The sequence below is a fragment of the Ammospiza caudacuta genome, chromosome 6, assembly GCF_027887145.1.
Source record: "Ammospiza caudacuta isolate bAmmCau1 chromosome 6, bAmmCau1.pri, whole genome shotgun sequence".
NCBI classification, from domain to species: Eukaryota; Metazoa; Chordata; class Aves; order Passeriformes; family Passerellidae; genus Ammospiza; species Ammospiza caudacuta.
This window is the reverse complement of record NC_080598.1, coordinates 28,337,017-28,407,430: the sequence shown is the minus strand read 5'-3', so window position 1 is coordinate 28,407,430 and position 70,414 is coordinate 28,337,017. Positions and strand designations below refer to the sequence as shown.

Sequence of the window (70,414 nt, the reverse complement as noted above, 5' to 3'; positions counted from 1 at the left end):
TTCACTTCCCTCCACCACCACAAACCCACCCCACCCCTCCCAAGAAAAAATAAACCCTCTTACCTTTTTCACTGAGTGATGTTGCAAAATTGCCAAGAAGCACAGGTAAGTGGTTACTGAAACTTTTTGAAGCACGTGACAATGTAAATAAAGTTTGGAAGATACCTTTATGTACCTTTTTGTATTACTGCCACTAGTCATTTAATCACTACTGCAGTCTTTGCCAGCAGTAACACTCTCTATAACCTTGACAGCAAATCAAATCATTTTTCAGTTAACAATGGTGAGGAAGAATGAGATTTGTGGTACATGTATCTGGTGCTTGTGCCTACAGCCCTCAGAGAATATTGCATACTAGTCATTAAAAAATACATACTTCTAGTTTTGTTAACTGAGATCTATTAATACCCATGACTGGAATCAGAGGCGCCTTTCCCCACCACCCAATCTCAGGCAAAGACAAGAGGGTTTTTATTTACTTGCTATGCCTCATTTCCCACAGCTTCTTCCAATACTCTGGACAAGCAGATCACCCTGCGATGGTCTATTTAGTGATGTGATTTCTCTAGCACAAACAGGCAAAATAATGGAAGACTATAATAATTCTAATATACCAGGAAAGCATTCTGTAAAAACCCAAAAGAGATGGAACAAGTGTTAAGAACATGTCAAAATAATGTGAAATTACCCCTGCATCAGAATGAGCTGATACACATGTTCTGCTAAAGGGCAGAAAAAGAGCCAGTTACCTTTGACCAGAAATTGGTTTGGGTGGGAGGCTACTGTTGGTTTGCAATGACAAACCTTAAATATCACACCGCTTACAGGAAAAGATGATGATTCACAGGAATGGCCAGTTATAACAGGTTTAATGGTAAACTTCAAAAGACATCACATTTAGGTCTCATCACAAATCCTCCTGCCAGACCCACCAACTTATTCAAAACAAAAGGCTATGCAAAGCCAAAGAAAACTACAGCATGTGGGTTTTCTGAAAAAGTGCTTTCTGACAAGCCAGCAAACACACACCACGAGGTGCTAATGGGACTGCCTATCCCATGGCTCCACCAAAGAAAAGAGGATCTTGAAACCTCAGGTCTTCCTAATTTCATTTCTGTTTTTTACTACTCATGTCATTTTACACAGATAAAATTAGTTCGTTCCAGGCTGATGCTCCCAACAAAAACATAAATGTTCTTCTGAAGTTCTGAACTCAGAATTCTTAGGTCAGATCCTTGAGGAAACCAATACATATTCTCCTACAATAACATGAAGACCCATTTCTACAACCCTACAAGCAGGGTAAGGGGTTAGGAGATTGAGAGAGGTATTCAAGACAAGCACACATATTCATGTGAAAGAACTGAGGTGGCTTTTCAGAAGACAGTATTTTCTATTGCCTTAATTACAAGAATTGTATTTTGTCTTTTAGAACATTCAATTCTTCTGCCAATCACTACCTTTGTGATTCAGTCCCAAACAGCAAAACCTAATTAAAATCTTATTTTCCTAAAACAAAACAAGGAACCCTTGCTAAACTGTTAATGACAATTTTTTCTTCTCTCACTCACAACATAGTGATTGCTACCTTCTGGGAAAAATTTTCCAAGTTGGAGCAATAGATAGATGCATTGACATGCAGCCATCTCCAAAAAGTGGAAGGCAAAAGACTGTTTAGGCACAAGGTACTAGCTTCAAAGGGCAAAGCAAATTTCACATCAACAGAACTTTTCTGTAGACTACCCTCGAGCAAACCCCTGACTAGATCCTGAGTCTAATGCTCAAGTGCAGAAGAGAACCACAGCAAGATACACAAACAGATTGTGCTCCTGCTTGCAGAGTGTCAGTTGAAACCTTACTGCTGCATCTATCAGTTTTGGTTTGGGGTGAAGAGAAAACCAAGACCCACTACACAAAGGCAGTTATAGTAGAAATAGGATGGGAAGAGGAGTGGTGAACAGGCATTTTGAGAAACAGTACCTACAGAAAATCCAAATGTGCCTGGTCTCATGCATAAAGCTTATGACAAAGAGAATTATACACCCTAAATTGCACGCAAATTACTTTTATAATTTTCCTGCAAGATTGTATAATTGAATAATTGAAAATGATACACATTCTTGTATCACATTGTGTAGAAACATGTATTTGTGTAGCATGATGTTTACAAAATATTAATATGTAAGAGCTTCTGTCCTTTCACGTTCTTTCTATGTATGTGGTTATAGACTCTCAACAAAAAGGAAACAGAGGGCAATTCTAGCTTTGAAAATTATGAATGAAGACTACTTTGCTTAGTGGCCTTCACTGCCTTTCTCTTTCAGCTCGTCTTCACCAAAACAAATACCACACAACAGGGCAGATAAATCACAGGCTGTTCCCAATTCTTTCTGGACAACAAGGCACTCCATTTAGCTTCACACTGAGAACCTAAGAAGAACTGCAAGCAGAAACACCTGCTAAATATATTCCAGTTGGTTAGCTCTAAGTATTGTTAAAGTTCTTAGACAGCCATAGCTACATCTCCCCACTTCTCAAGACTAGTTCTCCCTAACCCTGGTAAAAAGACTGCACTACCCTTTGTTTAGAGTTGCACAGAAGTCACTGTGTTCCTGCTCCTGGAGGTTATATCCCCAGCACAGAAGCTTCACAATTTGTTTGACAGTTGAAGATTTGGAAAATTACAGCCAGCTTTGCATCTCCTCTTCATATTTCTGGGGATCAATAAAAGGCTTGTCAATGGACCGGATCATCAGCTCACCACAGTACACACACTCAGCTGCCACAATGTCATCAATGTCAGCTTTGATCTGTTCCCGGCTCTGCTGCCCCTTCCCCAAGCTAATGGTGTCTGCATCCTTGGGACGATGGTGGCTCTTGGATGGCTGGCTGGTAGCTGCCAGCTTCTTCTGAAGATCTTCAAGTTTTGCCTGCTTATAGGCAGGAAGGTTAGGGAAAACTGCTTGAAGGAGACAGTCATAGTGAAACATGTGACCACAGAGGAAAAGGTAAAAAGGGCGGTTTAGAAGAGGAAAGTCACAAGCAGCACATTTTTCCTGAGGCTCCACAGAGCCATATTTATTTCTCATTTCCTGGATGTCCTCTCGGATCCTCTTGGCACTCTGTGTGGCTTCCTCCATCTCCCTTTTCAGCTCCTCGATGTGCTTGTTGTAATCCTCCAGGGAGTTACAGATTGCCTCCTTGAAATGGTCAATAGTGACAAAGTCTGGAAAGAATGGCAGCACATCCTCAATCTTCAGCAGGGCACAGCTGGAGAGGCAGGCCATTGCCTTCTTGACATCCTTCTCTTCCTGGACAACATGGCGAGCGATCTTCAACCACAGCTTCTTCCGGAGCTCCTCATCATCTTCAGGAAGATCTGCACAGGACTTGGCAAGATCAACATCCACCTAGAAGTTGGACAGACAAGGAAACAGAGTTAAGCTTCCCTCTTTGTTTATCTACCATTCAACTTCAAAGCCTGTTGTCCATTTTAAGAGGCATTTAGAAAACCTCTATTGCTATCTCACTGCCTAGGACAGCACTACTGGCCCGCTCCATGTTTCCATGGCAAACACCTCTCCTCTCCACCAGCACTCCTCACTGAAGATTAGCTTGCTACCCAACAGCACAGAAAGGGCAAATTCATGTTATAGTATCTTTGCTGGCCTCACATTTCAGCGAAGACACAGCAATTCAATAGGAAAAAAATCCAGCATCTCCCTGAAGGTCAGACTAAGCTGACAAAGACTTCTGTGATAATTACCAAAGCTATGAATAGGTAATTAGAATCCTTAACAATAGCTATACAAATCTTGCATAAATGCAGATATGTTAAAGGTATTTTATGTCAAAGACTGAGCTTGAGACAGACAGTGCTCCTCCTTGTAGTATCCATACCTCCACCCTCAGTTATGGCTTGCCAGTCAGCTGCCTACTTGAAACAGTTGTGAAAGCACACAAAAATATTAACAGAGACAGGTCTTTTTTCCAAGCCTCAGCTACACTGCTTTGATACCTGCGGGTCCGTCCAGCTCCTCTCAATGCTCTGCTGTTCAAGGAAACTTGAACAAATTACATTCCCGTGTACCACAGCATGCACAGATACACACATACCTGTAAGGCGAGATCCACAGCCTCCTCATATAATTCCATCACTTTGTAAATGTGGACGCATGCACGGTGGTGCCCATGCTCTGCACACAGGCGAAGTGCATACTTCAGGTCGTAGTGGATCCTGTTTGGGTTGGTTCCTGCTTGCTCCAGGTATGACAGCAACGAGTCTGGCCGACACAAAGCATAAAGAGACAACAGGTAGTTGTGAATGGCTTGCTGGGTTTCCTCCAACTGGTAGACACAGAACTCCATATATCTGATGGCTTCATTGATCTGCTGGGTGCTGGCACTCTGGCTGTAGTTAACAAGGGCTGGAATGAGGTTCCTGGCATCCAGCCTAGAGCCCATAGAAATCCAAGCATCAACCACCTTCTTGGGAATATGCTGGATGAGAACTGGAGAGAACTTGTAGAAGAGTTTCTCGTCTCTGTGCCTGGACAGCACATTTAGAGCCTCATCGTACTCGTCGTGCTGGCAGTGGTGAGCTACTACACGCTCGTAATCCTGCATGATGACTGCAAAGTAGACCATGTGCTCTGTGTCGCCATGGCTTGCCAACAGTTCATAAATAGATGCCCGATTATTAAAAAGACAGTCTTTGTTTTTAGGGCTGCTCAGGAAAGTGCGGAACTTCTCCCGTGTATCCAAATAGAGATTTCGCTGTGAGAGATCTCCTTGCAATATGCCCAGCCAGTTCAGGTACAGCTCTGTCAACCACGTGGTCAGCAGAGTAGTCTGTGTCTTCTCCGAAGGCTTTAGGTTACTTAGCTTCTTAATCAGAAACTCCATCAGGGCCTCCTCTTGCTTGGCTTCAATGAACTTCAGAGCAATTTCCTCAAAGTAGTTCTGGGTCAGCGCATAACATTTGGCACTGTCCAGATACCTCTTATTTTGGAAGCAGTGCTCTGCCTCTTTGGCCAACACAATGTCAAGACACTCTGGACGGTCCTTACAATACTCTTTTGCTAAATCAAATTTGTTCATATTCATATACATCTTCCACACATCTCTGGATTCCCGCTGGACATGGTAGCGGAACACTACTTTCTCAGTGTGGATCCATATCTGCTGGACTGTGGGATCTTTAATCATGCGTGTCAGCAAGCCAAACTTCTCCAGGAACAGATCCTGAAAAACAACCTGTCCGTTCAGAGTGCAGACAGCCTTCACCCGGTCAGGCAGCAGCAAGAGAAAGTGGAACTGGGTAAGCACAATGGATATTGGCTTGTTCACAGTTATGTCGATGTCAGGAGGATAAACCCAGACCCGTTCATCACTCAGAATTGAATCAGGACGACTGTAATCCAAGGTGCCATATAGAACACCGTTTCCCATCATCCAGGCAAAGGAGCGTGGGTTGGAACGCAGTTTCGGAGTGTAAAAGGCAATCTCGCTGAAACCCAAGTTGGCTGGAAACTCCCGAAAGCTGGGCAGATGGTCAGCATGCACAGCAAATATGGAGCTGAAGCCTTGCTGCTCTGTCCCTTCAGGCACCTTGCCAACAAACTGAAAGAGTCTCTTCCTGGTGGTGGCTATAATAAAAAATTTCCCTTCTAGCCCTCGTTCAATTTCCAAGCAGCAGACTGGGGCAGGTCCAGATTCCTCCTCCAGAGTGTAGACCTGTCGGAAGTACTGGTCAGGGTTAGTGCTGAAGAGGCTTCCTTCGCTGACAGAGATTTCAGCCTCATAGATCTGCCCCTGGGATGTCCCCACCAGGATAGGCCCTGTGTTGGTTTCTGAACCAAGAAATTTGTTCCAGCCCACACTTTCAATCAAGTGTCCTTTCCAGCGGGAGAGTGCCCGCACTTTCTGAACACTTCTGTTCAGGTAAAGGCATTCGCTGGTGTTCAGAGCAATCAGGAGATGAGAGCCTGCCAACAGCAGAGGGGTATGGGAGGGAGAAGGAGAGAACTAATCAAGACTGTGCCTAAGCAAGCCAAATTCCTGCAGCTTCTAATCTTAACATTTGATAAATTCCAATATCAACATACTTAATCCAAGACTTTCCCAGGCATTCATGGGAATGTGGGGGATTTCCATGCTGGATCATAACAGTAGTCCATATATTGCAATGTTAAATAACTGGTACCAGATGCTTTAGCAAGAAGGTATTCTGTTTAAATAAATGTTCTAAGGATAAACACTTCCCAGAGTTCCGTCCTATCCCTGGCAGTTGGTGAGAGATATGAGCATCTCTTTCCAAATTTTTGTTCAGTTTTTTTAAATCAGTCTAGGCTACAGTGAACTGTAGACGTTCTATGGCCCTTTTTAAAAATTCCTATATAAACCATACAGCAGAGAGTGACTACAAACCTTCCTTTGATTGGTTTTAGCCTAGCTCAGAACAGCCTAATTGCATGTGTTCATTTCAGAGTCTGAAAACACAACACAGGCACAAGCCTGTGCTTTACTAATAGCAAAAGGGCAAACCAGTGGGCAGGGGCCCTGGAAAAAGACTCTGGCTCAAGCAAGATTGGTCTGTTCTCCTTATGCACAAAGCAGAAAGATAACTACTTCACCAGCGCTTGCTCTGCTCTGTTCACTGTCTGTAAATATCCATCACCCACTGCCTCACCTGTGTGGTCCAAAAACATCTTGTAGACTTTGGCTTCATCTTTGCGTCCCAGCTCTACCTGATTAGGTTCATCTGGCTTTCCAAGATCAATCCTGCAAAGAGAAACCACAAAAGCATGCTGCCAACAAAAGTTCACATACTGTAACTCCTCACCTGTTTTCCATATTGGGCTTGCGGCTTTTTATCCAGTTTGCAAACATAAGCTCTCTAACAACTTAGGGGAAAAAAAGAAGGCAGGGGAAAAACAAACAATAACTTCAGGATTCTGGCAGCATTACCTGAGAAGGGTGTCTTTCCCAAGGCTCATACAGAGCTGGTTAGAGGAGACCACTAAGCTGTTAATTTTCTCAGGAGGAGTAAAATCAATCCTCTGCTTGTTAAATATTGGCGTTTCCTTCTCCAGTCGTGCATTGACATATCCTGGAGAAAGAATGTGAACACTTAGAAACCGAATAAGACAAAACCCCATAACAACAACCACAAACTACATCAAAATCCAGCCTAAAATACTAAGAGGATTGTGTCCTGCTCCAAGTTTTACTGAAAAGGAAGTGTGCTCCATGGAGCAGGAATACAGAGGGAAAAAAACCTCTAATTCCAGCCCTACTGGTGTTGAAAAAGACAATGTAGTAATGGAAAGTAGCCTGCTACTAGTAGGCAAGTCCTTTAATTGTCTGTTCTACCAATGCTTTCTCCTTGCCTCTGCCTCTCCTCTAGACCAGCTGCAGAATCCTTAAAATACACTTTTTCCAGAAGAAGGTGCACATTCAGGAAGAGACAAAGCAATCACAGCCTGACTAGGCAGCCTTTTGCATGTGCCTTTTTCTTATGCATTGATCCACACCTTACACACTACCCACTTACACAAGAGTGCATTCCTTTATTTCCAGTTAAGTAGAACTGATGTTCTTCTTTTCAGATTAGGGAGCTGCAATGCCACAGTTTAAATTCGCTGGTATGAACTGCAGTTCAAAACACGTACAAAAAGCTCCCAAGGTACAGATTCACATGATATCACAGCTAACCAATAAATACCTATTTACATATATATATATATATAAAAGGGAAGGATTACTCTGGAAAACCCACATGTTACCAGATCATCAAGTCACATTCATCCAGGTAATCTCAAATTTTTTTCAGACTGTCACCTGGCAAAGCCAGGTTGACTCAACAAAGAAACTCAGAGGCAGGAAGGAAAGGGAACAAATAGTACCTGTACAGAGGTAAGGGTTTAGAGTTAAGGAGAAGCTGTTTATGGTTTAATTCTGTCATAGTTCAAGCCAAAGTATTGGATTTCAGCATTCTGGGCTCTTTAGGCCTGTATCCATTACATTTATAACATCCACAGGATCATCACCATTAACATGAGGATTTTAGCTATTGTCCCTAATAGGAGAAGGAAGAGCTTCCTTAATATACAGTTTTCTATACAAAGGACATGTCCATTTTATAACATTCATTCCTTTCAAACAGTCTCCTCCCTCATCTTGCCCCCAACGTCCCTCTTCTGTTTAACCAAGATTCTACTGCATCATTTCACACCCTGATTTCTGGGCAAAGCTACCTATTTCCTCAGACCTTTTAATCTGTCCAAAGATCTAAGATCACCAGTACGGTCTAGTGGGTCAAAGCAGGCTTTTCGAAGCTAGAGCTACAGTACTTTAAGTTCCCAATGCAGCAGGACTTCAGGTTGGATACAGAGTCACTGCTTGTTTATCTACAACCTTGAGAAACAGTACCTGCAGTTAAACAAGCATAAGGAACACTTCCCTGAAACTGAGGAATAAGTTTCAACATCTTCCAATACTGCAAACCTAACATTAAGGACTGCTTTCGGGAAGGTAACTATTGTATCTTTTTACAATATAAATTTACTTACACTTCAGATTGCCTGCAACTTTTACCAACCCAAATTTTATTAAAAATTGTCTGTGTGGCCTAATTAAGAATAACTGAAATCCTGATTAGGCTGTGCCTTTGCAACTAAGCAGTTTCCCAAACCTCCTCTGCCAATATCAACTGTGAGCAAACAAGCAGATTTCTCAAGTGTAAGACAGCCATGACTGAAGACAGTGTTCCAGCTGTCAAGAAGAAAAGCTGAGTCCTAAAAAATTTATTTTCCATGACACGACTTGTCCTAACACTGTTCTGCACAACACCTATTCAGGCCACTTATTCTATATCTAACATTGCACAATGAAATAACCAAGCATGTCAAAACAAACAAGGGGAACATACCTACCTCAATATCTAGACTCAGAGTAACTGTGCCAATGTATTTATACTCCATACTATACATAGTATGGCAGAATTTTGATAAATTCTTAGCACGTAGATGAACCTCACAACTTGGTTTCCCTGAAAGTTACCAGTGGGCAACACTACACCAGGAAAAAAACTTGAAAGAATGTGTCCATGTATTTCCAAACTTGTAACCCAAAACCACCAGCTCTGCATAGCAGTTGGTACTACCATGAAAATTCAGGTACAACAGAATTCTCTCATACCATACATTTCCCTGGCACACCAAAAAAACATTGAGAGGTGACATCTAGTAGAAAATGGTTATTGAACCTAATAAATATTGAATTTATCATGGAATAATAATGAAATAAATTTCTCTGACATGAAAGAAAAAACGGACTGGTCATCACACCATTACTTGACACTGATGGGATGCTACACTGAGCAGTGCAGTATAGCAAAGCCTCACACCCTTTGACAGAAAAGTGTAGCAGTGATAAGGACTGCTCTGCTGGTCACCTCGCCATCGTGTAGTCAGCCTAAAGGAACCACTCTAGACAAACGAAGTCCTTGGTAAACTGAGCCTGGGTTAGGAAAGGAGCTCCGTGCAGGAACAGCTGTGCACACATCCGTAACACGGTAAAGCGAGGCTTCCTCAGAGAGGAGCAGAAAGGAGAAGTAAAGTGACGGAGCGTTCATAACCCTCTGGCACAGCTCTAGCTGCACAGGGCTGAGGTATGGCTGGGTGTAATTTGTGACACACAGGCACCTGCGACTCCACGCACCCTTGAGCGTTTGCTCCCGCAGCCCCTCCGGCCGCAGCCTCCCACACAGCACGGCACGGCGGGTTCGCTGGCCTGGCCCGCACCAGCACTCTGCCCAGCCAGCAATGGAGCGCTCCCCGTCCCCAAACACCTCCCACAGCAAGCCGCAGCAAAGACAAGCCGCAGCCGAACGCTTTGCCCCACACGCACACAGTGACACACCTCTTCCAGGCAGCACAGCCTGGCGTGCCCTGCTCCCCACCCGGAGCTGCCGCCTCGCCTCCCCCTCTCGGTAGGAAGGCCGCACGCGGGAGGCCCCGGGGCACACGTACCGGAGTGCGGGATGCCCACGGTGGCGCGGCTCTGCGGCACGGACACGGAGCGGTGCAGCGAGTCCTCGTACTCGTCCAGGATGGACGCCATGGCCCAGCGCGGCGCGCTCAGCTGACCCGCGGCACGTGCGCCTGCGCATGCGCGGGCGGGGCGGGGCCGGCGGCGGGGTCGCTGCCTCACAGCGATGGCGGCGGGACTGGGGTGGCGTGGGTGTGTCCCGACACTGCTGTCCCCGACACTGCCGTCCCCGACACTGCTGTCCCCGGTGTTCCCCCGAAACTGTCCGGTCGCCCTGTGCCCTTGCTGCCGGGCCTTGGGCTGCGCGCGGTGTCCGCCGCTTCTGCTCACTGCCGCGGGTACCGAAAGGCTTATGTCGAATTAAGAAAGGGCCCACTCGAATAAACAAAGTCAGCATTTTTATACGCCAGTAGTAACCAGAAGTTCCTCTAGGTGGGATGTACGCTCTGAGTTTGTTGTTGAATATAACATCACAACTTGAATTTGCCACCAAAGAGGGCTAAAAAGAAGTAGGTTAGCGTCCCACACGACCACTGGAGATCCCTCAAATGACCACTAGAGACCCCTTCCCTGATACATAAGTATGGTAATAAGACCTACACAATTAATCAGCAGATGTAGAAGGCTGCTTGGAAATGGCTGTAAACTTCTTGGAATGTAAATACATATTCATATAAAAAATTGTATGTAGGTAATAGAAATGTGAATCTTAGTGTGCATAACAGGCAGAGAGACACCCCTACGCCCCATTAACCTGGCACTGTGACAAAGTAGTGGTGGCTTTCCAATCTGTAGCTCTGGTTTGAAGGTTTTCTTTCCCAGTTTTCAGTGACACTGTCCTGTTGTGTGCAGCTACATGTGTGAGAAATTACCTCATTAATGCAGCAGTGTGCCCTACTAGAATCAGTCATGATTGCCAGAGCAATTCTACTGACTGCAACTGGGAATTATCTGGTTTAAAACACTCTGTAAAAACTCCTGTGTTGTGGCTCTCGTGTAGCATTGGGTGGCAGAATCTTGGCCTTATGACTAGAATGATCATTGAGGTGCAGCATAAGGGGATCCAGCGTAAGGTGCTCCTTGAACTACACTAGACTTGCTCTGCAAGTTTATCCCAGGCTTCTATGTTGGACCCAGTTTCTGTGTCGCTAAATACTATTTATAACCTGGAGTTTTCTTATGTTCTGGTATACCAACAACTGTTATTTACAGTTTTACCCTATAAAATGAGCAGAGATGTATATGTGTACACTCTATGTGTGCTATACACCATACTGTGAGTATACTGTATACTGCATATTAGATACAATCTTCACTTTCTGGAAGCAATGGAGAAATGTCTCTCAGGGTACAGGACAGCTTGCAACACAGAGGGATCCATTACAACACACTAGAGGTCTTCCCAAACTTAGTTTGCACATCAGGTGGCAGTGAGGCACCACAAGCAGCAGTTCCATGTGGTTGGCCTCTCACAAACCAAGCTACACCTCCTTTTGCTCTGCTCTTACTGGACACCACACCCTCATAAACTAGGGCTGTGGTCTGCATCACTCAGCCTCAGGCCTTCTCCCCAGTGCTGAGCCAGACATGCAGGTCCCACGCTAGCTGGGCTCCTGAGGCTCCCATGGCACGCCTCCACAGGGTCACCTCTGCCTGCTTTGCTAAAAACAGAACACAGCTTTTGCTGACCTAGCCTGCCTGCAAGCACCAGTCCCAGCCTCTGCTGTTTACCCTCTTTATGTGGCAGCTCTGAGCCAAAATAGCAAAACCACATTCTTTTGCTGTCTAATCATCCTGATCTTCATAAGCAGCGACTGTTCTCTTTCAGCATCTCAAAAGGCACAAACAAATTACATTAGGTTTAGGGTAATGAGATAGGAAGGGACTTCTTGGACTATCAGATCCATTCTCCCACTCTTGTAGATAACACATCACATAGTAGTCCTTTCTCTATTCCTGTCAAGCTCTGTCTGATAGTGTGGGCATTTTTCCCCTGACTGCTCTAGCTCATAACTGTTCCAAACACTCCCATGATTTCGAGCTCTGATTTCTAGTCTAACATAAGCTGTGGCTAGTCTGAATCCTTTTGTTCTTGTTCAAACACTGATCTTTAGTATACAGGACATTACTGAGCTTTCATTTCCTCAGCAAAATCATCACCAATCATAGCCTTCATTTGGAGGTATCAAATCCAGGATTTATCAAACCAAGAAGTTCCTGACTTCTCTTAAGAGGAGGTGATTACTTCCTTGGAGCATCCTACAATTCTCTACATTGGTTGAAGCTTCAGCTCATGTTTATGTCACAGGGGTGAGCATAGTTGACCCCTCATTTGAGATGAGGTCTCCCCTTGTTGTCTTCAGCAATGATGCTTCTACTTTTCCTCTTTGTAGTCATATTTTAGCAGTAGAAAACTGAAGGGTTATTTGGTAAGAGGGAAATAAACTGTCTTGAAATATATCTGGATATTAGGGTAAATTGACATTAGTGCACAAACTTCTCAGCGTGCAGCTCTGTGGGCTGTTTCAACTCAAAGCCTAGATCAGGCCATGCTTTATAAGTTGTTTATTTCTTGGCCAGGTCTAGAAATGGAAGAGATTTTTGTTCTCATTCTGGCAGATACTATTGCCGTTAGGGCTAATACCTCATGAGAAACCTGTGTCTGATTTTAATTGGTTAAATTGGAAGCCAGATTTTCACCTTATTTGGAAATAAAACATCAGCCTACGGCTAACCCAAGCCCACAAGCCTGCTCCATCCATCTGCAGTATCATCTGCTGTGATTATTTAATTTACAAACATGTGCAATAATTATATCCCAGTGCTACATTCACAGATCTGGTATTCTGAAAAGAAGAGCAAGGGTTGCAGAGGAAAGATTTACCAGCTCTTTGATTCACCAGGAATGTGTGGAGAATCAGGTGATTACATTTTGTAGCAGTGGTGTAAGTCTATAAGAGGGACTTGTGTGAGAGAATTTAGGAGATTTTGGTGATATGTTTGGGTTGGAAACCTAAATCCTTGTCTTGCTTTGGTACGGCTGTGGTCACAGCAGCAATTTGCAGTAATTTTCACTTAAACAGTTAACATTTTCTCCAAGCTGTGGACACAGCTATCAATATCTAGGGCTTGCATGGCATGTTATTCTCCTCAAATGCCTAGAGAAACAGGTAATTCTAGATAACTACATTGATAAACATACAATGTGTCCAAGGTTCAGACTCCCAGGAGATAAACCCTGTCTAAATCTGGGCTTCCTCAATGCTGTCTGTGTCATTCCTGCCTGCCGTGTCCAACCCCCTCTTGGTGCACAACAGTTTGTATATGACTGCAGAGTGAGACAGTTCATTGCCCTGCAGCAGATGACTCTGTTATTCCATGATGTAAACATGAGTGCTGGTGCAGAGGAGAGGGCAGGAAGATGTGGCTGTGGAAAGAAGTAAGAGCAGAATCTAGTGACACAATTAAAATTTGAATTAAACCCTGGACTTCCTCACAGATTTCCACTACAGACGGTACTGATCATCATTCCACCTCACTGTATATAGAATATTCCTTCACAGTGATGAGCATAACAAATACCCTATGTTCTTAGAAGCCGTAGGCAAATAGGTGTGTAACCCCCTAAATGCACCAGCCTCCATTAAATACTCACAAAGGTGTAACATGCTCCCAGGCTGTGAGACACCCCTGTAACTGCTTTGAGGAGAGTGCTGCAGATACCTGTGTCCCCCACTCAATAAAGAGACCTTGTCCCAAGAGAAGGGACAGCATTTCTGAGTGACCTTTTGAATGCTGTATAAAAATTTAATGCAGTAAACAGAATTTCAGTGGCTGTGTACCCTGGGTATCGCAGTTACCCATGAGAACCTGAACTGGAATCTACACGGGGAGGCATAGGACAATTAGAATTTACCCTGGAAGAGATCAAAGCTCAGAATCTTGCCAGAGCCCGCCTCCTAACAATTAACCAACCTCCCAAGCTCTTCAAACCCATTGTCAGAAACAGACTCCTACAGACCAGTAAACACTGGGTGGAACTGTATTGTGCCCGAGCAGCAATTGCAGACCTGCAGACCGCGGCTCCCCTGGCACTTTGTTTTCCCACAGGTGAACTACCAATGTCTGTTGCTGTTACATGTGCATTCTAGAGCAGGCTGCCCTTTGTAAACCCACCGAGTGCCCCCATGGAAACCCTAGGACGTAACCCATCTGTCCTAGAGTGTGAAAAAAGCAGGATGGGAACATGCTTTTGCAGTGAGAAAACCTTTTTCCCATCACCAGCACCCTGTGGCTAATCCCTCAGTTTTGATCCTCAACGGAGAGCCATAAATGATAAGCCTGAGAACTGAAACTGATAACTTGGCAGAGACAGTGATCTTAGAGCATTTTATGGTTTTCCGATCCCTCTTAAACCCAGCCCTTCACTGTTTAGTGTTAACTGCCTGCCTTTCCTTGCTTCCCAGGAGGTATGTGAACTTTAGCACCTTTCTCTTGCTAATTCCCTCACCCATTCCTGTTAAACGTTAGCGCCTCTTTTGGTTAAAACGTCCGATTGAGTGACATAATTAAATTAAGCTCAGAGCATTGTCTTCCAACCCGTCTTTAGTCTGAAATTTGCTGTTTCTCTTTCAGATTTAAACAAAGTTTTGAACGCCTTAAACTTTGCCTGTTCTTTCATATTCAGCAGTTGATGTATTAAAATATGTACTTTCTCCAGCAGATGGCAACACACTTCTAAATTATTCACAGCATGTCTGAGAGGTAGGACTAGTTCCTAAGCAAGTCAGGAGATGAAGTAGAGTTTGAGAAAGGGACTTAGTGCAATATGGTGCTTGTCTCCCATTGGAACGTTCAAGAAAATATTTTTGAAGCTAGCGGCATTGTTATTTCATTTAAACTTACTATTCTTTAATATGAAAATGTAGTATAATACTGTTCTTGTGGTTCTTTGCCTCCACATTTAACAAGAGTGGCAGTGAACAGGTGAATCAGAACCTCTCTGTGCATCTCTGACATTGCCTTTATTTCCAAAAAGCAATGAACTAGTTCAGAGGCCGGGACAGTGGGAGCTGTATTCTAGTATTGTTTCTTTCTCCTTTTTTTTTTTTTCCCCAAAGGCATTTCGAAAGCACACATCTCCAGTTCACAGCAGAAGTATCCATTAGCTGCTATAGAATTGTAAAGCATTTTTATTGCTGGAGACTCAGAAACTATGGAGTTCCTATTAATCAAAATCTCTATAAAGCAAAGAAAGTACTAGAATGATTCTTCCTTAGACTTCTCCTGTCATATTTTTTTCTATGAATGGGTACAGCCTGATGTTTCACTGACTTTGTGTTGTATCTGTTTCTGCCTCAGAGAAATTGATAGAAAATGATACAAAGAAGCGTTTGACATCACTTCCTGAAGGTTACAGTAACTAGACAAGGCACACCACAAGGGAAAACCAGGCTCCAGCTCTTGTCTTCTCCCTTTTGTCTGTCACTCCTTTTAAGTGGTAATTATAGTTAGCTCGATTTTTCCCAGGGAGGAAGCACACTCAGGTGCATGACAAACACTGGGTGACTCAGAACTGCTTGCAATTGTCATTGCTTGCAATTACGCATTCGACCAGCTGGGCAGCGGCTGCGCCTCGATTTCTTCAGTGTCTCTTGGCATCACGGGATCCAGTTTGCTCTGGCACCTGCACTCCAGTTTAGCTCCCCTCTCAATGCGGATCCCCACCCACCTGCCCTGTGTGTGATGGCCTTGTTGCCTGTTCTCACTGTGCCCCCCTTTCTTGTTGTTTAGGTTTCTCTTGTGCAGTCTGTGAACAGACTCAGGGATGGGATCCCAGGGCACCATTTGCTAAGGAGCCATATTGACAAATGCAGCCCACTTGTACAAATGCAGGTAATGCTGAAGGCTGGGTTTGCTCACTGCCATGTTAGGAGGGGCTGATAATTTTTTTTCCTTTCCCTTGGTGAGAAGGGAGCTATGCTATTTTTAAAACTGCCACCTCCCATAACATACGATGCTTTTTCTGAGGCAACATGAGTAATTTGCTAAGCTTTGCAAAAATGAGAATGGCTTCCACTCTGTGAGTTTCGGACAAGACTGGGAAGCAGAATATCATCCAAGGAGGCAGAACACAATGATGTCAGAGCAACAGAATACAAGGTTGTTGGAGGTCAAGTATCGCTCAGAAGCCACTAAAAGTCAGGACCACTATCTGCTAAAAATCCCAGTGTCACCATTTCCCCATATTATAGTACTGCACTTCAGAATGGAAATTATATGGAATAGTTTGAGCTGATCTGTAGTTTCATCCCCACAAGGGACAAGCCCATGTGTCCTCCTCATCCAAATTGGCTTATGTACTGTTCTTGATTTGGTCCATAGATGGACTTCTCCTGCCTCAGCAGTGGTGAGAAAAGTTATTATAATTAATAGGAATGGGCAGAAGTGACTTCCTCTAAATAACTGAGTTTTTTAATAACAGGACTTTGTACAGATGTATAAAGTTACTTTGGTGGTGACAGTCACACACTGCCTGAATATAGAAATCTATTTCCACTGTAAATCACTTTAATGGAGCAGCCTAGATAGTGCAGCCCAGCTGAGTAATGGCTACAAACTAACAGGACCTGAAATCTGTATTTGATCTGCCTGGAAAGAGTTTGATCTTCTGCACTTAGTTCTTGGTGGATAGGAATTCACATAATGAGAAATACCATCATAATTTGTACTAATTATAATTCCTGGGAGTGAGGCCAAATACAGCCTTGCAGACTGTGTATTTCCCACTCAGGCACAACTGATTTTGGCAGAGGAGCACGTCAGGCAAGCAGCACACGATGGGGCTCTCCTAATGTACCTGCTGCCTACATAGGCAGAGCCAGTCCCCAGAACTGTTGGTTCAGCAGCTCAGGGAATGGCACAGACTTTCACTGCAAAAAAGCCAGAACTGTGAAAAAAAATCTAGCAAACCCAAAATATCTGACTGCTCTCTGCATTGTGAAACTAAACCTGCATACACTGTTAGCTGTCAGGACCAAGGAAAGACCTGAGAAACGAATCCACGGGAGCGGCCCTGTTTGTTTGCTTAATCACTTTGTTTAAATATAGATTAAAAATCACTTAAGCTCATTGACAAATTAAGTGTGTGTCAACCAACGGTTGTCAGAAACTGCAAGGAAAAAGGAGCGTAGTCCAGAAGGAAGAGATTTTAGGTAAGGAATAAGAGAAGAAGGGCTGGATCCGTGTGGAGTGGGGCAACAGTGTATCTTCTTAAGGGAGATACATTCCTAAGCAAGCAGCAAATAGGGAACTTGAACTGTTCGACTTCTCTTCATCTCTTGTCCCTGCCAACAGTGAACAATTTGGTGAATAATCCCTCATTTACATTCATTTCTTCTGATTAAATGGAAATGTCATAGTTCATAGAAAGTCAGCCAGTCTGAAATGCACTGGGAAAGCTTTGTAAGATCCTTGTTTGGTGTGCTGCCTGTCCCAGCTGCAGTGTAGCGTGTCCTTGCTGGTCCCGTTGGAGGCACTGCCACAGCTCACACACTGCAGAGTATGGCCTGCCCCAGTGCATTCTGCCTTTTCTGGAGCAGTTCAGCTTTCACCTGGCTCTGAACTAGCACTGAGGAGCATGGCACTGGAAAAAAAACAGTCTAATGCAAGCCAGTCCCTTGAGATAGCAGCCACTTGCTCTAGCAAGACTACCTGGCACATGTTTTAGCAGCAGCCTAGTTTCTAATACCATCCCCATTTTTTGTAGCTGTAGAAATTCAAGGCTGTGCTATGTGTAAAAACATATAAGGGGTTGATTCAAACAAACTGCTAGAGAAAACTGTAGAGGAAAAGCCTTCTTGCAGTTCCCAGGAAGCTTATTGGCCATCTCCAAAGAGAGGACATGCTTTGTCCACTGAACCTGAAGGGTTACAGTGCTCATGACTTTCTGTCACCCACACAGAAAAGTACTCTAGACTGTACCTGACTTAAAGATTTCTTCTCAAGTTCAGCATTAGTGTAGGTGGAACACCTTTGTATATTTCTCAGCATGGATGCAAACTACAGCAAGACAAACTCACCAACTGCTAATCAGCAGCTGCTTGCAGCAGAGACCTGCCTAGTGCAGACAGGTCTGCCTTGCTGAGAGGACCCTGAAGGACATCATGGTAACTAAATGAGTATTGTTCATTGATAGCCTGAGTCTAGCTCCTCCATTAGGAGGCAGCTCCACATTCAAAGCTAATGTTGCAATATTGGGTATTGCAGGAATTAATACTTTCCCTCCAGTGTTTCCAATCACTTGGAGGTGCTACACTGGTGTGCAGTGATGGCTGAGATAGTGTGGTTGTGTCTCTCCTTTTAAGTGGTGTGTTCCGACTCCTGTGTTTAGTCATACTGCTTTAGACAGTGAGCTCCTCAGGGCAGGGATGGAGCTGTCTTCTTAGCTGCCAAGGGCACAGTGTGGTGTGGGAGCTACCAGAGGTGAATATGAAAAACAGTCAGCAGACTGGGAACTCCTGCACTTGTCCATGCAGCTGGGAAAATACACTTTGCAGCTTTTGCCAGCAGGTAGGAACAGCTTGGCTGGGCCCCAGCAACCCAGCAATGCCAATCATGTAGTTAACAGATGGGATGACTTTTGGCCATTTGTTTTATATTGTCCTTCACAATATTGACCAGCACTGTTGGCTTTACTTCTGTCCTGATTTCATGGCAGAAATCACAGATGCCCCAAACGGCACAGTGGAGCTGCTTCTCTCAAAAAGCAAGCGGGAGCGACTCGGAAGGAGCGCGGCTTTCCCGTGTGTGCGCGGCTCAGAGCCCGGCGTGGCACCTGCCGAAATTCCGAGGGCAGGCGCCGCTCGGGGCCCTGGCGGGGCATGGGGCGCCGCAGCGGGACCCTCGCCCGCGGGACGGCGGCGGGAGGAGGCGGCAGAGCAGGGCTGGGCCCGGCCACCTCCCGGCGGGGCGGGACAGGGCGGGACTAGGGAAATGGGGGCTGGTTTTGTGCGCAGGGCGGCAGGTGCAGTGATGAGGAGCGAAGCTCGGCGGGCTGGAGAAGGTGGCCCCGCACGGCAGCTCAGACAGCAGCCCGCTCTCAGGAGCATGGCAGCGGGCCTGCCGCGCCGCTCCCCACGCTGAGCCCTGTCGAGTCCGCCGTGTCACCGTCAGTGCCATTGCCATGCCTCCCCAGGAGCTCCTGGATTACCCGCCCGCCGTACGGAGACACAGCCCGTCCCGGGGCAGCGGCCCGGAGCTCGGAATCAAGTGCGTGCTGGTGGGCGATGGCGCCGTGGGGAAGACCAGCCTGGTAGTCAGCTACACCACCAACGGGTACCCCGACGAGTACCAGCCCACCGCCCTCGACACCTTCTCCGGTAGGTGCCCGCCCGGGCTGCGCAGGGCACGGGGCGGCCCGGAGGATCCAGTCTGGAGCAGCGAGACCGCGGGAAGCTCGGGAGGAGCGGGGCCCCGGCGCGGGTGGGGGCGAGCGCTCCCGGGAGCACGGGCTGCGCACCGGGGGCTCTGCGGGCACGCAGCCTGCAGGCATTTCTGGGACTCGGACCGAGTCCCTCCCGCGTTTTGTGAGGTTTAGCAGGTGGAGGTCCTCCGTTCTGCATCTGTGTCAAGTTGATTTGCAAGTTCTATGAACTTGGGCATCTTCCTGGTTTTGTGGTGTTGTTATGACTAAATAGAAAGGGGCTTAGTTGCTTTTTTTTTTATTGTTAGTGGTGGGTTTTGCTTCAGAAATAGTCTACAGTGTAAGGCTGTGATTTTAGCTTCAACTGATACTCGGGAAAACCATCCTTTTCTCTCCATGTCTGGTGAAGTTTGCATTGAACAGAGGTTGTCAAAAAGTTGACAGGTTTTATAAGTCTGGCTAGAATTGCAAGTTGATGAGCTCTCATTAGTTTCCACTTTTGTAAATGCTATCTTTGTTCTTGTTCTACACTCCTCTTCCTTTGGGCTCCAATTTCTAATATAAACCCCAGCAGAATACAAAGCCCTTTGAAAGACTTCTTATCTTCATTTGATATGAAGAAACACAGCACTACTTGGCAATGTAGATTGGTAGATTAGAGATGTGCTCAAGTCAAACCAGGAATGAGACATCCAATGTGTCATAGTCTTAGGGGTGCTTAGAAGGAGTGTTTTGTTTCAATGTCCCCCCTCAGTTGCTCACGCTGAGAGCTGTTGATTTACCTTCTCCAAGCTATTCCACTGTTACTTGAAGGAACTGGACTGGGAACACGCTGCTGTTCATGGTCCAGAAGCCCTTTGTGAACAGATGTAAGGAATCATCAGTCCTCCAAGGGAAAGGTTACTGCACTCTCTGCTGTCTTTGCATTAATGTGTATGGATTGGACTAAGAGAGGCTTAACATTACTGTAGTTATTAGACTGCACATTTTTGGAAGTGCAAATCTATAATAAAATGGTCCAGAAAGGTGAAGGCAAGATGAATGCAGAGACTTCCTGATTAACAGCAGGTATTCTGAAGATAGCTGCACATGGGTTTAGTTCCAGTCTGGATGTCCCAGTACTGAGTCTGCCTTCAGAGGTTCATAGGGTTTGTAATGATATAAATCAAAAACATGAAAAATGTGTCTTGTGAAGTTCACTTTCTGCTTATTGGGAGGAAATGGAAGAACAGACAAGTTTCCTTTCCCACTCCTACTCTTACCCTGGGTAAGCCTGAAGAAAGTTCCTTTCTGGAGTCAATTATTATGCTTCAGGATCCAGCTCAGAAATTTCAATCCAATTCCTTCCACTTTTGGGGAATACCTACCATTGAAACAGCCTGCAGAACTCAGCAGTTTAAATTCTAACCTTAATCCTGCTCATGGGACTGTGATGCCAATAACAAGATAGGAGAAGGTGTTGCGTTGTCAGGGGGACGTCTCTGGGACAGCGACCCAGCCACATACAGATGTAGTCTGGCTCTACCTCCTGCTGGGTGTCGCTGCCAGCTAGAGCAGCCTTGAGTGAAATGTGGACCCGGTGACCTTTCTCCACCAGGCTATCCTGTTCTGCCAGCCCCTTCGCTATTGTACCATGATCTATCCTCATCCTGAGGGTGTGGACCTTGTGAGGGCGGTATTTGGAGGGCTGTTGCAGAGTTGCTAACGTAGCTCAAGCTAGCAGCAGATGGGATGAAACTCTGTGCAGATGCTGGAGCAGTAGGTAATATGTGTGGTGAGTTTCTTCTGAAGATGGCGAGACATTTCAGAGATGCTAATTCCTTCTCTCAGTGCACTTGTGAGACAGAGAAAACCAGATACTAGAAAGTCAAATGCCTGCTGCCTTGAAGATCAAGTCAGGATCTAGCAGGTTCTTTGATCAGGAACAGGTTTCTCTTCCTCCTCTGGGGCAGATATGGTAACAACCCAACTGTTTCCCAGTCACACGAAGCAATGACTTTCAGCTACGCCGCGAGGAGTGGCTCTGTGGTGGACGCACCCACCCCTTCTTTTTTCTTCCAGTCTTGATCTCCCACCAAACTTCAGTTCATCTTTTTGTCTGTGTCCCCCTTTTTTCCCCAAGACTGTTTTCAGGGAGTAGTGCTCTCCTTCAAAAGCTTGTTTTAAACTGTCTTCTGTCACTTCTCACCTGACGAGTTACTTCAAGAATCACAAAAGATTTATCTTGCTTCTGGTTGTGAGATTTTTTTTCTGGGTTTTGGGGGGCTTTTTGGTTTTGTTTCATTTTGGTTTTTGTTGTTTTTTTCTTTTTTTTTTAACAAAAAAAAAAAACCAATAAGGCCTCCTCCCTGCACACAGCCCTGGAGCTAACTCATGTCAAGTGTCAGCCATTGTCACCTTAGCCATGATGTCTGCCTCTATTCATCCAAGCACAGCCCCATCCACCTTGTCAGGACTTTTAAAGTGATTTTCAGCTCCACAACCCTTTTTTCCCCCTCTCCTCAGTTCCTAGTCTAATCTCTGTGGTGTCTATGCACTTAAACATCTAACAGTTTCATTCCTGATTGCCATCAGAGGTCCTGCCAGCTCTCAGGCTGAGTCAGTTGATACCACATGAAGGCTTACTGTGATTAGGGAGTGAAATGGGAGCAAGCCTTACATGTGTAACTCAGCAGTTTTTTGGTGTGTGGATAGTCTGAAAGGGATTTCACTGATCACTGTTTCCTTAATAGCTTCTTCATTACAAAGGTGGGTTTTAAGTGGTTCTCAGGGAACTGTTTGGCTAAGGGCTCTCCTTATCCAGAGGAGCAGTTGTCCAGTAACATGGAACTATTCTTTCAGAATTCTGGAGACGAGCACAAAACACGTGAGAGCTAACAAAACAGGTCTGCTGCAGTTCTCTTAGTGTTTCCAGTGTAAGCTTCAAGTCTTAGTGAGGTTTGGGAGGATGCTCAGCTAGGAGGAGATGTGAGTGACTTCAGTGAGTCTGTTCAGCAGGGTATGAAGCAAAGTGCTCAGGAAAAACCTTCAGTGTACTTGTGTATGCTGGCCAGCTGCTTTAGACTCATCCTTATTCTCCTTCTGCTACAGTTCAGGTCCTCGTGGATGGAGCCCCCGTCCGAATTCAGCTGTGGGACACTGCTGGACAGGTAAGCTTTATCAAAGCAGCTGTCTACTCTGGTCCTGTGGGACAGGCATTGTTTTCAGGCTTTGAGGAAGGAGGTGTTAACTGGGAAGAGAGGAAAGGCACTGGTCCAGCACCAGCCATTTGCTGGTATGGCAGTCACAGACAAGTGAATGACAGATGCCCACAACTCTAAAACTTGTGTCTGAAACATGGCATGACCATGAAGTCAGTGCAATGCCCTGCCTCTGTTGCTATCCTAGTTAACTTGTAGAAAAGCTACTGCAGCATCATGCTGTTAGAAGAGCAGTCCAGTGAAGATTTTTTTTCCCCTCCCTTTTCTACAGGAGGACTTTGACTGTTTGCGCTCGCTTTGTTACCCTGACACTGACGTCTTCCTTGTCTGCTTCAGTGTGGTAAACCCAAGCTCCTTCCAGAACATTACAGAGAAATGGATCCCTGAGATACGAACTCACAACCCGCGGGCGCCAGTGCTGCTCGTGGGGACACAGGCAGACCTGCGGGACGATGTCAATGTCCTCATCAGCCTGGATCGCTACCACGTGAAGCCTGTGCCCCGGCCTCAGGCAGAAGGTCTAGCTGACAAAATCCGGGCTGAAGCCTACCTGGAATGCTCAGCACTGACCCAGAAGAACCTTAAAGAAGTTTTTGACATGGCCATTGTCAGTGGTGTTGAGCACAAGGCACGTCAGGAAAAGAAGATGACTGCCAAAGGCATCAAGACTCTCTCTAAGTGCCGCTGGAAGAAGTTCTTTTGCTTTGTCTGAAGCTGCTTTGAGGGAGGGGAAAAGAAACACCCAATGCCAGAATTGGCTCTGCACCTTCTTGGAGTGACTGCTCCTATGGCCCCAGCAAGGAGGGTATGATAAGCTGCTGGGCTTGGAAACCTGTCTCTTGCTGGGTACAGTATCATATGCCAAGGAGACATGAACTAGATTTCCATGGTGCTGAGATGTGGAATGGTCCAGGCAGCTGAAATACCTGCTGGACGCGTCTGTAGTGTCCCAGACTAATGGGAGCCGTTTGTACATCAAGACTCAGTACCCCAGAACAGGCAGGTTCCTTACATTGTTCAAAATGACCAGTTTTCTGGTTGAAACTCACACACTTTCAGAGTTCTGATGCAGCATAATAAACATGAGGGACTTCTGAAATCAGCCTGTGTCTTGGCTGATTTACAGGCGTGGCAGAGAGTAGGGCAGGGGCAGTTACATGCAACTGCAATGTGGTCAGGCATGGGGTGCAGAGTTTGTAGCATGAGACTTGGGTTCCCCCTCTGATTCCATTTACCAAAATAGGTAGAATTCACTTGGATGTGAAAAAGCAGCTCTCTTTCTTAAAGGTCCTGTACTAGGAGTACTCTTGAGAAGTTGTTTCCTAAATAAAGGCCATTAGCAGGCTGAAGAGAAAATGCACTGGGAGCTACAGTAATACTTTGAGCAAAACCTTCTCTGAGAGGACTCTCTAGTCCTCTGGGTGCAGATGTTACAGTCCTATCCTAAGAGGTAGCTGTGGACTTGGAGACCAACTTTGAAAGGCCTTTTGTGTGTGTGGTGTTTCAAAAGAAAGAAGAGGTGAGGAAGAGTGAGGTGTGACTCTGTCTAGCAGAGAAAAAATTGGGTCAGCAAAGGGTCAAATGTAGATGGAGGGAGAAGGAAGAAAAGGAAGCAAATAGAATGGAGAAAGATGGAATGAAGAAAGGTAGAGGGAGAAGGAAAGGAGAATGAATGTAGTTAAATTAAAGTTGTGATTCCACTTAGCTGAGATGCTAATATGCAGGGCAACCTTTAGGGACCTGAAAATTTTGCTAGTGATATGAATTTCAAAGTAATATTGTCAATACATTCAGTTCTGAATCAAAAGGAGGGGGTTGTAGTGAGAGAGTTTCTCTTTATTAGTAAAATCTTCAATTTCAGATCTACTCTGAAGAATGGAATTTACCTTGTACTGCTTTTCCTGAGGCTGCAGAACAGGAACAGAGGACTCAGGGCTTCTTTCTGTTATGCTTCCCTTTTTTAAAAGCCACTGCTTGATCTGCTGAAATCAAAAGCAAAGGAAATCCATGAAGTTTTTACTGGAGAAAATAATTCCTCTGGTTTCACTCCCTTCCCCTCTCACCACTTTCTCAGGGGATTAATACCTCAGAGAGTCTATTCACATTTTATTATATTTTATTACAAAACTTGCAGCAATTTCTAAATGTTCTTTTGCAGAGACATTTCATCTTGGTTTATGTAGCAGAGAGCATGACAGGTCTGTCAAGAGATGCTTTTGATACTCAGGGGGTTCTCTGCATCTGGCCACAGCCCATCGCTTTGAGGACACTCTGGAGTAATGTGACAGAAAGAGAACTAGCTGTGAATGGTTTGCCCTTGGCCAAAGGCAAGCACAGGTGAGCTGGTGAGCCTGTAGCAAGGCAAATGTGACTAATGCAGTCTGGCTCCAAACAAATGCCTCCCAACAGCTCTCACAGCCGGCTGGTTTTGTATTGCCGCTTATGTAGTTCCCAGGATGTGAGACAAGACTGCTGTCTCCCTGGGCAGTATTGCAGGATAAAAGAGATGAAGTGTTCCTGGGAAAGGAAGTGGCCCACAGCCTTGGAGCTGCTTCTAGGGTAAGGCTCAGAGACCCGATAAGGATGGTGCAGCAAAACAAGCTGAATGTTGAAAGGACTCCTCCATCTGAAATGCCATTTGGGTCCATGAGGAGTCCCAAGAGATGGTGAGCACAGAGACAGTAGCTAGAAGTGACATGTCTGACACAGGTCTAGGTAGGACACCTGACAAAACTCTCACTCAGCAATGCATCCCTGTGTGCATATCCTACCTGTACAGGCACCTTGCTGCATCACTAGTTCAGGTTGTCTGTTGGGTCTTTACACATTTCTTTAGCCTGTGAGAACAAGGGCTGTGGTGTGACCTGCCAAAGAGCATGCCACATCCCTGTGGAGCAAAGCCACAGGTGGAAAGAACACCAGCCTCCTTCCTGCCAAGGACAGCAAGGATTGTCCTGCAGTAGCTTGGTATGAAACAGGGGTTATTTCATTCTGGAAAAGAAACTGTACTGAGAGCTACTTTCATTCTATGTGATTGTGTCTAAAATTTGTTCAAATAAATTTTTTAATGTCCACAATTTGTGTTCATAATTTTGTCAGTGCAAATTAAGTTGGACTTTAATTTGGAGAGGAAGTTACTCCATTTTATGACAAAAAGCATAACAGGGAAATGGCCCCACTTCTCACTCTGTGTCCTAACCCCCACTAGCAATGGTAAAAATCCCCTCATAGCTGAAACTTTCCAGGTTCCTTCTCTTACCTCAGTTAATCTTTCTCGACCTCAGCAGCCCCTCAGTATGGAGGCTGCTGAGGGGGATGGAGTAGCAAACATGCAGGATTTTCAATGCCTCTCCCCAGAAGCCACTCTCTAGGGACCGGTCAGGAAGCCCTCCCAGCCCTCACTGGGCCAAGCTCATGCAGGACTTGCATTTGGAGCCTTGATGACAGCATGCTGCTCTGTCATTAGGCTGATGGGTAATTTAGGACCAGCTTCACTTCGCTTACCTTGGCAGTTAAACGCAGCTCAAGTGCTGAAAAATTTTGCCTGTGCCACATAGGATGCAAAGGCTCCATCCAAGACAGCTCACAGGACTAACACTTTTAGCCTTGTCTTCAGTATTACAGGTAGGCCAGGGCTCCTGCCTGTCCAGATGTGGGGCCCCATAGCTGCTCCAGAGTCAGAGGGCTGGAAAGTGAGGTTGCTGAGGGCGGAGTATGGTGGATGAGCAGAGAGCTAGGAAAGAAAATGGACAAAAATCAGAGTAGCAGAGGTAATGGGGAAATTTAGAAATTAGAAGGGAATAGGAAATCACTACCAATACAACATGATTTGGGAACTTGTGGTTTGGGTGAGGAGGTCGTTGGGATTTTTAGGATTTGTTTGGGTTTTTTGGGGGGGAGGGGGCATGGCTATTTACCAAGTCTGCAATCACACTCTCCTTCTACAGACCCACTGTTTACTAGGTGTAAAGTAACCTATGGGAGTATTTGGAGCTGGCTCCCAGCTTTGTAACTTCCTGGCACTAAATCTTACAGAAGCACCTGTGAATGGAAATAGCAGCAAAGTGTGAATTAACTTTACAGGGAGTGAGTCATTCTACTGAGCCATATCCTGTCATATGCACAATAAGCACTCTAAACTCCCTGAAATCCGTGAACAAAGCTGAACTTCTGGGTGTGGGGAGGTGAATCTATCTCATTAAATGGAGCTTCCTACCAAAGCCACCTGAGGTGTCTGTAAAGCCTTGCTCTCATCCTCTTACGGCTCAGTACTGGATCTGCGCTACTACCTGGCTTTGGTAGAGTCTGGGCTTGTTTCTGTCTTGCAGCGCTGCTTGACCAACCTGTATTTTCAGATGCTGCTGAGAGCTCAGAGGAGTTCCTGGGAAACTGTTGCTAACACAAGCCACCCCACCAGGCTGGGTGAAGTTAGCCCAGTCCATTGGTAGGCCAGCACAATTCCTCACAAGTGCTGCTTAGCTTCTTCCACAAAGGATTCTTATGATTAGTTGATCTGACTTGTTCCATAGCAAAAACTCAGCATCAAATGCTAAAAGCACCAACATTTCCACAGGGTAGAAATTTCCTAATACCTTCTTTCTTGCTCAGGGCTTTGACTTGGATCCTGGGTAGTAGACTGCTGCATATCCTTGCTTCCCGCAGAGTAACTGATAAGGAAGACTGTCCTTACTTACTGGAGAATGCTGGTTGAGACTAACAGTACAAGTACTTCAGTACAGGTACTCACCATGCTTTTTTAAATCCTCAAGAAGCCAGTGTGCTTGCTGCCGTTGCCAAAGGACCTGAGCTTGGATGTCAGCAACAGAAGGGACACAGTATGGAAAGGACCCTTTAGTTTCCTTTTTCTGTAGGTATTGCACCCTAAATGGGCTTAGCTGTGCCAAAAATGTTTCCAGCTAAAACACTTCCCTTAGCTTCCACTGAGCTCTGACTGGGAACTAAACCCCAAAATAATACCAAGTTTCATCTGACTCAGCACATCCTCATTCCAGCACCAAAAGGGCAAGTCTGAAAGTCCTTCTGGAGATGTTTATGCCCTGTAGGTTACACCCTATTTATTTTGAAGGGACAGGCTGAACTATTACCAGGTCAGGAGCTGACATGAGCCCAGCAGGAGGAACCCTGCTGAAATGCAATTATCTGGGAATGGCATCCTCCCCCCATTTCCTGAGAGGGTGTGATTACATTGACAACCTTATCACTTTCTTAACACTCCCCAATTTAATCCTCAGGTGCTAACTGGCTTTTTCTTCAGGTTGCTCCAAGTTAGGTCCAGCTTGGAAGCAGGGTCTGACTTTTCTCAGCTCTACTGGCAGATAAGTAACCTGCTTCAACTTTGCTCCTAATGCATTCCTACTCCTAATTTGGCCTAGATTGGTCCTTTCCCATGGTCTTTTCTGCAGTCCCTCAAAGAGCAGTGTGGGAATACCACAAGAGCAGAGGCACTGCTCAAACAGATGCTGTCACCACAAGGCATGTTTTTCCTCTCACAGCCTGTGTGCAAACTGAACTGCTGCTGTTCTGTTCTGCTGAGAGTCCTTTTTGCCCAGGATGCTGCCCTTGGCCACATGGTCTGCTTGTACATCTCGAGTCAGTTTACAACATTGCCTCTCTTTGACCCTGCTAAATCACTCTGTAGTGAGCCTAGGAAATAAAGCATTTCTCCAAAGGAACCACTTGAACTTTACAATATGGCTCTAAGACTGTCCTTCCTGTAGTGGAGAATGCTGGTTGGGGCCCAGCACTTGCTCTGCATCTGCTCCCAGAGAAGGAATCAAAGAGCTGGCCCAGCTGGCACCTGGGCCTCCTGGAAGCTGCTTACTCATGCCTCTGCAGAGTCCAGCCCTGGGCTCCCCATTCCCACCGTATAAGTACAGCATTGTACTTGCAAAGACCTATTGCACAAGAGGGCAGGGTATGTCTCAACTTATCCCTGAGACAGGTTCCCTCTGCTGCAGCCCCACGTGATCCTGGTTCCCAGGGTGACACCATGCCCTTTCCAGCTCCCAGACTGAGCTGCTTGGCATCCAAACTTGCAGGACTTGTTCTAGAGGAGCAGGAGATGTGGGTCCCATCCTCCCCCTCCAACCCCTTATCCTCAGCGCTACCCCTAGGGCAGTGTTGTGAACTAAAATACTCTGGTTTCTGCTGCTATGGAGGAACATCAGGTGCAAAGAAATTTGGCTGTGGGACAAGTTTCACCACGAGTCACTGAGCCAGGCTTTTCTTTCCCATGAGATAATCTTGGGCGGGGCAGACAATCTCTTAAAATTAAAATACAATGAAAATACACGGGCTTCCCAGGGTCTGGGGTAAAGCTCTCTTTCCTTGTTTTCTCAGAAAGTGAGCCAGGCGCTGCTGAAACCTTCCCCAGGCTCTCAGGGCAGAGGAAAGCACTGCAGCGGCAGCCTCAGAGCCAGGCCTGGTGCCTGCTGCTCCCCAGCTGGCAGCAGGAGCCCACCCATGGGACGTGGCTCTGCTGGTCCTGAGGGTGGAAGAGCTCGACCTCCTGTGGAAGAGAGCCCAGTTTAGCGAATCAATCACACACAGCAAAGTTCCCTTCCTGCGGCTGCACTGTGCCGCTGGCATGGTGGAATTTCCTGGTGGGGACAGCACTGGAGATTCCCAAGCAGTTACCGACATGTGAATGGTGATGGTGGTGCCATCACAAATATTAAACTCTGCAGGGAGCTCAGGGCGCTCAAGCCGTGGGCTTGTCCCTTCCTCCACCATCCTCATAAGCATCTCACCCTGCCACAGAGCTTAACTCTCTGCTTCTCCAGGTAAACACCTGGTTACATTGCTCAGTGGCAGCAGGGACACAGGGATGTAGCTGGAATCTGCCAAGGATCTAGCTGGGGTCTCCCTTGAAAGGTGGGTCAACACCTCAGCCCTACACACTGGAGATCCTTTCTCCTCCAAAGGGGAAAGTCAGCATCACCTGCTGAAGGACAGCTCATCGTGGGAGGACTTGGTTTTCCCGTCAGAGGCTGCATCCCTGCAGGGCTGGATGGGAGAGAGGCTGGGAAAGCGCTGCCCAAGCGGTGCCCATGGGTTTCTATGGTGTGCAGAGCCCTCGCTGCTCGCCTGCAGGGAGCCCTTTGCCCCTCCTGGGAGCGGCTGTGCCCGGGGACAGCCGGGGCCTGCGCTGGGACGGCTCTCCCCGTCCGCAGTGAGGCGGCAGCAGGAGCACGCAGCTACGGGCAGAGCTTCAGAACGAGCGCATTCATCTTCCCTGCCAGCGGGGCAGGGAGCGCCCGGGGCAGGCTGGTGACGCACGGCACACCTGAGATCATTTTCATGGGAATAGACCCGTGAGAGACTGAGAGAGGAAGAGTCAGGAAACTCTCCCAGCGCTTCAGTCAGTGTCAGCATTCACAGGGCAGATTTCACAAGATAAACAAAAGCCTTTAATAACCGCAGTGGAGGGAGACTTTGAAACCCTGTGAAAGCTCTGCCAGGAAAGGAGAGCAGCAGGCTTCTTGTGGAGTGCCAATGCCACCGGCCAGCCAGAGGCTTGGCAGGCACTGAGAAAAAAGGCTTGCAAAACCCAAACCATAAAGATCCAAGTGTGGGTGCCCAGGCTGTATTCCCAGCTGTGAATTGTTTTACACATGGTGCTATACATAGCACAGAGGAATTTTCATTCCGCTTGCTAAGGGGTTTTAATAACATAGAGTAGATGAAAGATGTCAGCCACCCTGGAATATTATCTGGACGGCAATGTCTAATTTGAAGGGAGGGTAGGAGAGGATATCTAGTGTTGTGATATCTTCTGCAGGATGATTTGGTTTTTTTCTTGTAAGCCAAATAGATTTGTAGAGCAATAAGTTATTAGCATCTAACAGTAAATCTTATATGTACAAAACTCCTGTCAAAGGATGCTGAAATTGAAATACAGGGACTCTGTGCAAATAAATAAAATACATCCATACTTTGGGAGGAAGAGGACTTCTTGCAGTACCTGCCTGCCTTGTGAGTACCAGTAATGGCAATATCATAGCTTTACATGCAGTGCACTTATTCACTATCTCCAAACATCTCTTTTTGGATAATAAAGATAGTGTATTAGGTGTTGAGGGAGAAGATAAGTCTAAATATAATTTAGGTCATCAGAAACCTGGAAGTGCTATCCCAGGCTTTAACATAATTTCCCTGTGCAGTTTTGGGTGAATGACTTCCATTTTCCATTTGCAAAATGGAGTTCCTTTTCCTTTTTGGGGTATGATAAACATTTATGAGCTGGTACACAGACGGTGCCATAGGAGGGGAAGGGTTATTGCCAGGAACAAGACAATGCATTTTTTCATGGTCCTTAAAATGAAATAAAAGTCCTAAAATGTGTCCATTATTGCCCTTCATGAGTTTCCAGAGAGAACTGGAAAATCAAACCCTCTTGGTTATACCTCTAGCTCTGAGAGCAATTATCTCCAATATATCTTTATAATATGTATATTATAAAATTATATTATCTTTATAATATTATATATTTATAATATCTTTAGTATTGCTGAAGGAAACATGAATCATATGGTCTGCAAAGTTAGGAGATATTAAAAGGAAGCTCTATGCCTATTTGCTACTCAATAGTGCATATTGCACCTTGGTGATGTGGTGGGAGAGGAGGAAGACTGAAACATGATGTCTCCACGCAGCTATCAAGTCCCCAGATAAAATAAAGAGATGGGCTCAAGAGCAGAATGTGGGACATTCATGTCTGTTCTGCTTCTTCCATGTGATGCCTGCAGCACAGGCAGAACTATCTGAGGACAGCCACAGCCCATGTGGATGAGAGGACACCACACAGGAAGTCCAGGAGCCCAGCAGCAGCAGCAACTCTTCCAGAACAGGAGTCTGAACTAGCTTTAATTATGGGTGTAGAAACGGCATCCCATTCTGAGTCTATCCTTTTTAGGAGGGGCAGAGGAGGAAGAGGCATTCTGAATACTGAGACACCTCTGCAGGCTTCAGTAGCCAAGAGCAGCTGATGAGCAGCACAGGCTTCCATGCAGGCCAAGGTCTCTGGGTAAGCAGCTGGTGCCCGGGCAGTCATGTCCAAGGCCACACTGAAGTCTGTGCTGCTGTCATGACACTCAACGTGGCTGGACAATGTGAGCTCAGCACCTCCAGGCTCCCACCACACCTCCTGACTGAGCTGCAGACAGATGCACCCTAGGGGCATGAAAGGCTTGTGCTGCCACTTGCTGTCAAGTATGGCTTGGACCATTCCCCTCTCCCTCCTCCAGAGGTGAGACCAGAGTGGGGCTGCTGAGCACCTGGGGTGTTCATCAAGAGGAAACAGCACACTCTGGGGGCAGCCTTCTTCCTGCCTCATCCACATAAATAGCCAGTAAAGATGTAGTGTTTCCTCTGCTAAATATCAGTGCTGACTTCACTGATGCTGCCCTTCCATGTTTTATTGGCATCCACTGGAAATCTCTGGCTACCTCTGTTGTCTAAATAATTACAGCCTCTGAGCAAGAAAGGGTGAGGGGGCAGCACAAGCATTTAAATGCTACAAATGGGACTCCACAGCAATCCTGGGTTGCTCTTCCCTAAACTCCTTTCTATACATCAAGGATCACAAAAGAGTAGGAAGAGACCGAGTCCTGCTCTCAACCCTCTAGTCTAGAGCATGGCTTTATTGGTAATTAAAAACTACATCTCAGCTTAATTTTCTTCCCACACTTGGCTGTACTCTATCTTACCCCATCTCAAAGAGGCATGTCAGTCCTTTCATATCCTCATTGGAGTTCACAGAAGTTTGCCAGCATTAATCAGAGGCAATTACCTTTGCCTCTTTGGGCAGGGATATCAGACCTAAGCCGAGGGTGACTCACTGCAAGATCGCTTCCCCCTGCAAGGTTCTTCCAGACATGTCCTTTGACTGGAGTCCTCAGCTGTTGCCTTTGGTCATTCTACTCTTGGGAAACTCTCCTGGCAGGGAGCAAGCACCAACTACTACACAGCCTCATGTACTCTGCATACCTGTCTTTTCATCTTACACAGCATGACTGATAAAAGGGTTACAGGCTGGTACTGGCCAGGAATTATCTAATCAACATTTTCACATTTTGATCAAGTATTTTTTTCCCATAGATTTGTGTATGGAACAGTCCCATTTTGGTGATAACCCATTGCAATGCAACCAGGGCTGCTGGATCACAGGCCTGTTCTCAGCAATGAACCCTGGAAAAAAGCCAACCACACTGACCATTCCTGATTTGGTCATCTTCTGGATTCTTGGCTTCCTGCTGAAAAGAAACAAGTTGCACCTTCAGCCCTTGCAGCTCTGATACCATCAGAGCCCTGGCTGGAAGGATATCTCTTTCAAGATCCCTTGTGTCTGTGGGAAAAGAGATCTCTCTGAGGTGAGCACACCATGCTGCCTCTTTCATTCATGAATGAAAGGATTCAAGGTTTCCTAGAGGGGAAGTTTTCTGTCCTACAGAAATCCTGGGGTTCAGTGTAGCTCATAACAAAAATCTGCATTGGAATATTTGCCAGAAATATTCCAAAGCAGTATGAATATATGCCCCAGAGAAGAAATCCAGTTCCAGCAAGCTGCAGCACTTGGAAGAAAAGTGAAAATTAGTACTATGCACAATATGAAGTAGATACTATGTTACTGTTAGTAACTAATTCATGTTTTTGTTATTCAGCTCAGCCTGCCAACACACACTCCTGGATGCTGGCTGCAGGCTTCCTTACAGCTGAAGTCTGTGCCAACCTCAGAGACCCTGACTGTAGATAAACACTCAGGTGACCCTGGCCTACCAGCCTGCCTGTACCTCCAGAGATCCCAGCAAGCATTTGCAGGAGAGCAAAAGAAGCCTGGTGGTTTAAAATTGCACTTCCATCATGACTTGCAGCAAAACCTCTCTGGCTGGTCAGGAAGCAGAGCATTTCACATCACACCTGTCACGCTATGAAATGAGGTGTTAGGAGGAAAAGTACAGGTGTTAGGAGCCTGCTGGGATAGCTCCATGAGGATCACTGCCCTTTTATTTCTTCTCTTGCCCTCCAAGCAATCCATCATCTAGGACAGAATTCTGCTCTTCTGCAATAGCATGGATGCACTTTCTGTAGCTCTGGCTGCTGTGTAAATACACTGCTTTGCTGTTCTGGGGCAAGAAGGAAAAATGAGCAGGAAGAAAAGCATCTGAATGAAAATAAACCACATCCCAGAAAAGAGATGGAAGACTGTAAGGGATAATCTAGTTTTGTGTACAAGGGTCAGAGTTCTAAGAAACCCAGGGAACTGGAAAAAGGCCTGCCTTTCACAAAGGCTGGAAAGCACCTTGGAGGGACTCATTCCATATGTGAGGTGCTGCACAGAGGGTCCTGCCTAAGCACTGCTGAGTGAGTAGGGCATGAATGCTTTACACAAAGCATTCCTCTGCAAAGTAAATACTGCTCTGGGTATAAGGAAGCTGCCCAGTCATAATATCCATGGCTGGTTGCAGAGTTGCACAAGAAGAAGCTGGTTCTGACATAGGTGAGAGCAGCTCTGAGAGCACCATGGAATGGCAGGGCCTGGCTGGGCAGCATCTCACATCCCACAGTTTCCCAGATGATGCTGAACACAGACTTCATTTCAAAGGCAGAACCTCAGTGAGCAAAGAGGAAAAATGGACATGAGGAAAAAATGTAAATGTCTTCTGCACGCTACTTAATGACATGCACAGATGTGCTCCACTGCTGGCAGCAAAGGCAAAACAAATGAGCTGTCAGTTCCATCCTAGGCACTGCTGGTGACAGGGAAATCCTTTGATAATAGGGACAGATTTGCAATGAGAAGAACATTTTTTTGCTTGGCACTTCCCTTTTTACTAAGACCTTTTTTCATCTCCTTAGCCAGCAGGTACACCCCTGGCTTCTGTTCTTAAAAAGTGGACAATAGCCTCCTTACCAGCAGGAATTACCTCTGTGCTGTGAAGAGGACAGGGACATCAAAAGCAGGCTTCTCTGACAGGGCAAGTCTTTCCTTCACAGCAAAACACTGCAGTGCATAACAGGCTACAAAACTGTTTTGGTGCCCATTGTTCCTTTGCATAAAAGCCTTTGAACCAGAGTCAGTAATTATGGGAGCCGCACGGTGCTCAGCTCCTCAGCTGCTGATACGTTTATCAGCAGAGCATCAATCTGACTTGCTTCCTGGAGGTTTAGATGGCATGGGGTCATGCTTGCATCAGTTAATAAACTCCTCAGAGCTGGGCTGATCTCTTTCTTCTGTATCTGTGAAGCAGAGAGCATCAATGGAGTTCCTATTCCTAATTTAAATAGCAGTCTCAATTCAGCAGGGACAACCTGCAAGGCTTTAGGCTTGGGGACTGGAGAGTAAAGGGGTGGGGTGCTTCCTGAGAGTCTGGGGAGGTTGAAAACGGATGGGCTTTTAAACTAAATGAGCAAACAGGTCTTGCTATGTTAAAATATATTTTGTCATGAAAACATGGAGGTTTTCTTTCCTCTCACTCTGTCTAAACCTTGGCCAAGTATGGCTGGCAAACAAGTGACTTGGAAAGAGTCACTGGCCTTGGCAGAATCCTCTTGGACACCAACCCTTGCCTGAGAGGAACAGCGATGCTGGGATAGCAGGGTAGTCCCTCTAATTTGTCCTAGAGGTGATCAGCACTCTTAGTTTCTTTAGACACCCCAAGAATTTCTGAAATCTCTCTAATTTTGTGAGATTCACTGCTAATACTATGGAGCCAGGAGGTCCATGCTCTAATGATTACACACTGCAGTTTGGGACAAACTGCAAGGTGCAGTTGAGACATAGACACTGGATAACCTCATCATGAAATTCTCAGCCTGCTCATGCTAGGAATAGAAAAGAAGATTTATAAACAAAAGAGCAATTTTGGACAAAAATTAGGTGGGTATGAGCTGGACAAAATTCAAGACAGGTTGGAAAGCAGATTTTTTTTTCATCACAGAGCCTGGAGGTTCTGGAGAGTTTAGCAGATGGAACACTGTAAGGACAACCCCTTCCCTGGGATACCAAACACGTATTGTTTGTGAAAACTACTAGATGACGAAGTTGTCTAAAATAGAAGGTAAGTGGACATGAGTCAGGAGGCCCTTTCCAGCCCTGCACTAAAAGCAGTTTCAAAGGACTGCCATGCCTCACAATTACAATCAGGCTGGGGCTGGCTCCTGAGCTCTGCCCAGCTCCACAACACTCATCTCTATGAGAAATTTGGACTGTACCATATGCAACGTGTATTATTCCACTCTAATTGCAGCACAAATGAGCATTGACCTGGTTAGGAACCAAGCATGGTTTGTCTCAGTGCTTCCAGTGGTCACTTTTAAGATGCACCATGCATCATCTTTTCCCTTGTAACAGCGTCCTTAGTGAGGAGCCTGGGCTCCTGATTTTCCAGGAAAAACTGGGCAGAGAGCTGATTTGGTAACTGCTTCAGCCGGGGCAAGGAGTCTGCCCCCCAACAGGTTTGGTCTCACAAAACTCTACCCAAGACACCCGCAGCACGCTCTCAGCAGACAGCCCCAAACCTGTGCCACATAAGCAGCAGTCAGGTCACAAGGAGGTGGCTAGTCAAGCGCTGAACATTTTAAGGAGGAGTTGTTTTGTCTTCTGCTCTAAGAAGAGGAAAGGCACTCTGGAGGCACATTTTGGTTTGTATTTGCTGAAAAGCACCGTTAAGCTGGATGAGAGAACAGTCAGGTCATTTTTATCTTCACACGACTGCTGGACATTGCCCACAGATAGGAGCTGGAGTGTGTGTCCATTGTGGATATACTGGGGTGAACATTTCCTTATCTTGAATTTTGCTGTTTACTCAACTGAGGTTGGCTTTCTTCAAATCAGAGGCACTTTTTTTTTTTTACAGACAGGTGTATTTTCAATCATTAGGGTTCCCATGGAGATTTCTGCAAAGTTTGCAAGTGTCCCACCCAGACAGCTATTGCAGTGGTTTGCACAGTGCCAAAAATCCCCTTAGTGGTTCAAACTGGGAAAAATTATTATAACTTCCTTTTTTTGACACCCTTACATCTGGTGCAGAAGGTTTACCATGTCCAGGAACATACAGAGAGACATGGGACTTCTACACCTTAGAAAGATGCTATCTCCTGCCTGATGCTGTGATATTTACATTGTGCCACACAATCTGGCAGTTCCAGACATCTTGCAATGCATATCAGAAGTCTCTGGGGGAAAAACAGAAAAACAGGAAAGGAGGGTGTGCTGAGAGTCAAACAAAGGTAGAGTTTATGGGAAAGTGAACGGGAGAGGGGCAAAGGAGCAATAGGATGTTAAGACTTTGAACAAGCCCAGTCATGACTCAGGTACTGGTTCTACCTGTCTGCTGCCTGACCACAGCCCAGTCTGCCCAGTGACTGCAGTGGGAACTGGGGTGCTGAGCAGCACAGAGCATGGGGCTTGCTTGCTGGTTGTGTTCCTGTGGGGGAGAGGTGGCCAAGACACCCTGCAATGAGTGTGCCAGTCAGCTGGCAGCCCTTGCCACAGGTTCATGTGCAGGAACCAGAAATGGCTCTGGAGAGGAAACACTGATCCAGGTGTGGCATCTCCATTGCAGGACTTGGGAAGCAAGTGGATGGTGACAGAGGAGGTTTCAGTGATCTCTGCAGTCACCTCAAGGTGCATATGCTTGCTGAAAGGGATGGCAGAGGAGGCCCTGGCTACAGGACCAGGTAGATTCCCAGTCATTGCAGTTTAACATGATCCTCTCTCCACAGAAGACAAGTGACCCTATCCAGAACATTTGCCTTTCTCCTACCCTACAAAGTACAATCTTTGCATGGTCTGACCAAGCTCTGAGTTTGGTAAGAAGAGGCAGCACTCAAAGCAAACAGATGGGCACACAAGCTCTTCTCCATTTTGAAACAGAAACAGCATACTCCAAAGCCAATTACAAACTGAGATTAACTGTTCTGGATTTCATTAATTACATATCAATTATGCCATCTCAGAAGGAAAGCTCATTAGGAGCTATGAAGTGGAAAGGGCATTAGGAGGACAGAGTCAGGAAAGACAGTTATCTCCCAGGTTAGGACAAGCATCCTGTGCTCTCTGCCATCCTCATTTCCTCAGTTTCCCCTCAAGGTTTGAAGCCAACCACTACGCATTTCTGCTGTGCTTCTGCTGAAGACAGCAAGTAAAGGGAGACTCAAGAGCCCAGTCTGCAGGTTTTCTGAGATTTGCGATCAACTCAGCCACAAAAACTTCAGGAGGAACTTTCTTGAGCACAGGAAGGGGAGCAGGGACAAAGGGCTTGGTTCCCTCCAGCCTAGAAACCTGACAAGCTCTTCAGCACTCCCGAAAAAAAACCAAAAAGGCTTTTCTCCTGACCTGCTGATGGTCACACACACAACCCTGCCAGGAAATATTTGGCCTGCTGTCTCAGGTGACTTATGCAAAATCACTGGTCGCTTTTCTCCCAGAGACAGGTTCTACTTGACACTGCACTCCTGGGCGTTTGTAGCCTGCTCTCCTGCTGCAGAAATACAGGCTCAAGAGAGAAGCTTTTGCAGTTTCATATGCGGGTTTCACCACCACTGTTTCCTGGCTCTTCCCTCATGGTTTCCTTGGAAAAGACAGTCAGAGGAGTTTCCAGCCCACAGCTAACTAATCACGCCCAACATAACATAAACCTGAATGTAGTGGGGGGAAAAAGAAAGCTGGGAAAGCCCCCTTTTCTCAGCAGCTGGATGAGGCAATTTGCAGAAAGCCCGGAGGCATGGGGGAAGCAGGAGCCTTTCATGAGGTTGCTGCGGGTCCATGTGAAAGGGCAGATGAGGGCAGTTTAGGGCAGCACTTGGGCTCCCTCAGCTTCAGCGCTGTGGGCCAAAGCAGGACAGCAGGGAACACCAGCCTGCCCAAACACCAGCCTGCCCGAACACCAGCCTTGCTACAAACGGTGTAGGGGAAAGCTCTGAACCATGGGGAGGGCCAAGAGCAACATGACAACAGACATTACCTGGATGCAATTTCCTGGAGCCTCAGTCCAGCACTGCAGAGCCAGAGCATATGGGGCATGGGGGGATGTCAGGACCGATGGGTACAGTTTGATGTTTATGGGTAGCTTCCCTCAGAGATGCTCTCCAAGCCATGCTCCTGTGGGCTCTCTTCTGCCAGCACTGGTGCTCAGCTGGTGCCCTGGGGTATTGGTTCAAGGAGCTGTACTAGAAGAAAACAGATTCCTGAAAAGTGAATTGCTTTTTTCCAGGATGTTTCAGGGACAGCAGCACTAATGTGAGGAAGGCTAAATGAGTGCAGAGCTACTCCTTCAGCAGGGGCTAGCTGTAGGACAGACTGAGTTGTAATGCTGAGCTGCTCCTTTGGACTCGAGTTTTACCATCAGCTCTGCAGGCTGCTGCTCACCCAGGGGTCCTACCCTGCCCTGCATCCTTGGCTGGAGGCTCCCACCACACAGAGGGTCAGGACAGCCCCGCAGAAAGCTCACCCAGCAGAGAAACCATGTCCCTGCAGCCTGTCCCACCACGTGGACCTGCCTGACACTTGGCAATATAAAGACTATTGCCCATCTGAAGGAGCACAGCTCGCCTCCAGTGCACAGAGACAAACATGTTCTGGAAGAAGTTGCAGTGGATTGTGAAACACCAGCTGTGAGGCACAGCATGTCAGGTCTTAGATCAGTTCTTTGAATCCAGGGCCTTGTGGAGAAAGAGGGGCCTAGTGGTGAAAAAACACTGATGAAAACAAAAAGCTATTTTCTTGGTACTTGGACTTCCTTCTGGACCTCACCCACTTGCCCCAGGGTTTGCCAACAGTGGAAGTTGACCCAGTACACAACGCTTTAATATTTAAATTGCAATGTCTGGTACATTGACTATTTCCAAGCAGAGCCCTCCAGATGCTTACTCATTTTGTGATGGCCGGGTATTTGCATGGGTTTTACAGCCTTGAATACTTAAGACAGTGGTAATGTGATGGGAATGCAAGAGAAAAGAGAGAAGATAAAGCCTCTCTGGCTGAGAATGTGCATATACAAGGGGATGGGAAGAATGGCATTGGGCACATACACCCTGTGCCATCTCTTCCCTCTATCTGAGGGGTTGTGCTCTGCACAGATTCTGTGTCTGGCCAATCCCCTGGCTGCTGTATGGAAGTAGGATGGAAATTGCACAGCTGAGCAGCAGAGGAGTGGTGGATGGATCAGCTAGCTGAAGACATGGCAAACAAGAAGCAATTTCTGGGGAAATTCATTTTCCATTTAAATCAGACTAGCCCAGACTTTGGGGTAAAGGGGAGAAGAGCTCCTCCATCCCAAAATACTAAGAGGAGAGGGAACGGAAAATTCGTTGAGAGGGTGTAATTCTACAGCATAAGCAGGGATAGTTTCTAAATATCTAGAGAGAGAGAACCAGTTCAAACTGGTTTAACAGAAACTCCATGCACCAAAAACCTCTAGCGAGGACATTAGAATAAGAGCGATGCATCCTTGCCGGCAGCTCCTGTCTGCTCGCCTGCAGAGCTGCATGGTCCAGCAATGACCTACAGCTCCCTAGAGCTGCTGAGCCACCTCAAGTGTGTCACAAATGCCCCATCATCCTCTAATGCAGATTTGCAGGGAAGGGTTGTATGGCGAAGCTTGGGAGACAGAGCTACCAGCTTCCAAATTTGGTGACAGCCTAGTAAAAGAATTGTTTTGGCTTGTTTTTGTTTTAATGAAGGTTCTACTGCCTGAAGTCCTCTGATTACTGGGAAAAAGTCTCTTATTTCTTTCAAAGTGTAGTGTGTAAGTTGGGGACAGCAGTAGAGCAAAAGAAATTTGGGAAACTGATCCAAATAGCTAAAGAAAGAGAAGCACCCATGTGGGTTTTTTTTTTTTGTAAAGTCGCACTGATAAGTTTTTGGGGCTGGACTGGTGACCCCAGTATCTGGGGCTTCCTCTGTGTAACCCATACAAAACCAAAGGGAAGTAAACCCAGGGCACAGGACACCCACAAGAGGTGTAGGAGACCATAAGTCAATCCTCTGTTCTTCTGAAGGTTTTACCACCTCTCCCCGTCTGGCAGGTGAATACGATGCTTTGAGACCTGGGGGAGTATAATACTGACCATAACATTAGACCATGATATAGATGGGGATGAAGGGAACAGGACCTTACATCTTATGGAGCTCACAGAGGCTCACAGCTCACACTCAGCACCAACTCCGGCAGTGCACCATGTCCCTGCTGCTTCGACAGTACAGTGTCCAAGGCAACTCCAAGAGAGAGATTAAGAGATTGCTGCCCCCCTCTTGTGGACATCTCAAAAGGAGCTGGCAAACCACTCTGGGCAGCTGCTCTGGCTGAACAACACCCAACACTGAATAAAAAAATGCAGCAGTGCAGCCCGGAGCCCATGGCAGAGGCAGAAGTCTTGGGGCCCCTGGGGATGCAGCTGAGGGAGGGAAGGGCTCCCACAGTGCCTACATGAGAGGGACATTATAGTTTCATTTAAAGAAGAGTTTCTGGCTGGGGGAGTCCCAGCAGCTCAAATTTCTGGACCTATGTTTTGCTTCAACTGCTCACAAATATTTTTTAACAGTCCTGAAGCAGCTGTCATGTGGGTCAGGTGTGTCAGGGCAGAGAACAAAGACACAGGCTCTTTGTATGCACTGAGACTCGTGGAAAAATTCCCTTCCTATCACAGCACCTGGCTGGCTCCAGCAGGGCTCCTCTTGCTCTGCATCTCTCATCAGCTGCTCACTGTCATTTTGTGTATCCTCTCATGTAGGCTGGCTCTGGGCAACCTGGCCAAGATGGTAATTAAACATTGGGTGGCCTCTGCAAAATCTTCTAAAGCTCTTACAGGAACTGATGGTTAGTTTCAAAACTCCTGACACAGCTGGAATGAGGACATCTCGGAGAGGCAGCTATTGAATAAGGGCCACACAAACTCTGTCACACCTCATGTGGCACCTTGCCCAGGAAACACTGGTCAGCCAGGTTTCCTTGCAGAAAGGTTCCTCCATGCCCTGTTAGGGGCTGCAGAAGAGATCAGAGGTGCTAGAATTTCTAGAGGTAATTGTATTTCTCTGTGACTACAAGCTACTACAATAACATGCAGTTCTATGCTTGATAACCAAGGGACAGTATTTACAGTTTCTCTCTCCGTGATTACAAGGAGGAAAAGAAAAAACAAAAAACCAAAACTGTCTGGGAAGTTTTCACAGGCTATTTCTCACACAGGCACTACTTTAGTGAGCAAGGTTTGCTTACCACAAAGCAGACAAGACTTCAAATCTGCATGTGTGCCATTTAGGAGCTCAAAGCACACTCCAGTAGGAGCAAGTCTGGTCATTCCTACTGCTTGAAGTAAGGTGGGCAAAAATGAGATTCAAGATCTGTCTTTACATTATGCAGTGCTTGCATCAAACTGTTCCTTCTTTCCCCCAGCTTTAGGACTCTTCTTTTTAACCAGAATGAACAGTTTGGTCTCAAAACCAAAATAATTTCTTCCTTAGGCAATAAATTTATTAGGCCTGAGGGCCAAAGCAACTTATCAGAAAGTTTTTACCCCAGTGCAGCTTTTGTGTGTGGAACAGTACTCTGGCCAAGGGAGCCATCCCTTGTTGTATCAGGGCAGCTGCTGCATTGGTTTGCAGAGCCACGGTGCCCTGGGGAAGCCAGAGACACACACGATGTTTAGCTGTGAGCTAATGCTTCCTGTACCCAGGCCAGTCAGCCACACAAACCCTGTGAGGTCCCCTCCAGCCTGCTGGGATAATCTCAGCCAAAAGCTCAGGCAAATCCTCCTTTCTGACTGTCCAAGCAATGTGACTAAACAGCTTTGCTGGTCAGGAAGGACAGAGAAGTTCCACAGTTATCCTTCTGCAGAGGTGGACACCACCAGCAGGCAGACTGGACAATGTGAAGGAGCAGGAATTTCCCCTCAGTGAGGCAGCAGCTCCTGGGATCTGGCAGGAGCCTGACTCCTCAAGGCTTGGAACAACCCTTTGGAAAACACTGACCAAGGCATTGTCTGTGTACACTGCAAGGACAGGGGGCAGGTGCAGAGCTCAGAGCCTCCTGCCCTGAGCCAGCCAGCAGCTTCAGACAGCTGCATGTTCCTGGCAGCTGGGGAACATGGAGGATGTGCTCCCTGTCTGACACAGCCAGTGCAATGGGGCAGCTCAGCTGTCACTGAACACTGCTCTTGCTTGGGCAGTAAGGCAGGAAGGCAGCCTCCCCTCACTGCTGGCCCCTGAGGAGTGGGATTCCCATTTTGCAAAGTTTCAAACTCTGGGCTCTTGTTCCCATCTGAAAATTTCCAAGAGCTAAGATTTCCTGGAAAGCAGGAGCCCTTGTGTCAGGTGGGGGTGCAGGGGCTGAAGGCAGGTGGGATCTGGGGGGAGCAGGCCCAGAAGCCTCACGGGAAGGGCCAGGCCAGACCTGCAGCCTCCAACAGGGCTGTGTCCAACACCAGGGACACAAAGGTGTGCTGCGAGCCTGCAAAGCACGTACCTGCCTCTCTCTGGAGACTGTCACGAGTGCAGCACTCTAGGTTTCAGTGGCGCTCCCAGGCCAGGGGTCACGGCCTGGAGGGGAGCAGCAGCCACATCAGCCCAGCTGAGCCCCCGGAGCAGCACTTCAGGGGGCAGGAGGGAAAATGTCTGCACTCACACCTCTAAGGGGCTGGAGATGGCACGATGGCAGGGCTGCTGTAGAGTCGTGCTCAGGCCAGAGCAAAGCCCAGAGCCCAGAGCAGTGCGGGCAGAAAGCGTTCCTGCTGCAAGCAGCACTCGGAGCCCAGCCAGAGTGGCCGGGTCAGTGAGCAGGGCAGGCCCACCTGGTTGCTGGACAAACCCACTGCCAATTAGCCAGTTACACTTAGCTGACTTTACATGGCAGTTCTTGAGTGATCACCGGCCTGAAGACACAGTTAGAGCAACTCCTGTCTAAAGAATAGTGTCTGCTTTTGGTTTCAGACCCAAAGCCCAAACCAGTCTGACCAGCTGGAGCCCAGTTTCAGGTTACACCCTGCCTTGCTCTCTGGGTGACTTAGTGGGTAATAATCTCTCTCCCAGAACACCTCCTGCAGGAGTTTCCTCTTCAGGTACCCACAGATGTTGCACACCCACTTGCAGCCCTCCCCACTGCTGCCAGGGGCCCGCTGCTGCAGCAGCTCTCCTGAGTTCCCACAGCTGGGGCAGATGAAAGGCTGTGAGATAGCAGGGATGGGAACTGTACCTGCACCCTCTGCGGGCCATTGCTCCTCAGACACCACTCCCAAGCCAGATAAGACAAACATCTCTTTATTATCAGAGTAAGCACACAAAAAATAAATCAAGACATTAGGTTTATTGCATAGGCCACGATAGGCTGTGGGAAAAACAGAGAGATGGAAGAAATGATACGAGATAGGTCACAAAAAGGAGGAATCTGACCCAGGAATGCTAAGGCAGATGCCTGTGATGGGGAGAGCCTGCAGTCAGAAAGCCAGCAGACTCTGGGCAGCAGTTTCTTTCCTTTCAGCCCAGGCATCAGCCCAAGGAGGCAGCTCTCCTGCCACTGCACTTGAGAGGACCTGAGCAATGTCCTGAGCTGGGAATGCCTTCACCAGAGCACTCCAGAACCACTCTGCCCTTGGCCCTGAGAGTCCCAAGCATTTAAACTGAAGTCTGTACATAGATTTATGCTATGTTCCTTACACACACACACACACACACACACACACACACACACTGGTTTCCTCTCTCTTCACAGCAGTTTTCCAAGAGCAGCAGGCACTGGAAGTTTAGGGATTGGTGCCAGCCCCACAGCTGACAGCACATCAGGCCCTTCACAAATAGCTTCTTCTGCCTCAACAGAAATCCTTAGCTCACTGAGGTACAAGCCTGGACCAGCAGATGCAGGACAAAGCTCAGAAGCATCTCATTGCAAAGGGACTACAGGGGAACATATAGGACCAGGACTGGGAACAGGACATTGACAAAGAGGGGATTTCACATGCTGCCTTGCGGCCAGACATGAGCTTTGGACCTGCCAGAGCTGGGCTGGGCTCATCTTGCATCAGAAGGGACAAGCCAGCAGGAGTAAGGAAGCCTGTGGATATTAGCTGGTGGTATCCAGCCCACTCCTGTGCTCTGGGAGATGCCAGGGACTCAGGTCAGGCAGTGTGCTCAGAGGAACATGCAGTGAAATCAGAGCTGCAGCTTTCCTGCACAATCAGCAGGAAAAGTATGGACGTTTACTTCATGAGAGAATAAATAGATATTTTCTCAATGTCTTTGGGTTCACTGGGAAAGTAACCAGGGCAACTCACAGAAAGAAAAATGGTGAACATGTACTGTACACAGGAGACTAAAACACAGCAGCCAGCCAGCAAAATGTCTAGGTGCGCTTTTCTGTTAAAAAACAAAGCCTAGTGACGTAAGCAGGTATTTCTGTTTCTGTCCATGTTGAAAACAGGAACTGCCAGAGAGTGTCAGAGAGCCCTTGGATCAGGTCTGAATGATTATGTGAATCCCACAGACCTCAAGGGATGCACCATGACCAGGTAGACTGCTGAAAGGCAGAGCACCTCGCTGAAAAGGAGGAAAATACAAGTTGAGTGGCAGAAGGTGACACTGAAAACAAATTGCTGGCTGTGGTGAGCTTGCACCATTCACCAACATGAATTCTACACAGATCCAGTTCCAGACTCCTTCAGGAAGTTGAGCAAAGTTGTGCCCCAGGTTTGAGCAGGAAGAAAGATGTAATTCAGAGTTTCGCTGGATTGTTTGAGGTTAGGAATGGATGGATGTCAGAGAGCAACAGAATGCTCCCAGCTCCTCACTTTGCAGAGAAGCCATTTAGCCTAGACAATCACAAATACTAGTACTGTCAAATCACAGTTAAATCTTGGCCTGATGCTCCAAATGTCTTCACAGAGAACGAGTCCTTCAGGCACAGACCTGTGTCTAAAAACAGAACCTCAGAAGTTTTGGGGAGTGCCCCAGTGCTGATCTGGAGAGAGAGGCTGTAGGTCAGACTGGTTTGATGCCACTGCTGTAGAACAGATGCTCAGTGTCCTCTGTGGTGGAGAGGGTTGAGTTGGTAGCAGTGGGAGGCTGACGGCGGTGGCTGCTCTTCTTCCTTTTCTTCAGGAAGAAGTAGCCAATGAACACCAGGACCACCATGATGCAGATCCCGAGGAGCACAGCAATCACCACCTCAAAGGCACCTGCAGGAATACAAGAACGCATTAGAAGGGATGCTCCACAAACTCCAATGCAGCAGGAGTGGCCAGGATGACGCAAGCACAAAAGCCGCTGCAGAAATTGTGCCGGCAAAGAGGCAACAGCCGACACAACAGCGCGGTGGTCACTGCACAGCCGGCAGAGAAGGAAGATGGCAGCTGCACGTCACAGCCAGCTGTGGCTCCCTAGTGATAGCTCCTAACCTTTCCCAGATGCACCACGCCCTCTAAAGGCTGTTCCATGACTTTGACAGCCCTAGGAATATCAAATCCTTCTGCAGCAGCAGCCTTGTGCCATACCTCAACAGGGAGGCCACCAAACGGTGGTCACAGAAGGCAGCTCCTGGCTGGGACAACACCGAGGGAGCGAGCTATGGAGGATAGGCTGAGTTTGTGGGAAAGTACTCTTGGCAGGGCTGTGGGCACTTCTCCAACCAAGCAAACCCCTGCCTCATCAGTGGAGACAGTCAAACATGATGCTTTTGAGTGTGAATTTAAAGATTAAATCAATCTCTAGGACTTAAGAACAATAACCTTCATGTGACATTTTTAAAAGAATTTGTATTTCAGTAACATTGGACTTTTTTAGTGCTGTAGAGAGGTTGTATAGGGTCATCACATTTCCCCCCAGTCTAGCACTTGATATAATTCACATATCCACTTGAGCTTTCTTTCTTGTAGAAGTTAGTAGTCCTTATGTGAAACTGGTCCTTAGGAAGAGTTTTACTTCCCATTTTTTGATGTTGGACAGTGGAACATTCATGCAAGTTGATGGAAAGAAAAACAGGAGTCTCTGTAAGAGCTACTAAGTCACAGACACAGGAAAAAATGGACCACAGCTGTACAATGCACAGAAGCAGCTCTTGCCACTGCCAGCGTCCCATAAATCCCACACTGCTCCCCCAGCCTCAAAAGGGGTGTGGGAGAGAAGACTACTCTTTGCAAGGAAAGACAAAGTATTTTTCAGGACAAGGAGAAGCAACAAGAAAGACTGGTTGGGAAAACTGTTACTCACTTAGCATAGCAGTTTGGGACTCAAATGATTCCCATCTTCGGCCAATGACATCTGCTTCTGAATTGGAACACAGAGGGAAGAAAAAAGGTTTTACAAAGAAGGCTGGGAACAAGGGATAAGACAGGTTTCTGAGGAGCATATTTCCAGTGCTCTGAAGTGACTGAAGGCACACAGCATCCCTCCTTGACAGCCATGGCACTGAGCCCTCAGGGTGGGCTGTGAGGCCCTGTGTAGCTGAGGGAGGCAGCTTGCCTCTTAACAGGTACAGTTTGGCAGTATTCTTCCTGTTGGCCTCCAAAGCAATATGTACTAAGTGTACAGTGTAACCCTTTCCCTGCTTTGTTTAAAGCTTCAGGCTAGTATGTGTCATTGAGGATTTTCTCAATTTCTCCCCTCTCACTTGGGGAGACCTGGAGCCAAGATACCAGGTTAGATTCTCTTCAAAGCAGATATATCTCTGGCTAGTTTTGTTATCTTCCTTTGTCTCTTCTTCAATATCAGCACCCAAAATGCTTTCCAGCTCTGTGAAATGACAGGCTGCATTGCAGAAGGGTGCTGTAGATCCCCCACAGACCATACTGTGGGTATGGCCAGGGTTTGACAGCAGAGCAGCTTTGAAAGCTCTCAAGGCACTGCCTCTTTGGGACCACAGAACTTAATCCAAAGTGGGTTTCCCAGCTTGATCAGTAAAAGTCCAGCCCTCACTATGTATGCTTACTTGTGATGCCTGAACATGATTTCATGCACTCTTCCTCTTGCTCAAAGTTGTTTCTGTTGCCCCCACAGCCCCCGTAGGTGAAGGGGTCACATTTCTCCAGGAAGGGGTTGTAGTACCAGCGGGAGATGCTCTCAGTGCACTGTCCAGTATCAGGCAAGTCCAAACAGTGGCCTGGCAAAGCAAGGCAGAGGTGCTTTAGCCCAAGCAGTGTCTTCCCAGAGCAGCAAAACTTTCTGCTCACAACAAAAGAGCACAAGCACCATGGCAGAGGAAATCCATAGCCGGAACAGCGGCTCTCAGGTCCCCACTGCTCAGTTGCCAGCTGGTCAAATTTGCAATGCAAAGGTGAGCTGGCACCTGCCATAAACCCAACTAGCAAGCAGAAAAAGGAACTTCAGAGTAAGGAGTCATGGTAAACCCTGGATTCACTCTCCTGTGGAAATGACTTGTCCTCCCTGGGAGGCAGAAGGGAACATGAAGAACCTGGACACAGAAACCACAGATCAGCTCAGGTCTCCTGTACAACCCAGCTGCATTTAAGTGACTTGGAATATATTCTTTTAGCCCTGTGATAGGTCTACTGTCTACAGTTTAATAAACAAGGCAAAGATATGGGATCAAGCACAGACATTGCTGTGTCCCCCACACTGCTTTGGTTGGCACTGTTTAAAAAAAAAAGCAAACTGTGCTGTAGGCTTGTGTACAGGCCAGGTACTGTGCCCCACAAGCAACATGCATCAGACCTACCTGGATGGAAAAAGTTTAGGCAGGAGAGTCAATGCCTGCTGCCAACAGCTGCCCTCAAGGTGAGAGAACAGGCCCTTGCTCATTTTCAGTACAGGGACTATCCAGATGCTACACCTGGTTTTGGATTTATAGAGGGAAGCAGTTTTACCATGGAACAACAAACTGAAGAAAAAAACCAAAAGCTGGCAGAGGTCAGCCTAGGTGCTTGGATGGTACATACCTTGCTTATGTGTGACATTGATTTTCTGCAGTCTGTTGAACTCACGAGCATCTGCAAGGGAAACATTTCATGTTGCTTTTCTCACCAGTTGAAAAGAAATGCCTCTGTCCATGCAGACATGGGCAGACAGGGCTTTCCTGCACCTTCCTTTGCTATCACGAGCCAGAGGAAGGGAGATATCATTTGATGTTCTTATGTATCTCAAAGCCATGAGAAGAACATGGGAAAAATAAAATGTAGTAACAAGAAACTCTTCCCAATTTCCAATTCACATATACAGAGACAAAACTCAGGAAAATAAAGGCTGCTCTCTTATTTTGGTTTTCCATCAAGAAGTATGGAAAGTGTCACTCCAGGTTTTAAGAAATATAAAAGGGCACTAGTGCAGAATATATGAGAGGGCGAGAGAGATGCATCATAGGCTTGCAAATCTAAAAAGGCAACCAAACACCCACACATAGGAAAGAGATTATGGGAATTCAGAAGAGCTGAGGAGGGATGGAAGAAGGGAGGAGATAGGGTGCATTTACATTAGCGTAAGAAGACCTTAAGGGGACTGTGCCACGGGACAGACTTGGAGAAATAGTGGTTTCCTTCCCCATTTCCCCACTCTAAGAGAGCAGGTAAGGTCATTCAGTGAGAAAAATATTGAAAGGAGACAGAAAGGCAGGCCTGAAGTCTTACAGATAGGTGCAGAGAAGAGAGTCAGAGCCCATTAAAGAGGCAGGAAACATCACAGAAGGAAAGTCATCTCTTGCAGTCAGCAGAGATACAGGACATGGCAGAGCCTGCAAACAGTAATACTGTGGAAAGAGATAGTGCAGGGTCAGGAGTTAAGAACAGAAGACATCAAACAGTGTTGACTCAGCACCTGTAACTTACATTGGACCCATTCCTGGGCAGATGGAAAAGTTGTCTGAGCCAGAACTTAAAGTACTTACACTGCTCACAGTACATCTCATCCGATTCATCAGCACAGTCGGGAGTTTCATCACACTCCAGATAGGCATCAATACAGCAACCATCCTTGCATCTGAAGAAGGGGGCCTGACAGTTCCCATTGCATACTGCATCAGAAACAGTTCAGAGAGCTCATTAAAATTCATTGCTTCTCCCTGCCAGATGCTTTACAAAGGACTTAAAAGCTGCTGATAGGACTGGCAAACAAGAAACAAGGCAGACTGGTAAAGGTCTCTTCTCAATGCCACCCTAAACCCAAAAATAAAAAAAATCCTGTTTATAAAAGAAACATTACTCTGGAAACAGCCATGTTTCCTCTCAGAAAGAAGTACATAGCAGGTGAAAGCAAGAATTAGTTACTCAGAAAGAATATGGAGACATTGCCCAAGCATGGGGGATTAAATTAGGAAAGCCAAACTGAAACCTGCACACTGGGCTGCAAAAGCCTCAAGCCTCTTTGCTCTAGAGGTGGTCCCAAGTGCTGAGTACTGTGCCCAGCTCTCAGCTCCCCAGCGACAAAAAACATTGGCATACTAGAGTAAATCTCAGCAAGAGCCTGGAGCACAAGACCTCACATGAGAACACAGAGATTGTAGAAGAGACATTCATTTTGGAGCACAGTAGCAGGATGAGCAGCAACAGACAGGAGTTGCAACAAGGGAAAGCAATCCAATATAAGGGGAAAAAATTATAATGAGGGTCATCAAACACTGGCATGGTTTGACCAGACAAAGTGTAAAATCTCCGTTTTCAGAGATACCCAAAACTGAACTGGATAAAGAGCTGAGCAACCTAGTGTGACTCAAACCTGGGCCTGCTTTCAGTAGTGGGTTGGATCAGTTGACCTCTAGAGGTAATCCCCAACCTAAATTATCCTATGACATGAAAGTGAAAGGCTTACTAAAGAAATTACTCTCCAGTGCCTCACTTTCCACAGAGTCCTAATCAAAAGCCACAGGAATGGACATGAGACACTCAGCCCAAGCTTGCAGTAGGATTACACTGTCCTATGGGAGACTCACCTGGCTGTTGTCGCCCACCAACAGAACCTGAAGAGACAAGGGGAAAAATAAAATAAAATAAACTTACCACAGCATTTTTTCAGCTTAAGAACAGCTTTATATTGCCTTCATGTATCACATGAGAAGAGCATATTTTCTGGAAGGAGGCCCTGGATTACAGAGGTGAAATATGGATGCCCACCACTCAGAGATCCAGATGAGCTGTACCTATGTGAGGCCTGGAGGAGTACAGGGGAACTTCCCACCACAAGGTAGACCATTTCCAAATTGTCTTTCTTTTCCCAGGCTTTAACCTCCTTCTTAAGCTGTGCACTGCAATGGGCCTGGCAGAGGCTCAGCCCATTTATCTGAGCAGCACTGAATTGTTCTCAGTGGCTTGAGGGTGGCAATGAGGGAGATTAACTTCATTTCTGGCACCCAGCTGCACGATTCTGCTCTGTGAATTTAGGCTTCAGATGCAACACAAAGATTGGATGAGGGCTTCTGCAGCCAGAGGAATACCAGGGACACTGTCCAGGGCTTCAGGAGCTGGCTCAGATACGTTGGCAGCTCAAGGCAATGACTGCCCATCCACAATTAGCCCAGTCTCCTCTGCTTGCTGGGCTCTAACTAAGTATCAGCCAAGAGGCTGCAGTACTTGTCCTTAGGATCATCCCAATCCTGTGAGAAAGAGGGATGCTGGATTTTTGAAGGACTCACCTCTGACATTCTTGCAGGCGAGTTCGCACTCCTCTTCCCGTAGGTAGTTATTCTTGTTGGGCTTGCAGCCACCAAAAATGAACTCCTCACACTGCTGAAGGCTCGGGTTGTAAAACCAGCGTGGAAAAGATCCCCGACACCAACCCACCTTCTTTGGAGTCAAACAATGCTCTATCAAGAAGGTTAGCACAAAAGGGTCTGGGTTAGATAAGTCCTTTGGAAAACTTTCTGTTTTGTATATGTGAAGGCAAACAAAAATCTTCCAAAAGACATGTCTGAAAGGTTTGTAAAATCTTGACCAACATGGAGAAGGAGAGTAGGAAATAATGGAATTATTTTTTTTATATGAAAGGGAGGGTCACAAAATCTAATTAGAAGGTGCTACATCCATTAAAAAAAAAAGGAGCTGCATCCCCACACAGCTCATAGTTAAGCTGTGCAACTCCTTGCTTCAGGAGGTTGCTGCTTTTCAAAGATTACATGAGGCCAAAAAGGGATTCATACATAGTTATTCAACACAAAGACACCATCTTCTGCTCAAAAACATCTCCCAGCTGCAAAATCCTTGGGGATTACTCAAGCATAGTAGAGATTTGCTGACAGCATTTAATGTTCTTGCACTCTTTCCAAAGTACCAACCTCTGCACACTGTTGAATGCAGTGTATTGGACTTTGGTCAGACCTTTAGCATCACTTGACATGGCTGCTCTTATATTTTATGGTACCTGAGGTAGGAGACATCCCCTGTTTAGCTACTAGTCCACCATTTGTCCAAGAACTCCTCACTCCTACTACACTTGTAATGCTAAACATTTTCATCATTAAATAAAGCTATTAAAGAAAAAATAAATAAATCCAGGGATACATTGGATGTCCTGCAGATGACTCCACCTACCCTGCAAGCTAAGGGCTTTCACAGCAAAACCCAGAGTCAACAAGACCTTTCACATTCTCCTGTTCTGCAACCTCAGTTGCACCCCAAGCTTCATCCACTCTGGTGTCACCCAGCAGAGAGCAATGACAGGCAGAGCAGATGGGGTTATTGCAGGCACCATCTCCTGCAAGGGTCCATGAAAGCTCCAAAATAGATCACTAAGAATGCAGAGACCTTGCACTACTAGTGCAGGCTATTACTGGGAAAAGCTGACATGCAAGTCCAGGCTCTTGGTTGTGCTCTTCTCCCATGCACCCCTCTGAGAAGAGCACCAGTAATGCCAGAGCAGCACCCAGGCTCGAGGACTGCAGGTAGATATGTGTGGGCTCAGGCTCACCTTCTGTCTGCTCAGAGCTCAGCACCACGATGGTGATGTTGGTGAAGTCTTGCTGCTGTGCCGTGTCCGTGACAGTGAGCTGGAAGACGTAAGTCCCCACCTGGAGGTTGGAGATTTCTACCTGATCTTCTTCATGCTTCTGAGAATGCAAAAGAAAGGCTTATGTAGGAGAAAACTACATCTAAGAAAGAAGTGACTGAAGCCATGCAAGGTCCATGTTCCTGTATTAGGGAAAAAGGAACTTGGATGGAAACCTTCAAGCAGGTGTCTGGCATGAAAAATGTCTCAGGACTAGACAATCCCCCCAAACCCATGGACTGGTACCCAACTGCAATAGAGAGATACCAAGTACCACAAGCAGAATCAGATACTTCATGGTTTGGGGCATTGTGAAAGCACAAGGGAAAATAAAACTCTTTTGAGAGAACAGAAATACTTGTAGTTTTTACTTAACTTTTTAAAATTCAAAACCTATTATGAATCATTTACTTAGTACATAGGGAATAAGGTAGCTGTATTTAATTATTTTGTCAGAAGAGAAAGCTACAATATTATTGACACAAACTTTTCTTCTATATTTACAATAGAATTGGACATTCATTTCCATGCTACCTCTGGTTTTGATTAGGTTTCAAAAGAACACAGCCTTGTCATATATAATTTTTATGTAGTTTAAAACAGCGTAATATTAGGGGACCTCCCCCCCTCCAAGGGAGTTGCCTTGGTTGGGCTAGGGCAAAGGGAAAAGGAAAGGAGCACTTGCTGGATTACACAGACCCCTTGGCACTTTAGAGTTCATCACTGCTGATGTCCAAAATCAGTTGAGGGCCTGATGTACTCGTTAGCTAATTCTTCCAAAAGGTGCTGCAAGAACTCCGCATCAACTCCATGGCTTTCCAGAGCATTTTGCAGAAGTTTAAAATAAATAATTTGCCCTTCTAAAGCCACAATTCACTTTTAACATCTAGCAAATAGGCAGCGTGCACACCCCAGAGATCTTGGATCTCTGCTCCAGCTCAAGATAAAATAGGAGGAAGAAAACAATTTAAAGAGAGGCAAAGTCCAGGAAAAGCCCCAAGAGAACAGAAGCAGAGCCCGAGACCAGATTGTTCAAAGACAGAAGAGGAAATCAACTAAAGTGGACAGAGTAAAACTAAGAGAAGGCCCTTCACTTAACTACGGGATCTTGGGACCAGAGGCAGCTCCTGCATGGAAGCTCTGCCCTCTCAGCTGCTCCCACTCAGGCAGGTCAGGTGTTGCTCAGGGTGGCTTGTGACAGCATCCTGTGCAGGGAGCCTGAGACCTAATGAGGCCAAAAATGACACTTCTAAATAGTGTGTGAGACAGGGAGAGCAACCGCAAGGACCGCTCCATAGTTTTTGGGAACAGGCTCCTGCATGGACTGGCTTGAAGAGGGAAGAACAAGGTGAACTTTAAGTCAAGCTTTAAGGTGACCTTTAAGTCAGGGCTCTGACTGACCAACCTAGTGCAGAACACAGGTGCCATGAGCAAGCTGCTTATTCCCTGCAGCTCCCTACCTTCATCTCCGCAGAGGGGTCGCCAAGGATCTGCTTCCATTCATAGCTGACTATCCCATGGTCATCTGTGCTCTCTGTGCCTCTCAGCATCACTGGCTCCCCTGGCTGTACCCGCATGTCCTTGACAGCACGGGCTATTGGAGGGTGGTCATCTGCAGAAGAAATGTAGAACAAGGCTTGGGTAAGAGGCTGAAGGGTCCAGTCCTTGTCTCCACTACAGGAAGACAAGGGAAGGGGATTCTTCCAGGCTAAATCAATCCAGACTTTGACTGCTAAAAGGAAAACATTTTTATACAGCTGTGCCCCTTGTAGCCTGAGCAACCAACAGGCAAACAGTACTATTATTAGTGCTCTCACTAATTTAATAAGTCCACAACCCACTATGGCAGTCTCTTTGAGCCAGCTGGCTCCCTGGGCACTTCTGTCCCCAGGAACCACCATAAAAGGGGTGGCCCTGTGGCTACAGCCATTGTGCCCCTGAGAGTGGGACCACATCCTCGCAGAAGAGCACAGAGCAATGCCTGCCCTTCACTTGGCAAGATGGCCTCATGTGGGTGGTGAAGAATGTGGAACTGACTCCCATCATTCCTCCCACTATCTCTAAGCACTCCATTAGTGTATTTAGCCAGAGCTATACAATGTGGGACTTGGATGGGAAATATTTCTCTTCCAGCTCATCTTCCACCCCACTCTCTGACATACACGCTTTCAAAACAGCACAAAAAACCATTCATGAGATTGTTATTTTTGTACTGTTCCACAGATTATCTTACCAGCAACTTCCACAATCTATTAAATGTTTTTCCAGACTGTAAGTACAAGAGATGTAAACTGATCCCTGCCCATGCCAGCAAGAACAGGCTATACAATGACACTGGTGAGCCTGACTCATAGTTCCTTCTGGCCTGAACGTCTCTGATTGCAGGCTTTGTGCATTGCTCAGCCCATAAAACTCCACCTGGTAGCACCTGTACCAAGTCCAAGACTCAGAGTTCCGGCTGAGCCTGAGTCTTTTGTAAAGGCACAAACCATCACTCGTAAGCTAGATAGAAATCACTCTGCCATTACACTGTTCTATCGACAGTGACTGAAGGAGAGGATTAGTGGCCAAACCCCTTAGAAAATTACTCCATTAGCTGATTATTTTCACTGATGCAGACTTGCTCCTAATTTCCTGTTTGAATTCTGTGTGTCTGGATTCAGATCCCAGCTGCTGACTCTTGCTGCAGTCTACTGAAGGGACATTTAATACAAGGCATACGTACAAACAAACCTGACATTAAAACAGACCACTTAGCTCTTTTGTCACCTTGTACACACCACTGCAAGCTCTGGAAAGGGGTCACATTCCTGCCATTCCTGCTAGGCAAACACCAGGAGCGCGGCAGGGAGAAAGGCAGCCTACTCCCTGCCACTGTCCTGCAGGGTGAGCCCAGTAGGTGGGTGCAATTGCACAAGGAAAAGACCAGTTTTTCAACAACACAGGGGCTGATCCTTAACTCGTGACTCCAAATCATGTTTTTTCCTTGACATACGTAAGCTCGTACACTTAAAACAAAAAATTGCAGGCCAAACATCCAGCTACTTTGGGTTGTGGGTTGCATGATCAAGTAAAAGCTCAGTTCTATTCAATGGGTCAGCAACTTCTCCAGTTCCCATCTCTGATTAGTCAAATTTACTGACTCTCTTCACACCCAGAAGAAGAGTCAAGAGTATTTCTTCATTTGTGGTGACTGCCAAGGAGTAATGCTCACTAGAATTTAAGGACCTGTTTTTCAAGTCTATCTCTTTTCTCCTTAGGATGTCTTAAAGTTCAGTGACTTTGGAGTATTTCTGCCACAATGACTGCATGAAGCCTTCCCTGGCAACATGGCTATTTTCCACCTGAGCTTCAGAACCAAGTGCTGACTGACCCACAGTGAGTATCAGCAAACTGCTCATACAACAGAGACTCCACTGTTTTGCTCTGAAAGTCTGTAGGAAAAATGAAAGTAACCTTTGCTATAATGCTCTTTCGACCATGGAAAGTTTCTGCTGTAAAACTCTGTAATTAGCAGGGAGGTTAAAGCTTTATGATGCTGTCTGTGGCGTGCTTTTTACTGTGAAACATACTCTTGGAGTCACATTGTCAGCAACAATTTCCTCTCCTGTTTATATAACACATTACTAGGGGATGTAGCTTTTCTTTATGATTCCAGAGGAAAGCATGATAGAGGGACTCCAAATTGCTTTAAAAAGTTTTATTACTCATGCTCTATTCATGCCTGAGACCCTGATTTTTGCTTTTTAAAAAATTTCTTGTTTAAAAGCTCATGCAGTCAGTGGCTTGTCTGGCTTCACCTCAAATGAGTTAGCTTGAACCAAAATTGATGGGGGAACTGGAATTCAAAAGATATTAATTTCTACAAGGGCTTCAAAAATAAGCATCTAAGTGGGGGAGAGACCCCACTAGGGATCTTGCTATGCAGGCACCATTGAAATCCCATGGCAGAATGTATTTGCAAAGCTCACAGTTTGGAGGTTTTTCTCTTCTGGAATTCAGATATTAGCTTTTGCCCTTGAGATCTATAGAAAACCAGATTTCCTCCATTCCAGAGCCCATGCAGATACACCCTGAGTAGCTGAGACTACAAAGCAATGCTTAAAAATACCTCAGAATGATTTGAGGTTGTCACTAGAAAGAGAAGCAAAGCTTTCTCATGGTGACTGAGGGGCCCTTACAGCCCTCTGTTGACTCCTGCTTTGCAGGAGCAACTTGCAAACGAGACAAGTGTGGTTTGCACCAGGGACAAAAGCCACTGCTCAAGCCACTGACCGGGCCAGGAGCAAAGACAGGAGCAAAAATGAGGCCACCCAAATTCCAGCATCCATGAGACACAGGACCTTGGAGATTTCAAGTGTCAGAAGCCAGCAGAACCTGTCTGCTGCAAAAGAAGGTGGGCAGCAGTGTGGCTCTTCCCACAAATGTTAAACTGCTGCTGCATTGCTTCCAGGGAACTAATTCAAAAGTGAACAGCCATCCACACTAGAAAACTCTCCATTTCCATGGGCAGAGGTAATAAAGGATGACACTGCTGCCACAGTATTACTTTGCCTGAGGTGGAAAGAGAGAAAAGGGAACAAGGCAATGCAATGCAGTGCCTGGAGAAAGAGAAATACAGGCTCTTTCTTTAGGGTTTCATCGTGGCTGGGCAGCAAATACAGTCATGATAAAGCCATACAGTTTTCTAACAAGTCATGCACAGCCAAGCAGCTCTCAGCATTAGTTTCTAGTGGTTTTTGTAGTGGTTTGTAAGTGGTGCACAGAGCAGATCAACTTAACCTCTCTAAAACAATACAGTACTACTGAATGGATTATATTTTCAGAATAACATAAGATGCTGCTGTCACTCAGTTCCCTTCATCCTTCCTCAGAGTGTGGGAAACCACTCCTATCTGCTTTGGCAAGCGGAGGGAAAGACTCTCCCAAAGGTATTTATGCTATTTTAGTGAAGACTGGTTTGTGCCTCCAGGCTCTTTGAGGAGACTGGAGCTCGGGAGACAGGACATGATGTAGCCACTTCAGTAAATGCTGCACGACAAACACTCATTTCACAGCAAGCGGAGTGGAAGGCCTTCATCACCCACTCTGAGCAGGGAGCTGGACCAGCTGGTCTTCCAGGACCCTTCCAGTACACATGAGCCTCTGAACCTGTGCTGTGGGTACTGACTGTGCAAATTCCCATCTGCTGGCCTGAGCTTAAGGATGAGCAGCTGGCTCGGGGCTCAACAGCATCCCCCAAGGGGACCTGTCCCAGCCCCAGCTGTGATACCACTGCTGCTCATTTTAGTTGTCCACAGAATGGAAACCAGCATAGGACCAAACATTTGAGGAGGGATGAGCTTTACTCTTGGGGAGCTCTCCTTTTGAATTGCATTATCAAAGTTTTAGCCTGCGAATCTCCCTCCATGGTGAGGCAGGAGCAGACATATCTGATCAGAGCCCTGTGGTTCTTTCTGTCTCCCACTCACAAGCCTTGGATTCAACAGTAGGAGAGTGTCACTGAGCATTTCAAAACAACCACAAAAGGTTCAGTTCAAGAAATGGACAGAGGTTCAGGAAGGTTATTTTCCAGTTTCACACCCAAAACTGGTTTGCCTAGACCAGAATAAGCTGGGCTAGTTACTTAAACACTGGGCTCCATTATAACCAATAAAGTGCATGGTGAGCCTGCCCCTCCCGGATGAGCCAGGCAGAAAACTCGCACCAAAGTTCAGGCTCAGGAATCATTTAAGAAGATTGTGCCTTTTAACAATAACATCAGAGACTTCAGGCTGTATGTTAGCTGAAACAGGCAAGAGACAGTGCCAAGCTGTCGTCACCAGCTTATGAAGAACTCAGAAACTCCTGCTCTGCAAAACACTGAAAATACATTCAGAAGATGTGCAGAATCCAGATTTCAGCTGTATTCATTGTTGACTGTACCCACAGGTTTTTCTGAAGTCATAACAATGTAAGAGTGGCAAGAGTGGGTTAGAACAGGTTCCCCTGTCCCTGTGTTCACTTGCCATCCATCGTTGCGGATTCCTGAACAGAAGCAAGAGCACTGCAAGAATATGCTCTTCCAGCTACTTCCATCAGGCTCCAGAAACACACCAAGATTAAATTTGTCCATTCAGCAGCCCCCAGCTGTGTGCTCTCTTTCAAGTGTTACCTAGTCTCCTCCTAAACATATATAAACCTCTTAATTCAACAGGTCTGCTCCCTGTAGTAGCAGTAGTAGTGTGGGTCTTATAACCTGTGACTTTTTTGTTTAATATCACCCACTGGAATCACTCACTGGGTATTTCATTATTCACTAGAAAAAACATGCATTTAATTCTTATCATTGCAGAGGGTGTTGAAAGAGTGATACAGGTAAAGGCTCCCAGGACACCTGACAGCAGGCATACAGGAAAGGAATGCATGATAAAGCAGCAGATAAGCTTCCTGCAGGCCCTTAGGGCCAGAATCAGGGGGCTGATAGTAACATGGGATACAGAGTAGTCACAAAACTTCATGTTTTAGCAGTGATACAGTGCAACAGCAGGAAAACAACACAGTTCTGTCTCCAGTCCAAAACCTGGACCAAGATTTTGGGAGGAAGACCTGACATGCCAAAACCAGCTTCCTTTAACGCTTGTTTCACCCGGCCTCTTCAGGCATCCCTAAAAGGCCCAGAAGCAAAAATGCTGTAGAGCTTCCTTATGCTGCCAGGCAGACACGCTCAGTGCCCAGAGGCTCCTGCACCTGCCCCATTGTGCCCTTCCCCTGTTCCCCCTCACTGACAGCCAGGCATCCACCTTCCTGTCCAGACAGGTCCTGCATGCACCCAATTCCAGCATCATGGCTGGAAGGGCTTGGGGTTTTGCTCTGGATTTTTTCGCTTTATATCTGAATCAAAATGGACATCCACATTTTTAAGTATCTCATCAACTGCTGTAGGGAGGAGGACTAAGTTATTTACCCAGTAACATAACTCCCTTGGTCTCTTTCCCCTGCTAGCCCTCCAGTGTCATTCAAAGTTATTCAAAAAGCTTTTGGTATCAAAGACAATGCCTAAAATATTCAGAGAGGAGGGAAACACATTTCCAATAAAAGCACAGCACGAACATTGCAGCCTGACCCAAATAACAGTGGTGAGTGCCCAGTGTCTGTCACTACAGCTGGAGATCTGCCTGGCACCCAGCACCCTCTGAAAGACAAAGGCAGCTCTAGAAGAGACCAAGCCCTTCCTACACCCACAGCAGCCCGAGGCACAAGCCCCATGTGAGTAAGGAGAGGAACCCAAACTGCATTTCTGGAGTGCTTTTCACCTCTCACTGATAAACCCTCCCGGGTCTTCCTGCTCCACCACAGCCATGCCAGGATCGGTGAAAGGAGCACCAGGGGAGGATCTGGGGTGCTGCAGCTCAGTGCCATATTTTAGCAAACATGTCACTGCTGGTCACACAGAGAGGTCAGTGACCCTGGGACACTTTCTAAAGATCTGCACACATGGAATGCCAGGTCCTGGGACCAGCCAAGGGACAAGGGCCTTGCAGTCTTCTTGTATGAGGCACTGCTCCACAGAGGTAAAGAGGCTGAATTGCTCAAGAGTTCATTGTATTTTAATCTAATCTTGTGAAATCAGGATGTACTAGAGATGATGCATTCCCTTTTCCTCCTACAGCAAAGCATATAGGAGTTTAGATAGCTGCCAGCATGCCACCTCCAGTCTTGGTGATGTGGCATTCAGTTCCTCCCTAACTGCAGCTCCTGTGAAAAGGATTTTAAGCCTGGAACAGAGATGTGGGGGAACTACTGAAACAGTCAGACCCCTGACAAAAAGCCCTAAAATCCAGTAGGAAGCCATGAGTAGAGGATCAGGAGGACCAACACTGCCACACTGCTGATCAAACCAGCAACACCCAAGGGCCGCTTCAGAGAAGTTGTGCCCTGCTCCAAAGCCTCACACTGCTACTCAGGATAGAGAAGTGGTCATTGTGGAGCTTGGGGCCATTTCCCACTTCCAGCACCCACGAGGCCTCAGGCTGGCACTTCCCAGCAGAAGATCAAAGATCTATTCAGCTCACATCATCAAGCCCTTGCACCCACCTGGATGCTCCCCTTGCCATCTTCACAGATCCTTTCCTTCCCACAGGTGGGCTGGGAGGGGGTGTGAGGAGGATTACCCATAGAGATATCCTGAACAGCCCTGCCCAGGGACCAACAAATGATAAACTGGTTACGGTTGCCAAAGCCCCAGCCAGGCTAGAAACATGTCAGCCTTCTTACTCTTCAACCAAAACAGAAGGAGGCAAAAGGAGAAGCTGCTGTGGTTTTAGTGTTTCTGAGCACACTGCAATTCTTTGGAGATGGCAGGTGACCAGCTTCAGATTAGTTCCTTTTCCACCTGGCTCTCTGTGTCCAGGTGCAATCTTTTCGAGCAGGGAAACGGATTGCAGAAGAGAAACCCACCTCCAAAGGGGAAATGTTACAACCAGCTGCTCCTCTCCCAGCAGCAACAAGCAGAAACAGCCCCAACAAGCAGAGAAGTACAGACGCACCTCACCATCCAGGCTGCTGTTAAATAAAGGTAAGTGGATTGCATCCTGCCTTCAGCCCCTAAGCAATTAAGAGATTAATGCAGCCCTTTAAAACCTGGTGATGTGTAGCTTTTTAGAAGATTTCACTTTCCAACCTCAAAGGCCCAAGGGAAGGGAGAAGAAAAATAACACCTTTTTCTCTACATTGCCAAGTAGCAAAATCTCTCACTGGTTAATCACACACTCCACCTGCTTCAAACAGGTTAAAGAGAGATTCCTTATTCATTTACTAACAAGTAAACTGAGGCACAGATCTTAAAAATGAGCATTGGGGTTTGGGAAAAACCTTTGTGGCAGAAGAAAACACAGAAACACCATCTTTAGCATCACCCCACCCCGAGTGTTTGGCAGCACTGCTGCTCATAGGATGGCCGGAGGAGCTGGCACCAGTGACCATTAATGCTCATAGGATGGCCAGAGGAGGTAGCACCAAGTGACCATTAATGCTCATAGGATGGCCGGATGATCTGGCACCAAGTGACCATTAATGCTCATAGGATGGCCGGAGGAGGTGGCACCAAGTGACCATTAATGCTCATAGGATGGCCGGAGGATCTGGCACCAGTGACCATTAATGCTCATAGGATGGCCGGAGGAGCTGGCACCATTAATGCTCATAGGATGGCCGGAGGAGGTGGCACCAAGTGACCATTAATGCTCATAGGATGGCCGGAGGATCTGGCACCAGTGACCATTAATGCTCATAGGATGGCCGGAGGATCTGGCACCAGTGACCATTAATGCTCATAGGATGGCCGGAGGATCTGGCACCAGTGACCATTAATGCTCATAGGATGGCCGGAGGAGCTGGCACCATTAATGCTCATAGGATGGCCGGAGGAGCTGGCACCCAGTGACCATTAATACTCTTCCAGACCCGGCTTGCAGGGATCCATTACGGGCACCTTACCACTAGGTCTGTGATTCTGCATTGCCAGGTAGGAATCGTACACGTCCTTCTTCAAGAAGTTGAGAAAGCCGATCTTCCTGGCAAACCTGCAAACGAAAGCCTTCTCATAGAGGCAATTGAGGAGAAAGCAGCCCTGGATGCGGTCTTCCTCCGAGCGCGGGCCCTGCTCCACGAGAGCCAGGTTACAAGCGGGGTCCTTGCAGCAGGCTCGCATGCAGTCCCTGCTCCTGTGCACCATGGGGGACGACAAGAAGGTGGCTCCATTCTGCACGGAGGCGTCTGTGTCCAGCACCCAGTCCGGCAGCCCTGCCGTGAAGTCCTCCAGGCACATCTCACCGAAGGGTTTTTCCTTCTGCCCTTCGCCCAAGCGCAGCGCCAGCACCAGGCAGACCCAGGGCACAAACCACGGACCCGGACTCCTTCTGGCCATCTTGGCGCCCCGATTCTCACTGACTTAAGACTTCAGTCCTTTCCTAAAGGGAGGGAGAAGACATATGAACCTAAGAGGGACAGCGTTCGGGAGCATGACCACCCGGGGCGAGGGGGAGCCGGAGCTCGGCCGAGGCTGCGCTCCGGATTCCGGCTCGCCCCGAGGCAGCCGGGGTGTCCCCTGTCCCCGTCCCTGAGCGCAGGCGTGTGCTCTCAGCCCCACCTGGGCGCTCTCCGCTCAGCTGCTGCGGGAGGGAGCGGGCTGTCCCCGCCGCCCCGCTGTGCCTTCACCCCTCAGGTGCGCCTTCAGCTGCGTCCAGCCGAGACAAAGGCTCGGCGAGCACAGGAAGTGAAAACCAACTCCCTGAGAGAGTGGAAAAAAAAAAATCAAGTCACTCCCTCGCATGCTGAATTGCGTAAGAGGAAGGGGAGGAGAGGCAAGCTGATACGATCTTCTACTCCCCTAGGAGCGGAGCCGAGCTGGATTCTCTCGCTGCCGCAGGTGCGAGCGCAGCCGCTGCAGAGGAGCATCCCGCCTGCTGGGGGCTAGCTGCATCCCCGTGCTAAGGATGCTCCAGAGGGACTGAAAGCCGAGAAGCAGACGATCTGTGTCCTGTGGCAGTCGCCCTTGTGCTCGGTGTGGTCACCGGCACCATTAGCCCTTGTCTCGGTAGCCCAAATGAGTCAGCCTTGCAGCCCTGCCTGCAGTGCTCACCGCTGCTGCTGCAAGAGGTTTTGTGCTCAGCGCAGGCATCCCGAAATCATTAATTCCCTGCTCTTGGGACACAGTATTTTTGGTTTTTACAGCGAAAGCCCTTGGGATCGTACCCGGAGGCTGCCTGAATGGCAGGACCCCTGCTACCCCAGCAGTGAAAATCTAAAATAATCACCCCTGCACTCATGAACAGCCCTTCATTGTTCTCCTCAGTCTCGTACAGGTTAGCCATGGTCCGTTTGGAGTGCCCTTGCCTCGCAGGACGGTGCTCTTTGGGGCCACACGAATGCAAAGGCTGCCTGTCCATATATTTAATTTCCCCCTTCATGCTTTTACTTGCAGATCCATGATCAAATTCCTCTGTTCAACACATTCACCTGTGTCATCCACCCCTCTATGTGTAAACAGTCCTAAAACCCCTGGGCAAACTGCTCTTATCCCTCTGTCATTGTCCTTAGGAAGGCTGGGAGTGTTGGCAATTTGCTTGGACATTATTTATAATGAAATACTTCATCACTTAAAATAACAACAGCAAATCTGAGATGGCATTCCATGGTATGTCTTCAGAAAGAGGTGGTGAGCAGCAGCTATGTATCAAACAACAGTTGGCTTTGTGGTTTGTGAGACCACTCTGGTGTCCAGCTTTTCAATTCTTGCTGTTTCTTTTTGTAACTCTGATCCAGGATTTCAGGAATCCTCACAGGATTTCTTGGGAGGCCTTAGAGACATGTTTTCTGCCTCCTGGCTGTCACAAGCATGACAGGAGGATAATGTAGTGGGAATATAATTTTTCCTTACCTCTAATGACTTTCTATGGCACCTGATGTTGACATTTGTATAGTACTGGCATCTGTTAGGAAAAAGGAATTGCTTTGATCTGGCAGGGGTAAAGTATAAAATAAACCTTGAAAATTGATAGAGAAAACATGAATATCTGCAGAGAAAGGAGATGTTTTCTTTCCTCATTGGCTTTATGAGTCTTTGTCAGAAGAAGCATGGGTGTCTCCCACCCCATTTACAAATCAGACCTTTTGGACCTGCTTGCAGAACATGCAAGCAGTAAAGGGGGAGCTGATCTTGCTTGTTTTGTTGTATTTGAACATCTCAATAGGTGCAGAAGAAACAAAAATGGCAACAAGGTTGTCTCCTCCTTCTGTTTTGCACTGCCTGAGATGCTCTGCTGGGAACTCTCTCTTGTGTTTAACCTGGAATAGATTTTTCCTGGATAAATATTCAAAGCCTTCAGAGTGGAGCCAGGTAAGGCTCAGTGCAGTTCTCTGGCAGAGGAGCAGGGAGCAGTTGGCCCCATGGCAAACCAGTGACTGTGTTTGGGTATCTCCACTGGCAGAATTGTGCCTAAACACTGCAGTTTGGTATTTTTGTCTCACTGACAATAATTTAATCTGCCTCAGCAGTAGTGTTGTGTGACAAAATCTGTCACAGATTTCCTGCAAACCTGAAGGACATGATGTCTCTTCTGCTTGTGCCAAACAATACAGGAGTAATGTAATTCCTACAAACACAGAACTGTGAGGATTCACTGGCATCTCTAATGTCTCCCCCCACTTTAAAAAAAAATATTTGTGAAGGCCTCTTCATAAGAGGATGAAGCCTAGCCTTTAGAATAGGTGTTTTTATTGGCTTTTGGCAGAAGGCTTAGCTAAATTCTGCTGCAAGGTTTTCTGCTGTTCACCCTGACTGTCTTTACAGTCACTTCATACTTAGTTTTATTCAGTGTATTCAGTAACAGTAGCACAGTTTCTAAATATGCCCAGTTTATTCTGGAGGAATTCAGTAATTAAAATTTTACTTGAGATAGGGCCCAAGATCAAGGACTTCTACTAGGAGCCCCTCTCTGTGGCAGCACCTTTTCTTCCAACTCAGTAACTCCATTTTAGCTCTCCTAACCTCAAAATCCCATTACAGACCTCATCTTCTGCAAAATGAATAAATTCCCATGGCTTCAGCTGAGACATGTATTACTCATGTTAGCATGAAGGGAAAGTAGGGTGTGTGTGATTTTATAACTCGGGAGTGTTTTTAAGGGGTCCTGAAACAGTGAGTCATTGTTAACTTTTGTCTGACTTTAAAGTGTCTGCTCTCAGTCTGGAAAGAACTATTCCGACAATGACTCAGGGGGGTAAATCACACCATAGTTTAATATTTGACTAAGATTAAAAGAGGTCTTAGACATGCATGCCTTGTAACAAATGCATTGCAGGAGCCTCTATCACCTGCCTTCTTTCTCTGTGATTACTCTTCAGACCACAGCACCTTTGGCAGCTGGATGCTCACCTTCCAGGAGGAAGTGACTCCAACAGGCAGAAAAATAAGGAAGGCTTGATTCGGGTTCCCCTTTGCTCCGCTGTGCAGCCCAGCTCCATGGCATCATCATCTGCAATGACTTCCTCACAGCAGCTTGTCCTACCAGCTACTGCAGGTGAATCCATTCTGCTGTGTTTTACCTGGGAACTGCTCCACGTGTAATTAAAACTTGGGAGACAGGTTTGCTTGCTTGTTTTGTTGTATTTGCCTCAGGTTAAAGCTCCTGGTGTGGTTTAGGGGTGAGACCCGGATGCGAGGGATGGCACAAAGATGTGGCAAAGGAAGGAGACAGGAAGGGATCTCATCAGGCTATGACTAACCACTGGTCCTGTGGAACAAAGCGGGAGAAAGGATGACAGCCTGCTGAGTCCTCCTGAGAGCCGTTCCCATTGCATCGAGGTAGCTTTGGGGAAAGGAGTTACAATGAGTCTATATTGTTTCTTTGGGGATGTTCTTGTCTACGGTTTTGTGCCACTGGTTTTTATTTTAATGTTGTTGGCCAACATAAACCCTTAAAGGCAGGAGCAATGGGAAAGGAAGAGGTGGAAATAGTGTCTAGACTGGTTACACCAAGAAAGTATTTGCATTTTTATGTGCTAGGCTTTTACAGGGACATAGGTATGAAAATGTGAAGCAAAAACCCTTCAATTTGCAGGAACTAGAAGAAACTTGCATTTCCCACTGAAGTTCTCACAGACAACTTGGTTTGTTCTTCATTGCACCAGTGGGCGGAACAGGATCGGCCATAGGGTTCCCTATAGACTCTCTTCCATTACTTCCTACAGCAACTGCATCACCAGAAATCTTTTTTCCACACCTTCAGGCCAGCTGCCAGTGCCTTGTGGGAAAGTCTGCTCTCCCCTCTGCTTGTAGATGGCATTTTCCCTGCAGGTCTGAGCAGTACAGTCCCTGCAAATGGAATGTACCCTTTCAAGAGGACTGGGTCATAATAAACTTATTGGTGCAAGAGCTGTACAACTTCTGCAAGCCTAAAATGTTGAAAGCAGGCTGGAAAACAATTAAGATCCCCTTCAACTATTCCGTTTGAATCGTGCTTTTATTGTCTCCAAGTCCACCATTCAAAGACTTGCTGAAACTTCTGTGTTACATGAAGGCAAGTAACACATGTCAGTTATGCTATCAGTGTCTCAGACCTTTTCCTCTAGGGAACAGCAGTAATGAGGGAGAGCAACAAACAAGAGGGATAGAAACAAACAACATGGGCAGGTTTTCAAAGATCTCCAAACAATTATTTTGGCATCTAATTCATGCTGTTAGCTTCACTAGGTATTCAAGGGGAAGGGGGCCTTCTTCCTCAGTGGAGATGCTTACTCAACCTGCTACCTCCAGCCAGTCTGTGGATGGACACAGACAAGGAAAATTGGTGTGCCAAAGGAGTAGGTGCAACTATTTCTCATTTACCCTTCTGAACTGCTGATGAGACATCAGCCTTTATGCTTCACTTGACTGCTGGTAACTGAGGCCAGAGGAAGGGCAGGTGGGCAGGCCAGCTTACCTGACCTCTTTATTGCTGAGACCTCTCTATTATCTGAGACAGTGCCAAAGAGTGCAATTTGGGTCAATCAGTCAAATTGGGAAATGTTTTCCTCTGGCACTTGTCATTATTCCTTCCCAGTGCCCTTTCAGTGCCTTATGAAAGGTGAGCCTGTCAGGAGAAAGGAATAAGGCTGATTACTGACACCTGGCTTCTCAGTCTGTGCTGATGGGAAGGTGGTAGTGCTTCTCAGGGGAAGCTGGGGACTTCATGAGCTGGATATTCCTTTCTGCTTCCCTAAATCTCCAGAAGCTGAGGGTGAGAGATGATGCATTCTCCCTCTACTTGCTAGAACTCTAGGGCGATGATGCAGACTTTTTGGACATCAAGGTGCTGGGTGTACTGGGCTTGCTCAGCTAGGGCTGGATTTTTTAAATCTCCAGTCCTGGTTACACTGTCTTATTGCACAACATTTTTTCTGTGCCTATTCCTGTTCCCAGGAAGGAACAGAACCTTGTGACACCTTGTGGTGTCACTGTAGTATTGATACAGTCACCTCTGCTGGCTTCTCTGGTTTAATTTGTGTTAACTATCACACTTACAACCACAGGGAAAGTGATTATTTTCTAAAGCAGGTGGAGAGTGGCTTCTGCTGTATTGAAGGGAAATGTTCTTTACTCGGCTGGGACTCAAGGGAAAGGGGCCAACCTGGTTCTGTGGAAAGATGAGCTGGGCCCCCTCTGAATTATTAAGCACACACCAGAGTCATCAGCTCAGGAAGAAAGAGAAGCACCAGCTTAGGTCACAGGTGTGGGATGGAGATTATTAGCTTCAAGAGCAGAGGAGTGTAACTGGATCTGACTCATGCCCTTGGATGCTCTGCAGCCTGGATCAATGTCACAGCTGTTTGGTACTGTGATGCCTATGCTCAGCTGGGTTTGGTGGCCCTCTCTGGCACCACAGACAGCCATAAAAGTCCAACTCCACAGTACTGAATCCTCCCCTCCTTTCAGAGGCACTGCACTTTTAGGGTAGGGCTGGAGGATCAGCAACCCCAGGTCACACACATGGAAACTGAGGCATAGTGCTTCTTTCAGTCTAACAATTCAAATACATTGGCCATGTTTAAGCTCCCTTTATTCACCAACATAAATGATGTGCAGATTTGCAGAGAAGATGATCACAAGCAGCTGCGGCAGGAGGTCCATTGGAGCTTACATGTGCACAGCTCTTTTGAAAAAACAGATTGTCTGATTAGATGACTTAGTTGCCCAAGTATGTGTGTTCACTCCAGAAATTTTGCTCCAGGTTGTATGCCTGAGGCCATAGGGAGAAATAACTAGGCTGAAAATGAGATTCCATCTCCTAGCCATGCCTGACATCTCTGAGATTCTGTCCAAACAAAATGGTGAATGTCTTTTTGTCTCTTTGGCCCGTGAATCTGCTGTATGCAAGCAAAGGACAGGATGGGGTGTGGCACTATGAAGGAAGTCTTGGAGCTGCGTTTGTTTTGGTGGCAGCTGGCATTTACCAGCACTGGCAGGTGGCACCTGTAGGAGATGCTGCCTCATTCAAGGGGACAATATCCCCTACCTTGAATGAGGCATCCAGTCCTGTTCCTGCAGGAACTTCTGCCACACCTACTGATCTTGCACTGGTTTTGCTTCTTCTTGCTTTAATCATAGATTAAAACATTTTATTACTGGAGGAAGCCTACTTTATCAGTAAACATGTGTTTCTATATTGCCACCTTCTTATTACAACAAATTCATGACTAAGCTGAAATAAGCCCAAGCAGTATGATGAACATCCTGTAATCTGGCTCATTTTGGCCTGCAGCTTTCCTGAGAGGGCCTCTGACATCATCCTCCGAACGTCTTGTTCAGCTGTAGGGTGGCACTGATGGAACAGCAGGAGGGCTTGTGCCCCTTGTTTGTTACTGCTCTGATGGAGTACAGGTCCTGGGGTGAGTCTGTTAGTCAGTGAACAGGCCTGTGGACCTTTTCAGAGGTGGCATCTCAGCTCAAGTGAGGTTACAACTTAACAGCAGTTCAAGCTATTTGAAGAGCCACTAGAGCAGGTTATGTTCCCTTTTCCTCATTTTCACAGCTCCCCTGTGAGTTCTGGATCCTCTGCTTTATAAATTCAACCATGCTGGCAGAATATTAACAGAGCAAATCCTACCTTTCATGTAGAAATTTACTAAACTGCTCAAGAGCACCAGAGTTAGCACAGGAGATGGAAGAAAGGGGCTTCCCTGCCGGCCCTTCAGCCGCTGCAGACATTTGGAGTGACTTAGAGATAACAAGTAGCTTCTCCTTTAAGTCTGGTCCTCTTTTGCTGGTCTTAATGCCAGCCTCTCTGGAGATTCTTGGGACCAAAGAAGTACAGTTTCCCCCTCTTTCCCCCCTTCAAATATGTCAATCCTTGAACACCAAAATAGAGCACTTGTATTTGGAAACAAGAATTTATCACTTGAATGTGTGTCCTTTGGTCCAGACTTACTTTGTGAATATCTGCCCATTTTAGGCCATATTAACCTTTGAAAAGTCAATAGTTGTAAAGGTATTATAAGTTGTTCAATGGGATTTACAAGGTTTCCACTAGTTAAGAATCTCTGAAGAATTTGCACTCACTAAGTGTGCTACAAGCCTCTCAACACAGATTTTTCTGTGTAACTTTGATCGAAATAAGAAAGTTTTAGGAGTGGAATTAGAGCAGGGATACAGCCAAGCAGTAAGGAAAAATGGGCAAAACTGCTAAAATTAAATAGCTAACAATTGTCTTCTGGACAGAAGTTTTAGGCTGTCAGAGAAACAGAGGAGATAATATCAGTTTCAGGTATAATTTAACACTTTATTCTTCACGTATGTGAAAGCAAATTGCAGAATTTCCAGTCTGAAAAGGGTTTTTAAATATTTTAATTTTAATTTTTTTTTTTTTTTTTTGCTCACATTAAGGATGAAAAGGGCTGTAATGTCTACTACCCTGTGTACAAGATTTTGCTGGCTGGCTGTACCACCATCCCTCTGGGGATGGGGACAGAGCTGTGCCAGGGAGACTGAGCAAACTTTTGAGAGACCAGCCCCCCTACAGACTGCCTCATGCTGCCTGGCAGCACCTTTCAGCAGGAGAAGGGTCAGCTGCTTTTCCTTTGGCTTTTCTAGCTCTTGGCCTCCAAACTGGAAACACCTTGGCTCCTGACAGCAAAGGTTTGCTTGCTTTTTCCACATGAATCATGAGACTGGAGGTGCTTGATCTGCTTCAGGATGGAGAAGTCTCAGTTGGTTTGTCCATGTGGTGGGGCAGCTCCCTGGGAAGACTGCTGAAGGGCTCTGGGAACAGCTGGAAAAAGAGGTGTCCTGGC

The 70,414-nt window shown here is 46.7% G+C and overlaps 3 protein-coding genes across 3 annotated transcripts; 1 reads left to right on the top strand and 2 right to left on the bottom strand.

Moving 5' to 3' along the window:
• Positions 1–562: 562 nt before the first annotated feature.
• Positions 563–10,125, bottom strand: VPS18 (VPS18 core subunit of CORVET and HOPS complexes). Its single transcript, XM_058806765.1, has 5 exons — positions 10,035–10,125; positions 6,970–7,111; positions 6,692–6,783; positions 4,117–5,987; positions 563–3,410 (listed from the first exon to the last, which is right to left on the bottom strand). Exons 1-5 carry the CDS (start codon positions 10,123–10,125, stop codon positions 2,682–2,684), a joined length of 2,925 nt encoding a protein of 974 aa, XP_058662748.1. The 3' UTR covers positions 563–2,681.
• Positions 10,126–19,237: 9,112 nt separating this feature from the next.
• Positions 19,238–25,687, top strand: RHOV (ras homolog family member V). Its single transcript, XM_058806524.1, has 3 exons — positions 19,238–19,433; positions 22,568–22,626; positions 22,949–25,687. The coding sequence occupies exons 1-3, from the start codon at positions 19,238–19,240 to the stop codon at positions 23,387–23,389; spliced, it is 696 nt and encodes a 231-aa protein (XP_058662507.1). The 3' UTR covers positions 23,390–25,687.
• An 18,285-nt stretch (positions 25,688–43,972) lies between these two features.
• Positions 43,973–62,848, bottom strand: SPINT1 (serine peptidase inhibitor, Kunitz type 1). The gene is made up of 11 exons (XM_058807868.1): positions 62,736–62,848; positions 62,084–62,556; positions 54,067–54,218; positions 52,529–52,667; positions 51,258–51,428; positions 50,559–50,585; positions 49,518–49,643; positions 48,577–48,627; positions 47,610–47,780; positions 46,892–46,948; positions 43,973–45,861 (listed from the first exon to the last, which is right to left on the bottom strand). The coding sequence occupies exons 2-11, from the start codon at positions 62,511–62,513 to the stop codon at positions 45,665–45,667; spliced, it is 1,521 nt and encodes a 506-aa protein (XP_058663851.1). The 5' UTR covers positions 62,514–62,556; positions 62,736–62,848; the 3' UTR covers positions 43,973–45,664.
• Positions 62,849–70,414: the final 7,566 nt, after the last annotated feature.

Excerpts from the sequence above, each read along its gene's own strand:
- VPS18 (XM_058806765.1), bottom strand. The coding sequence starts at position 10,125 with ATGGCGTCCATCCTGGACGAGTACGAGGACTCGCTGCACCGCTCCGTG. Across the intron at positions 7,112-10,034 it reads CGTGGGCATCCCGCACTCCG|GATATGTCAATGCACGACTG; the intron begins GTACGTGTGCCC and ends TTCTTTCTCCAG. Across the intron at positions 5,988-6,691 it reads GATGTTTTTGGACCACACAG|GCTCTCATCTCCTGATTGCT; the intron begins GTGAGGCAGTGG and ends TGCTGTTGGCAG.
- RHOV (XM_058806524.1), top strand. The coding sequence starts at position 19,238 with ATGCCTCCCCAGGAGCTCCTGGATTACCCGCCCGCCGTACGGAGACAC. Across the intron at positions 19,434-22,567 it reads CGCCCTCGACACCTTCTCCG|TTCAGGTCCTCGTGGATGGA; the intron begins GTAGGTGCCCGC and ends CTTCTGCTACAG. Across the intron at positions 22,627-22,948 it reads TGTGGGACACTGCTGGACAG|GAGGACTTTGACTGTTTGCG; the intron begins GTAAGCTTTATC and ends CCTTTTCTACAG.
- SPINT1 (XM_058807868.1), bottom strand. The coding sequence starts at position 62,513 with ATGGCCAGAAGGAGTCCGGGTCCGTGGTTTGTGCCCTGGGTCTGCCTG. Across the intron at positions 52,668-54,066 it reads ACCCCTCTGCGGAGATGAAG|AAGCATGAAGAAGATCAGGT; the intron begins GTAGGGAGCTGC and ends TTGCATTCTCAG. Across the intron at positions 51,429-52,528 it reads GAGCTCTGAGCAGACAGAAG|AGCATTGTTTGACTCCAAAG; the intron begins GTGAGCCTGAGC and ends CCTTCTTGATAG.